The 70600-nt window shown below is 52.6% G+C and overlaps 1 long non-coding RNA gene across 2 annotated transcripts; it reads left to right on the top strand.

The window, feature by feature from the left end:
- Positions 1-42351: 42351 nt before the first annotated feature.
- On the top strand, positions 42352-47677 carry LOC139040028 (uncharacterized). 2 transcript variants are annotated; one of them, XR_011493708.1, is made up of 4 exons: positions 42352-42694; positions 43100-43165; positions 44554-44649; positions 47380-47677. It is a non-coding gene; the product is annotated as an uncharacterized lncRNA (long non-coding RNA). The 2 variants fall into 2 exon arrangements; XR_011493707.1 differs by lacking the exon at positions 47380-47677 and having other exon boundaries at positions 42559-42694; positions 44554-44691.
- The last annotated feature ends 22923 nt before the right edge of the window (positions 47678-70600 follow it).

Genomic DNA, 70600 nt, shown 5'->3' with positions numbered 1-70600 from the left:
CAGAAATGCAAACTCTTGGGCCCCAGCCCAGACCTGCTGAATCAGAGGCTGCCGGATAACAAGATCCCCAGGTGACGGGTCACACGCCAGAGTCTGAGGAGGACAATTTTAAACCATGTTTTTGATCTTCACCCACCCACAGTGGACAGATACAGACACTGAGGTGCAGGGAGGGTACGCGGCTGGTCCAGGTAATGCTGTTATGAGGTTACAGGGCTGGCATTCGGAATCTGATCTTTCTAACACCCAAGGACATGGAGGGTGGGGGATTTCAGCTGGACAAGAAGGGGGAGCAGGGCCTCTGAGAGGAAGGGATGGTTGGAGCGTGCGGATGTAAGACGGCGAGGGGAACCTTAGGAGGCAGAGAGGGTTACCTGGAAAGAGGCCTCGACTCCTGTCTGGTAGGCGGTGGAGAACCACTAAAGATCTGGGGGTGGAGTCTGTCCACGGGGACTCGGCACCCCCACGGGTCCTGCGTTGCCAGGACAGACTAGAGGCGTTTGGGGGTCTTGGGGCCGAGGTGTGACCTTGACCTGTCCTCAGGGTCCTGGGTACGGCTCCACTCCAGGCCTCACACGTGGCTGCGGGTCTGAATTATCCAGCCCAGGGTGGAGCTGAGCGGCAGACGGGCAGGCTCTGGGGGTCCGGACTGCAAGGACTCAGGGGGCCAGTGGGAGGAGCCCTGGAGGGGAGATGGCCTCACGCCCTCAGTCTCCTCTTCTTTCTCTTCCAGCAGAGACACCTGTTCCTTCTTCATCTGGGCCTTGAAGGCTTCTGTTCCTGTGCCACCTTGAGCTGCCTCTGGGCTCCTGTGTGTCACTGCTCTGCCTGAGGCATGGGGCTCAGAAGGGACCATGACCAGGGACTCTGCCTCCCTGGGTCCGGGCACTGTCCATCTAGTAAGGTAACGCAGTTACAGCATTTCTAGCATGAGTTCATGGGAGGGAGCACTGGCATCAAGGATGGTGGAAGGGGCAGAGCTCCAAAGCAGGAGGGGAAGGTGCTACCCATCCCCTCCATCTTGTCCCAAGGGTCAGCTCAGACACAGGGCTGGCTCCCATCCCTTCCTCACCTTTCCTAGTCTCCTCATCCCTACTCCCCCGGCCACACGAGTCAGCATCCTCACAGCTGAGGGCGCCGCCTACACCTCCAAGTTCTTTCAGAGCCAGCAGGACACCTGATGAGACAGGGAGGTCTTATCCCCATTTTACAGACGGGAAGATGGTGGCCAATAAAGGTCAAGTGACTTTCCCAAGGTCAGAGAGCCAGCAAAGCTCAGACCTGAGGCCAGAACCCAGGGCTCTTTGAGTCCACAGCCCCTTCCGCTTCAAAACCCTGAGCACTTTTTCCACCCTGCCTTGGGGCACTTTCTAGAACAAGAGATGCTGGCTCAGGATGTGTGCCTGGTGACCTTGTGTGTCTGGTGCTGAGCACTGGGGCCGGCCCCTCCCAGGTAGTCAGGAGGGTTTGTTAAATGGCGTGTGTCTCAGCTGCCTACTGGACCTGGAGTCCCCGAGGGGCAGGACGATTTCCAGCCCCTCTGCTCCCTTGGTGCCCTGCACCGTGCCTGAGAGAGGAGGCTCGACGAGAGGGTATGACGTGAGCACCGGTGCTCACACATTCCAGCTCTGGGCCGTCCTTGTCACCCACCTGCCACCTTCCTCTCCCGTGCCCTCCTCTGCTCCCATCTTCTGCAGAGCCTGTTTGCTACTCTCTTGCTTCTCCCTGCTTCTAGAAGCCCCTTGTCCTCTTGCTGTGCCTTATACTCTTCCCTCACGTCCTCCTTTTCCCCTAAGCTTCCTCTTTCTGACCCAGAGCCGGAAATCCCAAATCGCCGGGCAGCCGAGGTGATGATGGGCATCTCCGTCCACTCTGAGGCCACTCTGACCATTCTCCAGGCCCCATCCAGGTCACGTGGCCCATCCAGCTCTCACTGCGGGGACAGCCTGCAATGGCAGGGCCCCTGGGCTGCAGCCCTGCCCCCAGCACCCGGGGCGACCCTGCACAGCAGTGAAGGCGTGCTCTCTGGCACAGCCTGTCTAAGCTGGAACTCTGATTTGCTCTTGTTAGCTGCGTGACCAGGGATGAGTTACTCCACTTCCCTGTGCCTCAGTTTCCTCATCTTTCAAACAGAGTAGTAATAGTACCTGCTTCATAGGATTTGGGAGGATTAAATTAGTTACTACCCGGAAGTGCTTAGAAACAGCTTATCACACGTCAGCTATTATTCTCCTGTAGGCCTCAGTTTCCTCATCTGTAAAATACATCGGTGGCGCTCTCTGCTCCCTGGGGCCCCTCTGGCCTGACCTCCCAGGATCCAAGCTCTGGGCCATCGTGAGCTTTGCTTGTTTCTCTCCCTCCGTGGGGTTCCCAGCACAGGGTCGTGTGCAAGATGAATATTTCAATGGATAAATAAATAAGGCATGCCTTTCATGTGTGCAGCGCTGAGGTTTTCAAAGCGCTTTCTCATCGGTTAATTATCTCAGTCGAGCCTCACGCAGGCCCCACGAAGGAAGCGCCCGGGGATTGTTACTGCTGCCTTCAGAGCAGGAACGAGTGCTTCGGAGACGCAAAGCCACTCGCCCAAGGTCACGTGGGTGTTTGACATCGGGATGAGACAAGGTGGAAGAGAGCAGCTGAGAGGGAAGGGAAGGCAGGGGAGGGGTGGGGGGCTCTGGGAGGCAGAGAGCAGAAATAAAAACGGAGGAGAGAAAGGAGTACATGCTAAAGCCAATCTCAGAGTTTAAGAGTTTCTCCTCTTGCCTCAGGCTTCCTCAAATAGCTGACTTCTGGGGAGTTTTCCTCCCTCACGGTGACTAGGTTAGTGGCGGGGGCTCAAGTCTAACCTTTGGCTTGGAATTAGCAAAATCTTAGGCAGCATTAATAGAGGTATGGTGCTCGGAGTAAAGGAGGTGATAATCTACTCTGCGTGGGAACCTGGTGTCCAGTCCTAGGCACCGCACGTTGATGTGGACTTTGACAAACTGCAGGTGGATGGTGAAGAGTCTGAATCTGGAGCCGTGTCTGGGGCAAGGCTGAAGGAACCAGACTTGAGGAGGAAAAGGCTAGGAGTGTCAGCACAGACTTCACATGCTGGAAAGAACCTGGACTTGCTCCGGGAGGCTCCAGGGGGCAGAAACAGGGCTGATGGGTGGAAGGTCCCAGGGGCAAACTTAATTACAACAGAGAGGAAGAACTGACTGATGTCTGCTGTGAGAGTCCCTGGCCGCCCCCCACCCCTACCCCCAGGGTGACACACTGGGGCTGAGGTCTTCTCTGTTCCCCCCTTCCCTGGCTCTCCCCGCAGCCTCCCTGAAGGCCTTCCCAGGCTGCAGGAGTCGAGTGAGCCCCTACCCGTGTCCCTCTTTCCAGGGACGGAGAGCTCCCTGAGGGCTGGAAGGGCTTGGGGGACCTCCGCCGTGGGCGCAGGCTGACGGTTGGGGTCCCTCCCAGCTCTGAACAGATCCCACGAGGCTCCGGGCTGGGGAGGCCCCTGGGAAACGACGGGGAGTATTTTTGAGGACAGCAACAGGGTGGTGCAGGATTAGCGCCCTCCCCGCCAGGTCTGGTGCAGCTGGTCGTTGAAGAGGGCCAGGTGGCTGAGGACCGGGCCATGGGTGGGGAGGTGCAGGGACCAGGGTGGGGTGGGTGTGGGGCAGTGCTGGGATCCTGACAGGAGACCGAGAGGGAGACCTGCAGGCCTGAGGGAGGGGAGACACGTCTGCCCTGGCTCCATCTCTCCAGGGCAGGGAAGGATGGAGGCCCCGCCCTCGCAGCCACGCTCATCTTCAGATGGAATAAAGCAAGGTGAGTACCACATGTGTCTGGGAATCCTGAGCAGCCCCGGGAGGCCACACCGGCTGGTGGCAGGAATGGGTATTTCAGAGATGAGAACGAGACAGGCTGAAATGAGCCCCGCTTGCCATCGGGATCGGCTCCTGTTCTGCTTGCTCTCTGCTGGGCCCGGCTGCCTCGCGGGGAGGGAACCTACCTGTCAGAAGCTTTGTGGCTCCTGCCACCACCTCAGGGGCTGGAACACAGGGCCTGCTACCTTGACGGGGACTCCATCCACCCCGCCGGCCCACTTGGGCAGGGGCTGGTCGCCTCTGGAAAGAGCCTGTCTCTCTCCGGTCCACTTTTTCTCTCTGTCTCCTCATCTCTCTCCCTTATGTTTCCACAGCTTCCCACCCTGCCATTGCTCGGGGGGCTCCCAGCCCCGTGGCTGTGAGGACCACATGGGCAGGGGTAGGACTGGGGGGGGGAGGTTGGGGGAGATGGGGTGCAGCTAGGTGCGCAGGGCTGGCATCTGATCCCCCCCGAAACCTCACCTGGGTCTGGCTCAGATTTAAGCAAATAAAAGTACAGGACGGCCAGTTAGTTTGAATTTCAGATAAACAATGAATAAAAAATTTTTTGAGTGTAAGTATGTCCCGTGCAAGATTTGGGATATGCTTATACTAAAAATTTATTTATTATTTATCTGAAATTCAGATTAACCGGGGTCCTGTATTTCATCTGGCAACCTTAGTCTTAACTGCTCCTTCCTACTGCCTCTGGGAGGGTCCCTGAGCATCTCCCTGGCTGGAGGGCGCAGTGCCAAATCCTAGCCCCCACCATTTATAGAGAAGCACAAGGCCCCATCTCGCAGTCACAGACAGACCCTGATAATGGACAGCCTTCAGGAAGCCTCAGGGTGGCCACTAGCACCCAGGGGTTGCTGTCCTCATTGCCCAAGAAAAACACATGTATAGAAACACGGAGCCGTTCTGTTTAGAGACAATGAAGGTGAGGCCCAGGGAGGCGGACTGAGCGGCCCAAGGTCCACAGTGAGCTGCGGCAGACCTGGCCTGGGCTGAGGCCTCCTGACTCCTTGCACAGTGCTCCTCCGACCCCCTGCGTCTCTCCAAGCGGCCAGCTTGGGGGCTGCATTTCACTTGAGAAGGGCGGGGTGGGGGGGGGCGGTTGGTGGGCTCAGGGGCCTGGGCTGAGAGAGAGAAGAGGCTCCCTGCGGGACAGACCCAGGCTCACTTCCGGCCCCCCGTGGCTTCCCTCCCTGGGCCCACCCTGGACGGCCCCCTGCCCTCGGCCCCACGCGGTCAGAAAGATCATCCTGGTGGAAACCTTGGCTCCGCTGAATTAGCTTCGAGCAGAGAGGCGCAGATCCGTGGGCCGCAGGTGGGCACTCATGCAATGACTTTGGGGGAGCGCCATTCAACTACGCCCCTCTGAACGGTGCCGGCGGGTGAGCGGCCGTGTTGCTCAGAGTAAAGGAGGTGCCGATCCCCTCGTGCGAGGCTGGTGTCCTGTCCGAGGCACCGCATGCTGAGACAAGCTGACAAAGTGCAGGTGGGTGGTGAAGGGTCTGAACCCTGGGCCATCCGGGACAAAACTCAAGGAACCGGACTTGGGGAAGAAAAGGCGGGGGAGTTTCAGCTCTGTCTTCACATATTAGAAACAGCCTGGATTTGCTCTGGGAGGGCGGAGGGGGCAGAACAGGACTGACGGGTGGAAGGTCCCCGGGGCCAAGCTGTGGGCCCTCATTTGTGCAGAAGCAGGGGAAGCGGCTGTGATTCTAGTCTTGGTTCTCCTGTGTGACCTTGTTCAAGTTGTTTGCCCTCTCTGAACCTCAGTGCCCCAATTATAAAATTACAGGGTGCACTAGATTATATCTAAGCCGCCTTCTAGTGCAGAGTCGAGGTGAGTCTAACCCACGGTCTGTTAGTCGATTCCACAACCAGCAAGCTGAGGGCAGAGTTCGTCCCTCCTTCTCAGTGCTTCCCCTGGCCTTCTCTCTTGCTGAATAAAGATGCATTAGTTGTTGGCAGATAAAGAGGGGGGAGATGCATTCATTCAAAACACAGATCAACAGTCCCCTCCTCCATGAAGCCCTTCAGATTGCTCTCAAGGAGTGGAGTCCTTCTTTCCTATTTTGCTGCACAATGAACTCAAGCTTCGATTTGAGATTTGACCTGTGTATCCCTCAGGCTGGGCACAGGTCGGTGCTGCAACCAGGGCCTTGTTAACTGCCCCCGCTGGTGAGCCACGAGCGCCCCCTGGACTGAGAGTCACTCTTCCCCAGGGTGCCTGATCTTGACCCCAAGCTCCGTCTCCTTGCCTGAAATTCTCTCTCTTATTTGTGTCCCAACTCGTGTCCACTTGTCCTTTAAGACTCAGCTCAAATGTCTGCGAAAAGCTGTCTGGCCCCTCCCCGTGCTCGCCTTCCCACGCCCACCGGCAGAGTTAGCTACGTCCTGATGCCCTGAGACCAGGAGCTCATCCGCATTATACAGAGCCCTCGCTGGGCTGGACACCGGGGCCTGTCCTCTCACCGTCCCTGTGGCTGGGCCATCAGCTCCTCCAGGACAGAGGCCTCACCAGACTCAGTGCATGCCTGAGCGCTCCAGGCTCCTCAGCCTCCGGCTCCCCGCAGCGCGCTTCCTTGCCCGCCCATTTCAACAAGATGCTCCACATTCTCTAACAAACAGCACCCTGATTATTTGCTTCTTGGGAAACCATGATGCGCGATTTAAATAAAAATTTATTGTTGACGTCTGTGCTTTCTGTCTCCACCTCTAGAGTACCAGCCCCGGTGACTGTCTGTCTTGCTCAATGCTGTGTCTCCAGCCCCTGGAACAGTCTGGAACACAACATGCACTCAGTGACAATGTATTGAGTGAGCGAGTGAATGAATGACTATAAGTATCTAAGGGGCATCCATTGCTTTGCCGGGCCAGTGTCCACCCTCCCTTCTTCTGGTGGCCACATTCCTTTGGGGAACATTCTCCTCTCTCACCCTAAGTAGGTCTGACCTTTCTCCGGGTCATAGAGCCTGACCCACAGCCTAGGCCTGGCCCATCAGAGGGTTTATCCCCCGTGACTGGGAATGGGCACTGGGCTGCGCTGTTCCAGGAAGACCCCCCTGGGACGTTTGCCACAACTGAGGTAGGATATAAACCAACAGGTTGCTGCTGGTGGGAAAGTCCACCTGGGAATGATGCCCACACAGAGGGAAGCAGATCCAAGAGATGGGGAGAGACGGATTCCTGGTGACACTGCCAAAGCGCCTGGATATAGGTGTGCCTGAAGCTACTCCTAGACTTTCCAGCTCCATAAGTTAATAAGTTCTCTTTTCCGCTTAAGCCAATTTGAATAGTAATTTATTATTCTAACCAGAATGGTCTTCATTAATACAGATTGGAAAAGTATCTTAAATCATCTTTTTATTCTCATCTAGCATCTAACAGGGCCTGGCATGCAGTCGGCACTCAATAAATGTTTCAGGTGAATAAATGCCTATAAGCACTTGAAAGGGGTGAATAGCGCCTAATTTACTTTAACCGTTTTTCCTTTTTCCACCGAGACAAACGTGCAGTACACAGCATGCGTGCAGTGAATGTTAGCTGATCCCACGTGGATGAGATTCATGGCCTCCTCTCTTCCTCCTCCTCTATTAACTTCCTGCTAATAGAGGCCCCCACCCCCTTTACGCCTCCTGAATTCTCATTCTCCCATTCTTCTTGCCATCAACAATTGCAAAGATTTGCAATTTATCATCCAGAATAGGTCCATGTCCTAAGTCCCAAAATAACCCGGGAAAAGAAGTGAATACTAATAAATAAAAGCGTAGGTGTTGTGTACGCAAGGGCTGATGGGGTCATTCACCCACCATGTTGCTTTCACAAGCCGTCCAGTTTGACCTCCCTCTCCAGAGAGGGAAAGGAAGCCCCGTACCTGGAAAAGGCCCCTGGTGCTGCCCAGCTCCTCATTACCTTGGGAAGCAGGACGTGAAATCATGGAAGTAGCAACAGTGGTGAGGGCGCTCCTGTCTCCCGTGGCTTCTTCTAGTGCTGGAAGTTGACCAGCCATTAAAAGGAGAACTCGATAGCATCAAGAATTTCAAACACATGGAAAAGCAGAGACAATAATAGAATGATCCACCATCTACTCATCAGTCAGCCTCAATAAACTCCCGGCCAAGCTTATTTCATCTCTGCGTCCACCCACTCCCTCCCTCCCACCCCCGATTACTTTGAAGCGTATCATTTTATATGGAAATACTTTAATACGCATTTCTAAATGATAAAGGCTCTTTAAATCCATAGCCGTGATACCACGAGCACACTGTGGTAGGTTGTCACAGCATGACCTCCAATGGACCCTGCCTTTCATTGTCACACCCTTGTGACGTTCCTCCTGCGTCCACTCTGGGCTTGACAATGGGACTTTCTTGGCCAACGGGACCATGACTAACACAGTGCAAGGCAGAAGCCCGGAAAGTACTTGCCCATGGGGGTCTTCCCTTTCTCATCACTTCCTGCAAATGCTTCTGCTCCCATGTGAAGAGGCCCAACACCCAGGCTAGCCCCCTTGGGAAGGAGAAACCACACAGAGCGAGAGAAGGAGAGACACAGCTGTTCACATGTGAGGTCACATGTGAGGGACCAACTGCACCCGTGGGACAGATACCAGCCATCCCAGCTGACACCTGCCCAAGTCGGTGACTCCCAGAATCATGAGCAAACAAAACAGTTGTTGATTTAAGCCACTCCATCTTGGGGTGGTTTGTTAGGCAGCAATAGCTAACTGATGCGCACACCAAAAAATGACTGTTCATTTCTGAATTTCATCCACTGCCTAATCAGTGTTCCAATTTCCTTGATGGTCTCACATACGTTTTTTTGTACTTTGCTTATTTTTATCAGGATCCAAGAAAATCTATATATTTTGACTGGTTGATATGTCTCTTAAGTATCTTTTAATCTATAGTTTTCACTTCCAATCTTTTTTTTCCCCCCTTTTGGAATTTTTCGAAGAAACTGTGTCCTTTGTCCTGTAGATTTCCCCACAATCTGATTTTGCCGCATGCTATGGTGCCATTTGATGTGTTCCTCTGTCCTTAAATTTCCTGTAAACTGGCAGTTGGAAAGATCTGGAAGCTTGGTCAGATTAAGGCTTGATTTATTTGGGTGTGTTTTTCCATCAGGAGGTGTCAATATCTAGTTGTCTTTGGGTCATGTGGCTGTCCATGACCCTTTCCTAGATCGACTAACCCATTAGTTCCTATGAAACAACACAGCAGCCATTCACTCCTCATTTATCAGCCATAACAATTCTACAAAGATAATTTCTCCTCATAAAGTATCTGCTGAGCAGGGGTACCATTTGTATAGGAAAGGCAGGAGAAACATTAGATTCTTTCCCTTTCTTTGCCAGCTTTCAAAAGAATGAGTTGTTTCCTTACATCCTCCAGAGGTGACCGATGAGGTTTAGTTTTTGAGTAGCATTATAAATTCTGGATTTAAACATTTTGATGTGTTTTAATACAGTGTATTGTCCTTATTGATGCTTAAATTGTACCGTCTTTGACCAGTGGGAGCCTATTCAAGTTGGCTCCTGAGTCATTTTGACACAAATCCCATAATCTCTGATAATGTCTGATAGCTTCCTTGTTTCTGGTATAAAAATGTCCTGGCTTATATTGTACTTTTTTTCCTGTCCCGGTCTTAGAATTAACCTTTTCTCCAAGGACACTTGATTTATTTTGATACAGTTATACATGAGGTTTCACAGATAGAAGAAGATTTGATGATTTGGGGGCGGGTGGGGTAGAACAGAAATTTCCTGGGAGGCCTAGTGGCTCAGCACAGATAGGCCGCTTTCCCCGAGATAAATCTGGAAAATTCTACCAGGTAAGAGCGTATCATTCTTGTGTTTGTCAAAGACAACAGTCAAGAGAGGTGATACTTCTTAGTGACTCACTGTTTTCCATAATGAAGAGGAAATCTTACCTTTGTAAACAAAGGAGCAACAGAGTGATTTCAGAGCTGGTTGAGTCTGTGAATTAGAGATCCAAAGATGGGGAGGTGCTCAGAACATGACTCGAAGTCTGAGTCCTGGCTGGGGCCCTTGGACCTACGTCATGGAATGCACACGACCCCCCCCAGGGGAGGCTGAGCTGCACACCAGGGAGAGGGATGTGTGGGAGACCTCCCTCCCCAAGTCAGAATGCTGTTCTGTTACTAATCCCGCACACTTAGCTTTTCCAAGGCCCGCTTTTGTCCTCTGAGGCCTGGAGATAAACGAACGACTTCGCAACACATTTTGAAGATCACACGAGTTGATCAGAAAGAGACGGCAATGATTGGTGCTGTTCAGCCTGAGCTAGTCTCTTTCGCTTTCTCTGTTCATGAGACCCTCTCTGACCCCAGACTTTTTCCATTCGGTTCTTTCCCAAAACTAAAGTAGTGTCAAAAATCTGTGTCCTCTCTCTCAGGGCACAGATGGAGAGAGAGACAGGGGCCAGTGGGAGACCTTTGCCCAGAGGCTCTGAGTCCCCACATGGGGTCTACCAGGCTTTCCCAGCCCCACGTGGGGCCCAGGAGGGTCTGGTGTTCGTTCCCGCTGTGGATGCGGGCTGTTTCGGCATCTCCCTGACCTCCTGCTCTGGAGGATGATGATGAGCTTGACGCTGCCAGCAGTAATAATTATAGATCACATTGGCTGAGCACTCTCCATGGGCCAGGCTCCATTCTAAGTGTTATAGATGTGTCTCTATTTGTTCAAGCCACCATCATTTCTCCTCTAGGTTACACAATAACTTCCCCGCTGGGCTCCCTGCCTTCACCCCGGCTGCCTTATCGTCTGTTCTTCACAAACTGTCCAGAGAGCTCTTTCCAGAACATGAGTCAGATCATGTCACTGCTCAAAGGCTTTCAGCATCTTCTTATCTTACTCTGAATACAAGATAAAGCACAGCCTAAGGTCTACCAGCCCCTCATCATCTGGTCCCTCGCCGCGTCTCTGATCTCATATTTCCCTTTCCCCTCCACTGTGGCCACACTGGCCTCTCGGCTATTCCTCAGCTCGGCAGGCGCACTCCTGTCTCAGGGTCTTCCCCCATGCTGTGCCCTCTGCATGGAATGCTCCCCTCTCCACTCTACTCTCTCGCTTTCTCTGGGTCTCAGCTCAAATACCACCTCCTCAGCAAGTCTTTCCTTCTGTGACCATTCTGCATCAAATAGCCCCCCTCATGCTGGTCATTACCAGCCCCTGTCTTCATAGCATTTCCACTACCTTCCATATTATGTATTTACTTTTTTGTTATTATCTGTTTCTGCTCCCTACAAAGCAGACCCCACAAATATAGGAATTTCTGTCTGTATCCTAAGCTCATAAGACCGCGACACGTACATAATAGATGGGCAATAAATATTTGTTGAGTGAATGAATGAATATTAGCTCATTTAATCATCTCAATAACTTTCTGAGGAAGGTACAATTAGTTTTTCCATTTTCACAGGTGACGAAGGCAAGGCCAAGCTATAACTCGCCTTAACCAGCAACCAGCGATTTTCTCAAGATCACGTAACAAGTAAATAGAAAGACGGGATTGGCCGACCAGGCTGGCAAGTGGGCACCAGTGGTGAGACTCTCACCTCTTTCCTTCCTCCTGCTCCACCATGGGAGTTTAGGACAGATTCCTGTTTCCTCTAGACCCACCTAGGCTTCTGCCCTGAACCCCTGTCTGCCTCTCTGCCCTAGAATTCAGGCTGGACCAAGTAGATGGGAACCCGGCAGTCCCCTCCTTCCATGCCTGAACAGCCAGCTCTGTGTCTGCTGCCTTCCTGGCTGCTCCGAGCCTGCTCAGGCTGCCCCAGCAGAAGATTCTCCATCATTGCAGAGACCCACCAAAGACAGCCTGGAGGTCCATGAAAGAAATCGACGGGGAGAGGAGGCAGCCTCGATCGCTTCTTTGCCCTCCCTGAAAAATTTCCCATCTCCATCGCACAGACCCGAGAGGCACCTAGTGGAGGGAAGACGGTCTGAAGCAGGACGGTTTGATGGGGCCAATGTCCAGCTGCCCTTTTAACAGAGCTATGTCAAAATGGCCAGGTTAATAATTTCTTTTTGGCTTTTTGTTTTCGCTTTTCGAAGTTTATTTTTAAATTCACACACAGAAAAGTTTGCTCTTTGTAGCATGCAGTCCTACAGGTTTTGGCAAATGTATAATGTCATGGATCCATCACCACAGTCATGACACAGAATACTTCTGTCACTCCTCCAGTTCCCTTTTGCTGCCTTTTGTTGACCTCTCCCCACAAGCCTTCCCCTGGCAAGTGTTGCTATCTTATCCATCCCTGTAGTTGCTTTTCCAGAAAGTCATAGAAATGGAAGAATAAGTATACAGCCTTTCAAGCCAGGCTTCTTTCATTTAGCAAAGTGCATTTGAGATTCATCCATAATATTGCTGTATCAATGAATTAAAAGTTCATTCTTTTTCATTGCTGAGTAATATTCCATTATATGGATATACCACCATGTGTTTATCCATTCACCCCTTGAAAGACATTCGAATTGTTTCCAGGTTTTGGCACTTATGAATAAAGTTGCTTTACACACTCAAGTGCAGGTTTTTGTGTGAACATAAATTTTCATTTTTCTTAGGTGAATGCCTTGGAGTAGGATTCCTGGGTCATGGGATTCGTGTATGTTTAACTTTATAAGAAGCTGCCAAACTGTTTCCCAGAGGGGCAGTACATTCGCGTGTGAGAGGTCCAATCTGCACCAGCACTTCATATTATCGGTTAATTTTTTTAGCCATGCTAGCAGGTGTATTGTTGTGTATAATGAATGATGCAGAGCATCTTTTGTGCTTCTTTGCCATCCTTATACCTCCTTTAGGGGATTGTCCAAAAGCTCCTGTATCAACATTGTCGCCTCTTATATTTGTATTAAATTGCCATGCAACCTAAGAACTTGGCTCCCTTGCCTGAGGGGCCTAGGGGAGAGCATTGTTCTAAGATTGCTCCATCAAGAGCCCTTGCAAGTGTTGAGAAGATTGCTGGGGGTGGGCGTCATCTAGAACTAAGAACCATGGCAGCTATATTCTATTTTTAGTAGCTGAGAACATTCTTTAAGTTTATCTAGCCCGATCCTATTTCTCTGCTTCTTAAAAATAAAACGATTGAGGCCTAGAGAGGAGAAGCTTTGGCCCAGAGCCCACAACTGGAAGGTTCCTGAATTGGATCAAGAAGTTAAATCAAGTAATTTCATTTCTAGAAGTCCCAAGCTCCCTCCACTGTAGACCTGTGATGCAGTGTAAGATGCTGAAGGGATGTATGTGGTCACACCCCCTGGGAAGTTTTTGGGAGAAATGGAAGCAATGCAGGACAATGCTGGGAAGAGAAGACACATATGGACGTGCGTTTCCGGGTTGCTGAAAATACTGGAGGAAATGGAGAGGAGAGATGGAGTTAGTTAAGCACAGTGTCCTGGAGGAAGAGAACTCCGGGTCCCGTTTGGAAGGGAGGCACAAAGTCTGTGTGTCTGTCACTGTGGCCGTGTGTGTGAGTTCTATTGCATCGCAGATTGTGTGCCCTGGGCGTACTCACAGTATATGGGACGACGTCCATTTTCCTTGTCTGGTAAAATACATGAGCAATTGTAAAGCTCAAAGTAAGTTTCTGTTTGGTATATTTTTGTGGTGCATTTTCAGCTCTTGCTTAACCCTGAATCTTCGTCGTCCTCATCTCCTGAGTCTCAGGTGGGGAGCACCGAAGGGACCCCTCCCAGAGTCCAAACTGCAGCTGGCAGCACTTAAATCCAGTGAGCAGCGAGCTTCTCGGATTTGCTTCGAGTTGAAATCAATATTTGCTGAGAAGAATGCATCTTAATTTCAGCGGCCGGTTCTCCCGGCAAGAATTGCTCTAAAACAAACCTCCAAACCCACAGACTTAATGCGTCCTACTTCAGTTGTTTAGTAAATCTCTCTGTACAGAGAAAAATCCATTAGCTGACGGGGCAGCGGTGGGGGTAGGGGCGTGGGGAGAGAGAGCGCGAGGCTGAAACGAAGCCCCAGCAGCAGAGATGGGACTGAGAGCCCAGGGGGTCCAATGTGAGGCCTCAGCCACGTCCCTTGGCTCAGCTCAGGTCGGCCCCAGCTCGCTGCAAGCACACCCAGGGTGTCACTGGCAGAATGAATGGGAAGAGAATGAGCCCCCACCCCAGCGCCTGCCTGGGGAAGAGCTTTCTAACTGCGAGCTGTCCCCTTCTAAATCTACAAGGAGGCAATCGATTTCCTTTTCAGCAGGACTGGGGGAAAGCAATCATTTACCCCAGAACACGGGCTTTAATGAATCCGTGAAACATATGAGGTCACCCCGATTACATCTTCCCCTGACAGCCTGGGATGGCTCCACAGCCCTCAGGAGACTTCCTGAATGAGGATGTTTTCCGAATCCGGGCCCCTCCCGGCTCCTTCCCTCTGCTGAGTCAGGGCGTGCCTCAGCTTTTCTCCCTGGAAGGCAGGAGGCCTGGGTTGGGCCCAGCCCTGGAGAGGCAGCGAGAGCCAGGGGAGAGAGCTGTGGGCTCCCAGGTCACAGTGACCCGAGTCGCAGTGACCAGCTTTGCCACATCCTGGCTGTGTGTCTCTAAGGAGCAGCTTTAACTTCTCTGAGCCTCTGCTTCCTCAAGAATCCCTGAAGGGAAGAATTGTTGGGATATAAGTCCATCTTATTGGGATAATATTGTTGGGATGTAAGTCCTAATATTTAAAGTATCAGGCATACAGCTGGTGGGCAACACAAAGAAATAATAACTACCACTTCAGCACCTCTGTTTATCCTCTCTGTAGAATGGGCTGAATATTATTTGTTTCACAATGAATTGAGAACAGAGAAGGGGAAGGATGAACCTACCATGGCTTGGAAACCATCAGGAAACGGTAGTATGGTGTGGTCTTTCCATGGTCAAATGCTGGAGACCAGAAATGAATTCCACAGACAGGAGCAAGGTCTGCCGGGAACGGTGTGGGGAGCGTGTCTCTTCGCCACAGAAGGGTCCAGTCGTGGAGCACTGGCTCCAAATGGGGACCTTACACATGTGGTTTATCTCCCAATTTTACAGATGGGGCAACCAAAACTCAGAAAGGGGTAGCAACTTGCCTGGGGTCACTGGCCAGCTGGTAACAGTGCAGTCTCATATCCAGGGCCACAGACTCCTGGCCCCCAGCCTTTTCTCCATCGGCCAGTGCCCACCTTCGCCTGCCTCTTTTTGTAGTTGGCCCAGGCCACCCAATAGGTGGGAGGCAGCCACCTGGGTCTGAAAGGGGAGATGAAAGCTGATGTGGTGCTGATGAAGGAGGAGGAGGGAGCAGAGAGGAAGAGGTATTTTTACCTCGAATTATTTTTATTAAATGTCACAACGGCTTTGCAGCACTTGGGATCTGAGTAGACAAATCAATGAAAATAATTATAGCGAACATCCTGTCTTCCCACTTCCCTCCTCCTCCTACCCCCACAGCTCCCTGGGACTCACAGAGAGGCCGGCTAATGCAGCTTCGCACTCCAGCCCTGGGAGGAGCAGGGGCAGCAGCCCCCTCTGACCTCCGCCTTCTCTTTGCTTTGTTTGCAGGCAGCTCGGCCTGACTCAAGGCTCACATGTTGGAGAGAGGAGCAGCTCCAGCAGCAGCTGCAACAGCAGCAGCAGCAGGAAAAATGAGCCAGAGGCCAGAGAGAGACAAGTCACTCCTACCGGGATTAGAAACTGGGAAGAGGGCTTTTATTCTTAGAACCCATTTATGGCTTAGAAATAAACCTTCTAGCAAGACTTGTATTTCTGGTCAGGTGACAAGATTAGTCAAAGCCATATGAATGAAGGCTGCAGGAGTTATCCATCCATCTGTCCATCTCTCTGTCCAACCAGCCACTCATCCATTCTTCCACCACCCACCCATCCACCCAACCATTCATCCACCCACCCATCCATCAAACAATCTACCCATCCATCCCTCTATCCATCCATCTACTCACCCATCCATCCACCCACCCATCCACTCAAAATATCCATCCATCCATCCATCCATCCATCTGTCTATCCATCCATCCATCCATCCATCCATCCATCCATTCACCCATCTACTCTTTTTCAACCACTCAATGAGCATTTACTGCAGATCTACAGGAAATGGCATTGTAGTGGAAAGGGTCTGATAGCCCTGATTCAAGTACTTGCTCTGCCATTGCAGAGTTACCTGTGTATGCTGGACAACTTCCATTTGCCCCCCAGATCCACTCTCCCCTGCCTGTGTCCAGGAAGTCTGACCAGTATGGACTGCATCAACAGGCTCCCTTGGCCCCTGGCTTCTGTGTGGGCTCATCCCATGGAGAGCACCAGTAGGAGATGAGAGGGAGGGAGGGAGGAAAGCAAGGTTAGGGTATTTAATTTTCCATCTTTCCTCCTATGGGGTCCATCAACTAAAGGTCACAGGTCCTGATAGGTGACCATCTCCACATACTCCTTTCCATCCTTGGGTTCTGGGAACCTCCTCTCCAGGTAAAGGCGCCTGTAGTTACCTGCCTTAAGGTAATACCATGTCCCTTATGGTTTTCCTATGCCTTGCCATACCTTTTCAAATTATCCTTTTATTACATTTTCCTCAGGTTATTTAAGTTTCAGTCAGCCATCGGCTTCCTGGGACCAGGACTTATATACCGCATGACCCTGAGTAAGTTATTTTGCCTCTTTGAGTCTCAATTTCTCCTTGGGTAAAATAGGGATGTAAAATCAACTTTACAGGATTGTTGTGAGGCTCAGGGAGGATAAAGGGCTTGCCCAAGGTTGCATGGCTGCTTAAGGGGCAGAGCTGGGAAGTGAAATCAGAGATATTTAGAGCAAAGCCCCACCTCTTCACTACCTCCTAGGATCTGGGTCCCTAGGGTGGCAGCCCTAGGCATTCTGGGGTCACTGGCAATGGAGGGTCCCATTAGTGGACTCAATGCCCCTCTGCAGCCTCGCAGGACCCAGGGGCCCCTTGCACTCATCACTCAGGTGGCTGAGGTCCCGTGAAGGGGAGGCAGTTAGCATCCTTCTCTCCACGGCTGCAAGGAAGCCTGCTAGGGAGGCTGAGCTGTCAATCCCATTCAAAAGCATCATTTGAGCAAAGGCTGTCCTAATGTTGGCTGACGAGGTCAAGGAAGTATTGTCAGATTTCCTTCTTGGCTGAGCAGATGATAAAGGCAAGGGGAGCTGGTGTGTGTCCAGGGATCTCCATGGGCCAGGCATTTTGCAAATAAATTCTCTCATCTAATGTCCCAGCAGCATATGAGGTAGGAATTTTCATCTCCATATTTCAGGTGAGGAAACTGAGGCATAGAAAAGTTAAATGGCTCCTGCAAGGTTCGGCCAGCAAAGGTGGGGGAGGTGAGGGACCTCTCAATTCAGGCTGTCTGCCTGTGCAGCCTTTGCTCCTCCTACAATACTAGGATGAACAGAAGGAATCTATAGCCCTTTTTATTTGCTCAGCAATTTATATTTCTTCTGGGACTTTGGCCCATCCATTATCCTTTCCCTCTCTCCTGCATCTTCCGCCTTGCTGTCTTCCTTGGCTCCTTCGCCTCAACATAAGAATGTGTTTAAGTCTCTTACGTCCTTGAAACATGTGCTTACTCAACCCTCCTTCCTCCACCAGTCACTGCTCTTTCTTGCCCTGCTCCACTTCTTCATCTACTGCAGCCAGACTTCCGTCCCCATCCATCCCTGTCCGGCAAAGGCCATCAATGACCTCCTGGTTGACAGTTTCAATGGAAACCATCTAGTTCTTGTCTTCTTCAGCTTCATTCCTTCATTCCACAACTATTGTTGCATCCGCACTATGTGCCAGGCATGGTTCTAGGTACTTGAGAGAAAGCAGTGAACAAATAGAAAAAAAAAATCCCTGCCATTGTGGAGCTTACATTCCAGTGGATTGGGTCGACATGCTGTACACAAGTACATCAACAACGTGTCTGTGGCAGAAGGTGCTCTGGAGTAAAAAATAGAGCCAGATGAGGGAGCTAGAGAGTGGTGAGGGAAGGCGTGCTGTTTTGGTGGTCACGGAAGGCCTCCCTCTCACTGAAAAAGTGAGATTTGAGCTGAGAACTGAAATGAAGTGGGGGTGGGGAGACTTTTGGATACCGGAGTGGAGGGTTCTAGGCAGAGGGAACAGGACGTGCAAAGACCCTGTGGTGGGAGCATGCTTGACAAGATCAGGGAGGCCAGTGTGTCTGGACGGAAGTGAGTCAGGGGACAGCAGGAGGAGATGGGGCCAGAGTTAACAGGGGCCTGGTCATGTGGAGTCTTGCAGGCCGGGGTAAGAACTTTGGTTGTTACTCAGAGTGAGAAGGGAAGGAACTGAAGGGTCGGAGCAGAGAAATGAGTGGTCTGACTGGTGTTGAAAACCATCCTACTGGCTGCTGTGCAGAGAATAGACGGAAGGGGGAGAGGGTGATCAGCTCCCCTCTGCAACATGTGCTGGGGGGCCATCTCCTCGGTCTATCGCTTTCACCTGATTGCTCATCGCCTCCCAGAGCAATTCTTCTGGGTCTCCGATGAGAGCTCTCCCTCCCAGTGTCTTTCTCTCCTGTGGATGCTGTCCGCCCCTCTGCTCTGTCCTTGGTCCTGAAATCCCTCCATCACTGCAGAAAGAACCCACGCTCCCTGGCTTCAACGCCCCAACTCACGTGACTCTTGAACCCCTATTCCCAGCCCAGGTGTTGCTTCTGGTCCCCACACGTGTTCATCCAGCTGCCTTCTTGACTCCTCACATGGGTGCCTCGCCTCAAGCACCCCTGACCCCCACATCTCAATAACTGAATATGCTCTTTCTCCACCCATTCTGCTCCTTTCCCTATGTCCCTAGGCTCTGTGTGGTCCCCTGGTGTTCCCAGGCATGCATGCTGCACTCCTGGTCTTCATCCTATATATCCTCCTGCTCTCGCCCTTCCTGAGACCCAATATCCCCCAAAACAATTCCTCCCTCTCCATCTCCACCCCACTACCTCATTTCATCACTTCTGTGGACTAGCGCAGCCACCTCCTCATCTGCAATCTGCCCCCTCTAAACTCCCCTTTGCTCCTCCCAGCTTCTAGGGGCTTGGTCTACAATATACATCCGACTATGAGAGTTTCCAGTGGCCTCCAATTGCTTTCCAGATGCCAACTCATGTTTCCAGCTTCATCCCGCATAGCCTCTCCCAACCACTTCAATATCCAGCACTTCTGAACTCCTCATGGTCCTCTAGACCCCTCAGTGTTCTCATGTCTCTGTGGCTTTGTTTAGGTAGCTTCTTTGCCCTGGGATCCTTCCCCTGTCTCTGCCTGACAAACATCTTCTTTTCCTATAAGATCTCACTCAGAGACTGCATCTTTTCACAGGCTTCCCTCAGACTCCCAGGAGGAATTATGAGTACCTCCTTCCACAGTTGTGTACCCTCTGTTCCTACCTTTATTTACTTATTGAACCTCAATTTGTGCCAGGCATTGTGCCAAGACACGACAGTCCTCAAAACAACCCTAGGCGGTAGCCGATCCTCTCTCCATTTTAGGTGAGACAACTGAAGCTCAGAGAGGGTAAGCAGTTTGCCCAAGATCTCCAAGCACCCGAGGGCTGGAGGCAAAGTTGGAACCCAGGTCTTCAGGCTCAGAGCCTCTCTTCGAGGTGGATTTTCATTTGATAAGTCATCATTATCTTTTCTTCATGTGTTCCTTTTCCCCACTATATCCCTCAAGAGCAGGACCATGTCCTTCTCTTCCTTCTTTTCTCTCTCCACTGCCTCGTATGGTGCTTGGCATGTAACAGGCATCAGTTGAGTGTTTGTTGAGAGAATGTGTGCACGTATAAACAAAGGAATGCAAAGGCCTTCCCTGTCCACAATCTCCTGGAATCCTTGCAGCAACCCTGAAAATGGCCATTAACATCCTCCTTTGACAGCTCAGGAATCGGAGGCTTAGAAGCATGAAAGAAAGTCTAGCAGCTAATAAGAAAAAAAGCCAGAGCTGCAGCTTTGCTGTTTCTCTGGATTTGAGAAATCCAACACTTAAGGCTTCGGGGTTGGGCTAGAACGGTTCCAGGAGCGACTTGCCAAGAAACAAGAAGTTCTCCGAGTGGATGAAGTAATGTTTCCAGAGCTCATAAAGCCAAGGTTCTTACCGCATTCTCCAAGAGAGAGAAATTAAGAACACAGCTGCAGTCCTCATTGGCTCCAGGAACCAGATAGCCCAAGGTCAGTCCTGGCGGGGGTGGGGAGGTGGGGGTGGAATTTGCACCCACAAACACCGTTGGGCGGTGATGGTGTGCATGGCACTGTTCTAGGCCTGGCCAAGCTGCTGAGTTAATACCACTGGCTGGTTGTAACATCATGGGAAATGAACTCTTGAGAAAAGCAAGCAAAATATGCTGTTGCAAGTAGGAAAAAAAAAAAAGAATCATTGCAGATGCATATTAAGTATATCTGACACTGCGTATAATGTATTTTCAATGCCAGGCAACTTGTTAGCTTCCTAATACGTATATTCTGAGATGTTTGCAAATATGTTACAAGGCTTGGCAAACAGCTCCACAGGCATGCTGGAGAGGCTGCTCCTGTTTGAAGTTGAGGTTATCTGTGGCTTGTAAACTCTCTCCTGCCCCTGTTAACCCAGGCCTGGGATGGTGGCCCCTAGAGCAACTCGTTGCACCAGCATCTTTCGATCACTGTGAGACAGAAAGTCGATGGATCAGCCAGCTCAGGTCAGCTCCCTATGGAGGGTGCAGCCCCACCCTCAGGCTGTCCTAAAATCCTGGAGCACCAGGGCTAAAGGGGCCTCTCTAGAGCATCGAGTCCTATTGCCCTTTTTTTTTTTTTTTGTGAGGAAGATTGGCCCTGAGCTAACATCTGTTGCCAATCCTCTTCTTTTTGCTTGAGGAAGATTGACACTGAGCTAACATCTGTGCCCATCTTCCTCTATTTTATGTGTGATGCTGTGTGGCTTGACGAGCGGTGCTAGGTCCACCCCCGGGTTCTGAACCTGTGAACCTGGGCTGCTGAAGCAGAGTATGTGAACTTAACCACTATGCCACCAGGGCCAGCCTGTATTGCCCATTTTACAGCAGCGAAAATTGAGGCCCAGATAGGAAAGGCAGTTGCCTCAAGTCATGGGTGCGAGGCGATGGCAGAAATGAGGCTAGATCCAGGCCACCCACTGCATTCCTGGACATTCTGCTTGGTGGTCAGAGTCAAGGTCAGAGGCTGCATCATCCCAAGAACCATTGCATTTTTGGCAGGGGCCACAACCCCAAATTAGGGAATGAAAGAGGAGATGGCATTCATCCCACAGGCCTGTAGGCAGAATAAAAACCCCCATCCTTGTCCCCTTTCTCTTCCTGGCACCCCGCCTTCCAGAGCAAAGGGTGCAGGCCCCAGGGGCCAGCCCACAGCCTGCTGGCTGAGTATTGGAAGCCTGGGGGTGGGGGCAGATACTGCCCTCAGCTCCCCCTCTCTGGCTGACTTGCTGTCCTTCGGCCTAAGGAACAGAGCCTGGGGAACTCGCCCAGAGCAAAGGAAATCCCCGCTCGACTTGGTTTTTATAATCTGCCTGCAGATCTCGCCTGGTTAACCCAGTGGGTCATTTTAATTTTCCAGAAGCTTTTCGCCTTCCCTTGGATCCTTAATCAGATAAGAGGATCTGTGTATGTGTTTGTGCGTGCGTGCGTGTGTGCGTGTGTGTGTGTGTGTGCGCACGCGTGCCTGGGCTCACCCGATCTCCTCCCCCCTTCCCCCTCCCTCTCTCCCTCCCACAATCGCTCTCACGCTCTGCTCTCTCTCTCTCTCTCCATAATCACTTCCCATCTTTTCCAGAATGCTTAATGGAGTCTGGAGATGAGGGGAAGGACAATTTCATCTCAGAGCAGGAGCCAGCCCTCACACCTCTCTGCCCTTCACCGTCGTCTCTTTGCCTGTTGTCCTGGGAGTGGATTTGGCCAGGTGTTTTCCTGAAGGAGGGTGAGGGACCTCTTTCCCCTGCCCTTTGCCCCCTCTGGAAGTCTATTTTGCCATCCCCTGCTCTGCTGCCATTGGGTCCCCACATAACTGCCCGAGCCCAAGGCTGCCTGCGGTCACAAGCCAGCTCAGACTGAGGGGAACAGAACGTCTGAAGACGCATAATTGGATGAGGAGGAATGTGGTGGCTGGCGGGCGCCATGGCAATGCCCAGGAGGGAGAGCCCAACAGGATGCCTCTAATAGCTTATCTCCTAATACTTGTTGTTGGAAAGCTGTTGTTTCCCCTCTGAGCCTGTCTGCCTGGCGAAGAGCTGCCCAGCTGGTCCGGCAGCCTTCTCCGGCCAAGAGGTTGCTCAGTTCCCTCATGCCGTGGACAGCTCAGCACCCATCCTGTTAGTGGGCATTCTCAGGCCTGGGGGGCCTTGCCCTCCAGGGGTGGGGGTCAGCTCAGCACAGCAGGGTGGGGGGGATGGAAGGGGAGCCAGTGCTTTCTGTGCAGATCCTTTCCTGTGCCCCCTTTCTTTGTCCCACTGTGCCTGGCATGGTGCTTGGCACACTGTAGGCACTTAATAAATGTCTGTGGCTCTGAACTGAATTCTCTGTGGATGGCATTGGTCCGGACCAGATCACTCGAGGTCCGTTCCAGGCCTGAGGGCTATGTACACCAAGTACCTACAGTGTGCAGGGCACTGCTGGGAACACAGCGGGTCTGAGGCCCTGGCTCTGTCTTGGGAGCTCAGCTCTCCAGACTGTGCAGAGAAGGAAGGGAAATCACAAGAGCCAGGGCCCATTCAGAGTGAGCAGCTCCTCTCCTGTCTCCCAGGATCAGAGGATGCTCACACTCTAAGGGCCCTTGGAGAATCACCTGGCTGACCCCATTGTGCCAATTAAGTACCCAAAGCCCCAGGGAGGACTTGCCCAGGGCCTTACATCCACCTGAAACAGAGTTAGGAGGCAAACTCAGTGTGGGTGACTCCTAGCACAGTGCTCTCCATAACTGCAAGTTGTCAGAGGGCACTGCGGCCTGAAATGAAGGGCTCTAAGGATGCAGAAAGAGAAGGCAAACCCTCCTATCAAGGCATCGTGGCCTTTGATCTTTAGTGGTTTGTCTGTTCCATCAGTTGTTCCTTTGTTCATCCCTTCATTTGTTCAATGATATTTAATCAGCAGCTTCTCTGAGCCACGCACAGGCAGTTAACTAGGCTGAGTCCTTGCAGGAAAGGAGCCTCCAGTCTACGGCTGATTCCAGGGCGGCCGCTCCTGGTTCCCCACCCTGGCTCTGCCTCCCGGGCCTTGCTCTGTGAGGATGCTGTCTCCTCTCCGCATAATGCTGCCGCCTCTCTTGGCTTCCGGGAGACCCACCTCTGAGCAGCTATGGGCAGCCCTTCTCCCCTGGCCTGTCCCTGCGTCACAGATGGAGCCAGGCCCTGTGCCCGATGTGGAGCACATCCCGAGGCATAGTGAGCATGTGCACGCCCCTCGCCTTGCACGCAGCGATGCCAGGAGTGTGCCCTTGCTTGGTTGCATGCCCACCGCTGCATCATCTGGAGCCCCTGGGTTTTCTGTGGCCTCAGCCATGCCCAGAGCGGGACAGACTCTGTCCCCAGGGATCGGGGACTGTGAGGGAGCTCAGCTGAGCTGCTGGTGAGGCTCTGATCTTCAACCCTGGCTCTGGCCAACCCAGCCATCAAGGGCCTTTTTGAAATCTCTGTTGGAGAGGCCACTTCCTGGATAAGGGTTCTTCCAGGAAGAGAGCCCTGTTCCCATGGCCGTCTGCCTACTTCTTCCTGCCATATCGTCCCATCCTCACTGCCCAGAACTCCTTGTTTGGCCTGCTGCTGCTGCTGCTGCTGCTGCTGCTGCTGCTGGTCGGCCTGGACCTCCTCCCAAGGAGGCTGGGATGATGCTTGCTCTGACTGCGCCCATCCGTGGTCTGGCCTGCACGTCTCTGACCCAGAGCCAGTGGGGCCAAGCCAAATCCCCAGGAATCTTCATGCTTGTCTGTAGTTCTCAGTCTGGGGTGAACAGGCAGGAAGAAGTGGACAGACACTGCGGAGCTCAAAAAATACTTCCCTGTCCTGTGAGCTGAGGCCGAGTCCGTGGTCCCCCTGGTGAGTGGTCACGCATGGGCTGATGGCTCCATCTCTCCCTGGGAGTGGGAGGGGAGACTGGCAGAGGGTCCCGAGGTCTGAAGGTGGGCCGGAGTCTCTGAGCTGCTTGTTTTGGGGCCAAGAGCAAAGGTGCCTGGGTGGTAATGGGCATTTCTGGTCCTATTAGCCTTGCCTCCTCCCAGCCTCCCTCCCCCTCGGCCCCGTGTTCATTCTGCTTCCATTTTCAGCAGGTGAAGTGGAAAATAACCTGGCTCTTACGGGAATGCACGTCTCTGCTCCTTTTTCTGGCTGCTGATGGAAATAGCAGCTGCCCCCAGCCATGTGTGGCTGCCCTGACCCTCTGAGACTCGGGGCGGAGACCAGCCAGGGGAAAGGACTTTGCTCAGTTCTCTTTCCCACGGGGCACAGAGCTGACATCATGTGGGGAGCGCAGAGAAACAGAGCAATTGATTTGGAGGTGGAGAGGAGCATAAGAATCACAGCTTCCACTTACCGAGCGCCTCCTGTGAGTCAGGCAACAAGCAAGTTGTTCTAGTTGCATTATCTCATTTAATCCTCTCGCCAACCCCGGGAAGTAGGTAGGGATTGCTATCATCTTCCTTTGTGGGGACTGAGGCTCAGAGAGGTTAAGTAACTTGCTCATAGTCACACAGCTGGAAAGTGGCAGTGCTGGGATCTGAACCAGGACTGCCTGATTCCAAAGTTCTTTCCTGCTGCTGCAGGAGGGTTCCAGGAGGGTACAGATGTGCTGTGACCCCTACAGCACAGTGCCGCATACCTGATTCTGTCTTTGATGGGGAAGGAGAGCAGGCAGGAGGACTGCTGCCTGGAAAGTCCTTATTCTGGTGGGAGGGGGTTTCCTGAGGCAGCTGAGACTGCACAGCCCGAGAGACAATTGGAGTCCTGATTGAGGGGCACTTGGGCCCCATCCAGGACCTCAGGAGGGCACAGCACAACTTTCCAACTGCCTTTAGCCACTTTTGCCTTTTCCTTAAGGTCATACTATACAGACTGCGTGTCAGTGTCTAACTTGGACACCTGTGTGTTAACACCTGTGTCGAGCTCAAGAAATCCACCTCTGGGGAGACCCAGTGACAAGCGCCACGTTGACTGGCTCAGGTGAGACAAGGCTGGACATGTCCTTGGAGGTGGACAGTGGAAGTTCCGAGGCCAGCTGGAGCATGGGACAGGCACAGGCAGGGCGTGGGGAACAGCCTGAGGCTGTGTGGTCCTCAGAGAGCCGGAGGGCAGCTCGGCACTGCCTGGTGCTTGGCACGGGCTCAGAGCGGCGGCTCGAAGGGGCTCAGTGGATGCGACACCCTGCACATAATAGCTGCTCAGTGTATACTCGGATCAAGGACAGATGGTCTCCCTCCAGAGGACTTAGGATGCTCTAACTCTGGAATACTTCCTGCACAAGAAGGAAACAAAGGAATGTTTTTTGAGCCTCTCCTGTATATAAGACACCTGCTAGGCGTTCTCACATATGTTATCTCAGTTGTCTGGGCTATGTTCAAAGCAGGACGGTCAAGCCTGCAGGTGGGGAAGCAAGAAAAGCCCCCAGTGCCTGCAGAAGCACCACCACCCATCATTTCCCAGACCTCCTGGGGAGCCCTGTGGACTCCATCCTCCATCTCCGTCTTTACCGGCCCTCCTTCCAATCTTCTACTTTTGTCACAGTGCCGTGCTGCTCGTGATGTCACATCCACGCCCTGAGGAGTCAGAATGACCAGCAGCCAGGTGCAGGAGGATCCCTCTGGTACCCTCCCTCTGCTTTCTGCGCCGTGGGCCTCAGAGGCCCTGCAGTACTATAAGGAGACCATAGGCTCTGCGGCCACCAGCCTGTGCTCAAGTCCTGGCTGTCATCTGCTGACTTGCTGTGTGATCTTAGGCAAGCTGCACCCCTCTCTGGGCTGGGTTTCTGATTCTGAAAGGTGGTGGGGCTGGAGGAGGACAGTGCGTTCTCACGTCCTTCCATGCATTTCCAATGGCTCTGATTTTTCCTCTCCTCCCTGCCAGGCTTAGTGAATCACGTGGGATTTGTGACTCCTGGCTCCGCCACTTACTTGCTCTGTGACGTGAGAAGTTGTTAACCTCTCTGAGCCTCAATTTCCTCACCCAGAAAGTAATACCCACCTTGTGAGGTGCTGCGAGGATTGAATGAGATACTGCAGGTGATCAGGGAGAGAGAGCAGTCCAGTGCCAGGTGCAGGGCAGGTGTGCAGCTCACGTTCAGTCTTCCTCGTCCTCCCCTTTCTTCCTCTCCCTCCTCACCATCATCATCGGCTTCATGTGGGAGCAGGGTAGGGATCCTCTGCCATCACTCTCGGCTCCCGGACAGAGCTGGCCCCAGCAGAGGAAGGACCAACGAGTCACCGGACCTCGTTCAGTTTGTTCTCTTGGAAGAGCCAGCCCTCTGGTTCTGCTCTGTCTCACTCTCTTTCTAACCATCGGTGAATTTCACCCACTTTAAATTCCACTGTCATTTGGTTCGATCTCAGCCAGGCCCTTCTCCCAGGGCAGGGGCAGGAGGACTGTCTGTCTCTGAGTTCCTGGAAAGCAGAAGGGGGATGGCCAAAGAGACACCAGTATGGACGAGCCTAGAATGCCAATCACGTCCAGCCCAGGAGATGGTCCTGGGGCGAGGGGGTGCTGGCCGGTCCTGCTGCACCTCTAAGGCCGGGACCCAGAAGCCTGGGAGGGTGTCCTCTGCCTCCTTGTTCTGAAAGGTGGCCAGGCAGGATCGGCCATCTCTAAGGCCTCGTCCAGCAGTAGCGTTCTTGGGTCCTCTGGCCTGATGTCCAGACTCCTGGCATGCTCAGCGTCCTCTCTTCCTAACTCACCCCAAGCCTCACCACCTGCCAAGGGCCCCGGCCTCATAATTCAGTATTCCTTGCAAACTTTGTTACCGACTGACCTTCACCGAGCACACCCAGCAATGACTGCAGACGTTTGGGTGGGGACCCCAGAGCACAGGGCCTGGAGATCAGGAGCGGCCAGACTGCACAGCGGAAAGAGCTCCCAACAGAGACGGGGTTCTGGTCCCAGCTCTGACATTCATTCCCTGATGACCCTCTCTGGGCCTCAGTTTCCTCATCTGTGAAATGGGAGAGCAGGGCTTGATGACTCCTGAGGGACTTTCAGCTCCGTCTCTGAACTTCTCAGAGCCCTCAGGCGGTGGCCCAGGTAGGGCTGCTGGGGCTCCCCACCTCGTCCTCCTGAACCCCAAGACCCTTCTCTGCAGGGTAGGAACGTTACCCTTTGCCATCCCTCCCTGGCTTCTCCCTCCTTCCTCCCCCCACATTCTCTCCTATCTATGAGCTAGCTCTGGAAGGCGCTGTGTTGGACCCTTGCCGTGTGGCTGTGGCTGTGAAGGGGGACCCGTTCTCCCCTCCGAGGTCCTCGTTCTGGCCAGGGCAGACCCACACGCACGCAATCACAGCAAAGATTGGGAGGTGGGATACGTGCTGGAGATTGGGGGCCGCGCAGGGGAAGGGAGAGCTCCCCAGAGGACTGAGGGGAGCCCGGGGATCTACACAGAAGAGGCGACACAGCTGGATCTCGAAGGATGAGCAAGAAATCCCCATCTTAACCAGGGAGAGAAAGGGCACCAGCGTGCGCAAAGCATGGAGCCTGAGGGACACGACACAGGTCAAGGAAGGAGGCTCTGGTGGCTGGAGTGCTATGTGTCCGGCACGCGGAAGTGTGGAAAGCTGGGCTATGAATGAGCCAGAAAGGGGGATCTGGGCCAGATCAGGAGGACTTTGGACTTGATCTGTTTTTTATAAACCATGTGTCTATTAATAATAACAATGATAACGATAATAATAACGGCTAACACATACAGGGCTCCCTCTATTTCAGAGGCTGTTCTAAGTAGTCACCACATTGTTCCCTTTTATTCTCCCCAACCCCATGGGGTATATCCCATTAGCATCCCCAGTTTCCAGATGGGGAAACTGAGGCAAGGAGAAGTTAAGTTACTTGCCTAAGGTCACACTGCTGAAAGTGACAAGGATTCAAATCCAGGAACCCTGGTTCCAGAGCCTGTGGTCAGAGCCACCAGGGTGGGTGGGATGCAGCCCCTAGAGGTACTGGCTGCCCCAGGGCCGAGGGTTTCCACTCGCTTCAGGCTGGGCCCTCCTCCCTGGCTGGAGTGCCCCCCACCTCTCACCCAAGCTCTCGGCAGCCAGGTGAGGGCCGGCAGCCAGGAGCCAGGGTTGGGGGGAGCATCTGCGCTCAGTGCTGAACATCTGCCTCCATTTTGATCTGATTACTCCCATCCCCTGTCTACTGGCAGGAGACAGCACCTGCTTTCCACCGTCTTAATTAAGCTGCATTTTTGTTTTTATTTACTTAGCACCGAGATGGGAAGGACTGTCTCCAGCGCTCGAACAGGGAGTGGCGGGTGGACAGGTGGGGACAGGGCTTAGAAAGCCTCGCTCTGAGCCAGGGGGAGCCTTGGCCGCTGACAGTCACAACCCCCCGCCCCCATACCTTCAAGACTCCCCACTGCCTACCTGTGCCAGCCAAGAGGGTCCACATTCCCTGAGGAACCGGTCAAGCCTCTCATTGATCTCAGCCTCAGTTTGAATCCCACCTCCACTGTTGCGTAGTTCTGAGATCTTGGCTAAGACATAATCTTTTAGACCCTGTTTCTTCGTCTATAAAATGTGGTTAATAATACTCGCCTTCCAGAACTAACGTGATATAAATGATATTCCATTCCAGTACGTGCCTAAGCATCTTCTCCATGTTCCATATTATCCTCCCCAAGCTCCCATGAGGTATCTACTATGGTCATCCCCATTTTCCAGATGAGAAAACTGAGGCATGGAGAGGCGAAGACCTTAGCCTAAGGTCAAAGAGCAAAGGTCAGAAGGCTATTAAAGGCTTTCTGCCCACCGGCCATCCCTCCACACTATCCCTCCCTTCATCCACACAAGACCACTAGCTGCCCTCGTGTCTCTGCAGTGACACCTCTGCTCACGAGGTCCCCTCCGCCTGGCTCCACACTTAAGGTCTGTAGCCTGCTTCCTGATTTGTTCACAGAATGGAATTTCCCTGCTCTGAACTTGTGTCTTTCTTGGATTTTAAATCCAAGGATTTGGGCTCGAACCCGAGCTCTGTCACCTACGTGTAGGGTGTGGCCACAGGTAAGTCACCTAGTTCAAATCCTGCCCTCACCTTGACTGGCTGTGTGGCCTCGGGGGGTTTATTTAAACGAGTCTGTTTCCTCTCTATTACCATGAGCAGAAATACTGGCCAGTGCCTGGTACCAAGAAATAGCCCTGGGCTGGCCGAGCCAGACAGCCTGGGCTCGAATCCCAGCTTGGCCACTCAGTACTTAAGTGACCTTAGCAAAGTTACTTAACCTCTCTGTGCCTCAGATTCCCCAACCTGACATGGAAATGCTGGTACTGGTACCTAACCCAGCGTTGTTGTGGGGGTTCAATGAGATATTACATCTAGAACATTTAGCAGGGTGCCTGGCTCTTAGTCAGAGCGCAGTGAGTGCTGATTGCTACAACATCTCGATTGTCTGGGGATTCATTGGGACTGTGAAAGCACTTTGTAAATTTCCAACCTCTGGACCCATACAAGGTATTGATTTGTGCCTGGCCTCATCTCCCTCAGGGAGCAGGGATCAAGACAGCTCTCTGTCCCTCTAAAAGCTTTGCCTTAAGCCCTGTGTTCAGTAGGCGTGAATGAGGCACCCTGCTTGGGCAGGCAGCCCTGCCTCAGTTTCCCTAGGAGCTTCAGCTGTGGCCACACTGGGAGCAGAGGTAAGCAATTGGCCTCCTGGCCAGGCCCCAGTCTGCTGCATGGGCTCCCTGTCAGCACTTCCAGCGTCTCTGGGGATGCCTGCAGTGCGCCCTCATGCCCTGGGGGGGTCCACTGCTGGAGGCAGACCCCCCAAGATCCCTCCAGCTCTGACTTTGCAGGAATCCAGTCCTGCCAGGGGTCCAGAGACCTCGTGCGCCCCGCCCCCTCCAGCCGGGGGTATCTTCTGGGGGACACCTCGGCAGAGGCAGAGGCGGCCACTTGCTGGGGCAGCGGGAAGAGCGGCGCGTGCGGCAGAGGGGGCTTTTCCCCCCTTCTGTAGTTTGCATTTACTTTTCCAACAGGTCAGCGAGCTGCGGAGCTAATTCAGAGAACCGCGGACTCAGAGAACCGCTCAGCGCCGCCTGTCAGTCCGCCATCAGGGCGCCCACCGGGAGAGGCAGCGCCGCCGCGCGTCCTGGAGGATGGAGGCCGGCCCCGCTGAGCGAAGCCCCGCTGCCGCCCCGCGCCCGCGCATCCCCCGGCATCCGTGGTCACGGTCGTGGTCCAGCCCTCCCGGCGCCCGCAGGGAGCAGCGCGGGACGCCCATGCGCGCACACAGCTCCTGGCGCTGCTGGGGAGACCCGCACATCCTGGGTCAATCCCAGGTGGCACTCACAAGCTGGGAGACCTGGGACAGGTTCCTAACCTCTCTGAGCCTCAACTTCCTTATCTGTAAAATGGCACAGTAACAGTGCCTACTTCACAAGGCTCTTGGGAGGATATTAAAAGATTAACATGGGAAACACCTAGCCAGGGTGTGGGCCACAGTGAGTACTCCCTATGGCTGTAATTATGATGGAGAGGTTATAGGTCAGCATCCCCTGTCCAGAGTGGTCCAGTTCTCTGGGACTTCCATCTGGGGAGATAACACAGAGACATGTTACAGGATTATTCTCACTTTGTTGTCACAAATGCTCGGGCACCTACTGTGTGCCAGGCTGGGGGCTGGTGCTCAAACCAGGTTGAGATGACTTGAACGGAACACAGCCCCTCCCTGAAGGAGCTCATGAGTTTTGATGTGGAACGGAAAGGATTAACAGAAAAAGCAAGGAGGGGGCCCAGAAGAGCAGAGGGAGGCAGAGACTGGCTCTGATGCACCTAGGACAGCTTCTGAGGAGGTGGCACATGCAGGCACTGGACAGGGCGAGGAGACGCCCAAAGTGGGTGGGGAGTGATCTGGGAAGGTGGAGGGAGCCAAGCCTGCAGTGTTCCTGGTGCCAGACCATGGAGGGCCTTGAATGCCAAACCTGGGACCCAGGCTGTTCTGAGCAGCAGGTCAAGGGCATCTGACGCGCCAGCCTCACACCAGCAGGTAGGGTGCTAGCTCAGCAGCTCCTGCACTGCGAGGAGAGATGTGCCTGGTTTTGCAAAGCTTGATCATCTCCAGCTGAGGCAGAGCAGCCGGGTGAGGGCAGCTGGGAGAGGATTCTCTGTGCCCCAAAAGGCTGTGCCACAGTTTCCTTTAAATAACAAATCTCCTTGACCTCTTTTCTTTTAAAGGAAATATACTTGATACGCAAGATGTGGCAGATTCTGCATCGAGCTCCTGGCCATAGTTTCTTTCTTTTTAAAAAAAAATGTTAGGGACGGCCTGGTTGTTCGGTGGTTAAGTTCGCACGTTCAGTTAAGTTCACACATTCAGTTAAGTTCGCACGTTCTGCTTCGGCGGCCCGGGGTTCGCCAGTTCGGATCCTGGGTGCCGACATGGCACCACTTGGCAAGCCAGGCTGTGGTAGGCGTCCCACATATAAAGTAGAGGAAGATGGCACGGATGTTAGCTCAGGGCCAGTCTTACTCAGCAAAAAGAGGAGGATTGGCAGCAGTTAGCTCAGGGCTAATCTTCCTCAAAAAAATTTTTTAAATTGTGGTAAAACACACATAACATAAAATTTAACGTCCTCGCCATTTTTAAGCGTATGGTTTCATAGTGTTAAGTACATTCATGTTGTTGTGCAACCGATCTCCAGAACTTTTCCGTCTTGCAAAACGAAACTCTATAGCCATTTAAAAATAACTCCCCATTTCTCCCTTCTCCTGGCCCCTGGCAACCACCATTCCACTCTGTCTTTCTGAATTGGACCACTCTAGGGAGCTCATCTAAGTGGAATCGTGCAGTATTTGTCTTTTTGTGACTGGCTTATTTTACTTAGCGTAATGTTTTCAAGATTCATCCCTGTTGTAACATATCAGAATTTCCTTCTTTTTAAAGTTGAATAATGCTCTATTATATGAATAGACCACATTTTGTTATCCATTCATCCGTCCCTGGACACTCGGGTTGCCTCCACCTGTTGGCTGTTGTAAATAATGCTGCTAAGAACACGAGCGTACAAAATATCCATTCTGGTTTCTGCTGTGCCATTTTTTTGGGTGTATACCCAGAAGCAAAATTGCTGGATCATATGGTAATTCTGTTAATTATCTCTTTAAGGAACTGCCATCCTATTTCTGGCCATGGACTCTTAGATGTGGCAGGAACGTCAGAAATCGCACACACCTGCTTCTGGACGGGGAAACGGGGATCCAGGGATGGCCCTTTCTATCTGCCTCTCGTGTGGGTTGGTGGCCCCGTGAGGACTAGAACTTGGGATGTGGGGTTCTCAGTGCCTGCCTCTGGCCCCTTTCAAGACTGCTGTGGGATGGGGATTCTGCCTGTGTCGGTGGATGGGGACCAAGAGCCCAGAGAGGCAGGGCTCCTGAAGTCACACCGCCCCACCGGGCAGGCAGGTAGGCAACCTCTCCTCCCAGTGGGTTCCAGCTTGCGGGGATCTGGGAGCCCTTCCCATTCCGAGCTTTAGTTCAGGAGGCAGAGCCAGAGGCCCAGCAGGTGACGAGGATGCAGTTGGATGCTATGCAAAGAGCATGACATAGAGGCCCCAGACCTAGCTGTGTGGCCCCAGGCCAGTTCTTCTCTCTTTGTGGGCCTCAGTTTACCAGTTGGGAAGGGGGCAGTTGGTCTCTCGCGGCCCTTGCCCTCTGAGGAAGCCTCCGTTTCCGGGGTGTGCTTACCGGCTCCCTCTGGTGGAGACACCAACAGTCTTCAGTTTGGACCGTGGCTTCCCATGCTCTCGGTTCTCTGTTTTACAGGTGGACAAACTGAGGCCCTGGGAGCAAGGAGCCCTGCAAAGAGGGTGGGAGAGAACCCAGGTACCCAGGCTCCCTGGACAGGAGCACCCCACACCTTTCCTCCCCTCCTCACCATGACAGGGAATGTATGGGTACCCCAGACCCTGTGCCGTTTGCTCCCAGGAGCCTCCCCCAGGAGTCAGCGTTGCTGGGAACCAAGGGGAACAGCTGTCCCAAACGCCTTCACCCTCCAGCTCTGGGGGAGGCCCTGTCTCCTTAGGGTCAGGCTGTCACCCTGAGCTCATGAAGGATGCATGATGTTCAATATGTGAGCGAGACCCCGAGGCAGCTGGTCTATAATAAACTTCCCTCCCGCCCCGCTGGCCGGCACTGTAGAAACATTAGGTGGTGGCCAATATCACTTATTTATCACCGAGCACTCAGGCAGCTGTCCTGGGCTTCCGCCCAGAGCGCCCTCCTCCCTCTTGCCATCTACCAGGCCCCTCTCCTTCCCCGGGCCGCCTCCTCTCTGCTTCGGCCAGCTCTGTCCTGAACTGCCCATGCCCCGTGGGGGTCGTGCACAGAGGGCAGGCCCATCACAGCCACACAGCGGCACCTGGGATTGTCATTAGTACCCAACATTCCAGGCATGGAAACTGCCTGTCAGAGAGGGTAAGAGCCTCACTCAAGGGCACACAGTTGGTAAGTGGCAGAGCCAGGACTGCACCCCGGTCGAGTGCATCGAATGTCCTGCTGAGTCCTTCTGCATCTCCCAGCCTGTTCAGAGCTGCCCTGGGGAGCGGGCAGGAGGAACCTGGTTCCAGCAAGGTCGGTGACTGGGCGGGTGGCCCTGCTTCTGAAGCCAGCCTTGCTCATGGATGACGGAGACTGCAGGTCTGGTCTGAGATTGCAGGAGGGGCTCTGCTCCTAATGGCTGTGTGGCCTTGGACCAAGCACCCCGCTTCTCTGAGCTGCTGCTGCCCCATCCTCACCCTGGGAATCAGAGCTGCAGGCTGTGAGCCCTGTGCTGTGACACTGTGGGTCTGAGAAGCAGCCAGTGGCTACTGTGTTATCCTTGTCTTTAGAGCATGGTAATCTCAGGGGAAGAGAGAAACTTGAGAGCTGGAACCTTCTGAAGGTCCTCCTTCACCCTGCAGATTCCAGAGGTGCTCAGCCCCTGCCTCCTCCAACCCCAGAACGCCCAGAGGAGGGGACAGTCAGCCAGCCCCTCTGTTCTCACTGTCATTGAGGTCAGAGTCAGAGGACCTTGAGGGAACTTCTAGTCTAGCCCCTGAGGCCCAGAGAGAGAAAGGGGCTGGCCCAAGGTCACACAGCAATGGGGAAGGTGTGTGGTCTTTGCTGGCCAGTACCATGCCTCTTGCCCTGTGCTGCTGGCAGTGGCTGCATGGGGCCTGGCTCAGTGGAGGGCCTGCAGATGTCTCGACCTTCTCCTGATGAACCCCTGCGGTAGGGGTCACAGGCAGAGTTCCCTCTCCCAGGATACCCCACGAAGTAGGGTGGGAAGAAAGCAGGGAGGGATGGAAGAGGCTTCTGGAGGCCCAGAGAGCTGGCTTTGCTGGCCCAAGGGACAGAAGAGTCCCCACCATTCACCGAGTGCCAGGATGGGGCTGAAGGCTGAGCCAGGAGCGGGGAATTCAGATCTCAGTGAAGCGGGTATCCCGGCGCCTGGCATCGTTGGGCTTCACCCTAACTACAGTCAGGGTTTCCATTTTCCAGTTGAAAAAAGAGGCTTAAGGAGGTTAAGTGGTTTTGCCAAGGCCGGGCTTCTTTGATTCTGCATCGAACCCAGCTCTCCCACCTTCAGAGTCCGCAGTCTCCCAGTGCCTGTCGCCTCCAGCACGCACCTTCGGGCAGGCCGTGCCGGTTCAGGCTGTCTCCCTCAGGGCCTGCTGCACTCCTGGGCGAGGGCTGCGCTGTGCCTTATCCCAGTGCCCCACGCCCTCTGGGCTCTGGTCAGAGCCCGGCCACAATGGGTGGCCAGGCAGCCCCTGGCGGGTGGTGACGTCAGATTTAGTGCAAGGCTGTGCCATCGCCGCCCCGGGCTGCATCAGCAGCTGCCTGGCTGAATAATTCATCGGGCCTTGTTTACTCTTCCTGGCTGTCAGTGGCTCTCAAAACCCCACCACAGCTCCCTCCCAGGTCCAGCGGCGCTGGCCTCCACCCTTCTCTCCAATTTGGCCACCAGCAGGCTGTGCCAGGACGGGGCCGTGTGCACTGTCCATGAATTATTCAGGCCTCATTTGGCTGGAGCCTGGCTGGATAGTGGGGCTGGAGGAGAGTCCGGGTCCTGCGGTCTGTCCCACTGGGGCCTCATGGAAGGAGCATGTGGGAGACAGAAATGGAGGCGTCTCCATCTCCATCTGAGCTGAACCCTGAGGCCTGTTGGATCCAGGTCACGTGCCTGTTGTGAGCCCCAGGGAGCAGAGTGTACCTTGTAGGAATTCCCCAAGCTGGAAGCGCAGAGACCTGCACACCACTCCCCGTGGGTGCTCGGGGCTGTGGTTGATTGCCAGGCTTACATCAGTCAGCAACGGGATGACAATCCAGTGAGAGGCGCCAAGACCATGGCTCCGGAGTCAGACAGCCTGGGTGTAAATCTGCACCCTTCTACTTTGCAGCTGAGTAACGTTGGCAAGTTACTTAACCTCTCTGTGCTCAGTTTTTCATCTGTAAAATGGGGATAACCATCCTCACGGGATTGCTGTGCAGCGTGAGCAAGATCATACCTGTAACACACCGGAACGTGTTCAGTGTTCTACCGACACGCCACACCGTATAGTCACTGCTCCGTCATTCATTTGCCTCTCCCATCACCCTGACAGCTTTTCGTAAGAAGGTACTGGGTCGTATTTTTCTCAGCAAAAGAAAATAGTTCTCTTCTCCAGGAACTGATCCTGAGGTAGCTCCTAGTAGATGCTGGGTAAACGCTCATTGAGTGAATGAGTAAATGAAGGAGTGAAGAATCGCTCTCTGGAGACACAATGGGCTAATTTACGAGGCAGTGCGTACGCTCCTTCTTGCTGGGAGTGCTGCACCAGGTCACAATTCACCAGGCGTTCCAGAGCGAGGATGGATGCCCTGGTTAGACAGATGCTCGTTCAAGTTCCTCCCGTCTCATTAAGCTACTGTGGTTCCAGGATTCAATGAATACATATGGGTCGTAGGAGTGGGTGGTGGTAATGGATGATGATGATGATAAAGGGGCTAAATCCTGTGACATGAGCTGGGGTGAGGGAGACAGAAGACACAGCTGATTCACTGGTCCAGCCCATCACATGTTATGCTCCTCGGGACGAGGAATTATGGCTTCTCCTCTGTACTTCTGGTGCCTGGCGCTCAGGACATGTGCGATAGAAGTTCCCTGAATGAATGAGTGTCCTTCGTCCATAGACAATCAGGCAGACTCAGGACTTCCCAGCCCAGCATGCAAACTCCTCGATCTGCCTGAGCCAGCTTCTGTGGCCCTTCCACCTTGGCCTTTGCCTCAGTTTCCCCAGCCAGGAAAATGGATCATGTGATTGCTCCCCTTCCCCCCGGTAGCCTCATCCAAACTGGGCCCGCTGGGCCAGCCTGACTAGAACCCTGGCTGTGAGGCTTCTAGCAACCACACACGTGGGATCCCACACCCACCCCGTGGAGCACTGATGAACTATTTTGAAATTTCTGTTGCTTTCAGAAAGACATCTTCCAAGATTTGAGACCAGGTGGTGCTGGTCTTTTTTTGGAGGCGCTAATTAATAATTTAACTTCATATCATGATAATTTTATCTTGTTGCAGTTTGTGGATTTGTGATTATCTCACCCATCCGGTGTCTGGTGCTTGGCACGGAGCATCTCTCCCGCTGTCTACCAGAGGAATGTGCTGCGGGGAGCATCTCTCAGCAGGGAGAGGGCCCAGGAGAGGCACCTGCCTGGAAGGTCTCCTGAACCTGTTTCCTTGGCTGGGCTCCTGCAGTTTGTGGACTGGACGGCCTTCTGGAATCTCTCAAGGGCTGCTTTGCCTGGGAACAGAGAGGGAGCCAGTGACTTTTCAGCTCGGGTCATCTTGGTTTCTGCAGAAATGGGTCTCAAGAGGAAGTCCAGTAACAGCGGGTCCCCACGGGAAGGGCCCTGAGAGAATGTCGCAGCTGGCCCCACCCCACTCTGCTCCGTCAGGGGAACTGAGGCTAGAAACATGGAGAGACTAGCTTAGGATTGGGGAGCAGCTGATCACAGAGCCCATCATAGGACCTGGGTCTCTCCCTCCGTGGGAGATCTCCCATAGATCTCTCCCGGCCCATCCCTCACGCCCCCTCCCCTGAACAAAGAGACTGGGCATCTGGTGGGGAGTGGTCCGGGTGCATTTTGAATGGAGACAAATGATGAGCATTCTGGCCCCCTTCTCCCGTGAGGGTTGGGGACCTGAGCACCCAACTTCCTTGCCTGCTGGCAGGGGAGAGTGGGGGATAAGCCAGAAGGGGACTGGTGGGCATGGCTGGGCACCCTCCTGACCCTTTCTCGGCCTCATGTTCTTCATATCAGGCAGGTGATGCTGGCAACCTGTTGTCCAGAAGTGAGCGTGACTTAGAGTTAACTGACGTGGAAGAGACAGCAGCACTAGGACCAGGGCCTAGGAATGTTCTGGATTTAAAACATTTGGGCATTTCAGAGAGGGCGATGCGGCTGAAACAGGAAGCAGGGGCCAGGCTCTAGAGGGCCACTATTGATGTCATCTTCAGTCTCTGTAGGATTGGAAGCCAGGAGTGACTTGACCACTTAGGTGACACCCTTGGCCTCTAGGGGCTTCAGTTAATTCTCCTGCAATACCAGGGAGAGAGCTCAAGAAGGATGTTAGAAACACTGTCTATGTCCTGGCTGGGCACAGGGCTCTGCTGGGTCTCCTCTGATGGCTGGTCAGGGCTATGGAGCTGCGTGTGTGTGTGTGTGTGTGTGTGTGTATTCTGGGCTCCTCCTCTCTGTCCACCTGGGGTCTCAGTTTCACCTCCAGCCAAAGCTGGACTGGTGACCAGGCCCTGGGTTGGCTTCGGCCCCTGCTAATGAGATGCTAATACAGAAGACCAGATTGGCTATGGCATCAAAGTGTTTGGGGATCCTCCTGACAGCTTGAGAAGCCCCCTAGCCACTCTGGGCAGCTTGAGCTCTGAGCTGGGATGTTCTCCTAGCAATTGTCCCTGTCACTTCTCGTTACAGCTGATGCCCACAGTACCTGCCAGAGGCTGCAGGGCACAACTGGCCATGTTCTCTCCCAGAGCCCCCAGGGAGGCTGGTGCCTGGCCTGGCGTGGTCCCTGACGACTCCGGAGTCTTTGGTGGTGCCAGGATCAGGTCTTGTCTGATCTGGATCCCTTTGGCTGCAGCCTGAGTGCAGGATCTCACAGGGACCACTCACGCTCAGAACGGCGCAGTGACCTTTCTTTGCTTTGATTTCTCCATCCAGGGCCTGCGACGCTTTGTGTTCAGACAAGTCTAAGCTGTGACACAAGCTTTCTCCCCTGGATGCTTAGAATTCAAGAACCTCAGAAGGTCAGAGCTGAGCAGTTCTTACTGATCAGCAGATGGAGGGCATTATTTCAGCATTTGTTTTTGGTTTGCCTGAAAAAGTGTCCAAATAATGTATCTGCAAATTGAAAAAATATTTAAAATCCAGGAAGGTTTGTAATAAACTCAGAGCCCATCCCGTTTGCTGTTTACCTTCAAATTTCTAAATAATATGTGTATGATGCCGTTTCTTGCTTTATGAGTTTTACGCATCACCTATTGGCTTCCTGATATGGTAGACAAGGATTTTTCTGTTACCCACCCCACTCCGGTCCCTTCCTCTTTATGTAGTTATATTGCACTTTGTGGTCGAATCTAGAACATCAGTATGGCTACGTGTACGTGAGTCAAGTAATGGACTGTGACTTTGTTTTCTTTCTCATAACATTTTTTTTTTCTGGTGTGGCAAAGTCAGTGCTCCTCCGACAGCTGTCTGTCCCCTACGTGTCCCACCTTCCCTTCCAGTCACGTCAGGGTCGTGAGCCTGGAGTTATCCCTTTGGCTACATCAGCTGAGAGGCTGTGAGCAGCGTCTTCCATCTCTCTCCTTCCTGGCGAGGAGACTGCAGCCTGTGGTTCCATGTCTGTGAATATAAAACAGAGGACAGGCCTGGGCAGTACCGGAGCGCGATGTGAGGGGGAAATACACTCTATTGCCTGTTGTGACGTTTGGTATTAACCACGTGAAAAAATAGACCCAGAGGTACGAATCAGCTCACGTTTCCAACTGAATCATTTTCTTAAAGTTTTCCCAGCGGGTGTGTCCCATCCGCCACGCCATTATTAGTAGTATTTTGTTCCCAAGTGTTGTCTTACATCAACTCGTCTGTCGATCCCTCCTTTTTCTCTGGATTCTTCCCTCCTGGAGCCCTGACTTTCCTCTTTCAATCTGGCCTATTGCTCTCCGGGCCTGCTGCAACGTTTCCATCCTGGGCACTTCCTCCGCCGGTCTCCGTGTGGATGCTCCAGTTTCCTGGATTCTGTTTTCTTGGTTTCTTCCCACTTTTGCTGGAGCGTATCCTCTGGTAGTTTACTACTTACTAGAATGTGCAAAATGAATTTTCTGAATCCTTACATATCAAAAAAATTTATGTAGTCAACTTATATCTTTTTTTTTTTATGAGGAAGATTAGCCCTGAGCTAACATCTGCTGCCAATCCTCCTCTTTTTGCTGAGGAAGACTGGCCCTGAGATAACATCCGTGCCCATCTTCCTCTACTTTATATGTGGGACGCCTGCCACAGCATGGCTTGCCAAGCGGTGCCATGTCCGCACCCAGGATCTGAACCAGTGAACCCTGGGCCACAGAGAAGTGGAACGTGCGAACTTAACTGCTGCTCCACTGGGCCGGCCGCAGTCAACTTATATCTTAATTGCATGTCTAGGTTTAGAATTCTATATTGAAAACAGTTTCCCTCAAGAATTTAAAAGGCACTGCTTCACTGTGATCAAGTATCCAGTGTTGCTCTGGAGAATTCTTACAGCCACCCTGGTTCATGTTCCTTTGTATGAAACTGCTTTTTCTTGCTGGAAGCTTTTAGGATCACCCCTTTGTCCATATGTTCTGACATTTTACGATAGTACATCTTGGGGTGGATCTCTCTATTGTTCTGGGTACTTGGTAGACTCGTATCTTCGCGTGTTGCGAAATTTACTTGCATTATTTGTTTGAGAATTCCCTGCCTTCTATTTTCTCTGTCAATTGAGTACCAGCTCCTGGGCGGATATAGTCATGCGTTGCTTAACGACGGGGGTACGTCCTGAGAAATGTGTTATGAGGCGATTTTGTCATCGTGTGAACGTCATAGAGTGTACTTACACAAACCTAGGTGGTACAGCCCATGACACACCCTGCTATATGGTACAAATCTTATGGGACCACCATTGTATATACGGCCCATCGTTGACCTAAACGTCCTTATGGAGTGTGTGACTGTACTTGTGTCACCCATGGCTACGATAATGCTACATAACAAACTAACCTGAAACTCAGTGGCTTAAAACACAATCACTTATTCTCATGGATCTGTGGCTGCGAGTCACCGATTTAGGCTGAACTTGGTTGAGTGGCTAACGTGGACGGGGCTTCCGCATGTATCTAGGAGTAGGCTAGGGGATGGTTCATCAAGATGGGATTGGCTGGGGGAGTTTAGCTCTGCTCCAAGTGTCTCTCTCTCTCACTGTGGGACCACTGGGCAGCCCAGGCATGTTCTTCTCATGGAGATGAGATGAAGCCGAGATGAGAGGAGATGGCAGAGAAGCAAGAACCAAATCACATGAACACTCTCAAGCCTTGGGTCAGATTCCCCATTAACATCCAGTGACCTGAAGAAAATCAGTTGGCGGAACCTAAAGTCAGGAGCCCTCTTTAGTTGGGGGAACTGCAAATCCACATGGCAAGAGGTTTGGATATTGGGATAAGTAAAGAATCAGGGCAATCAACACAATCTACCAGAATCCTTTCAGTAGTGTATTTTTTCTTATTTTTCTATGTTTGCCACATTGATCTGCTTTCTAGAAGATTTTGTTGACACTATTTTACCATATGTGTTGTGTATTTTATTTCAAATTTTTAATTTTCTAGAGCTGTTACCCTACCAGCTTTGTTTTTGCCTATCACCCGGAAAGCCAAAGACTGAGATGGGAAGATTGCAGCAGAGAGAGGGTTTAATCATGAGGCAGCCAAGTGAGGAAGTGAGAGAATGAGTCTCAAATCCGCTTCCCTGAAAATGGGGACTTGGGGATATTTATGGGGTATGGGGGCAAGGCGGTCTGAAATGCAGAGATGGATGATTGGAGGTGGGGAGAGGTGAGCTAATTGATGTGCACAAGCATAGTCAGACTCCGTGCCTCTTCGTAGGACTCCTGTTCACAAAATTAGCATGATCTGAGGGGGCAGTTTTTAGCCTCTTGATGTGAAAAGGTCACCTATTGAACATGTCCTTGGGCCCAGTTGATGAGCTGGTGGTCTCAACCAGCCTGGAGTGGCCAAAGAGTTCTAATTCCTGAAAAACAGCTCACACACCCGTTACCGTGGTTACCCAGGCCCCAGGGAGATGGTATCTCTAGGAACCTAGTGGGAGTCAGATAGCACATTGCCTAAACAGCATGGTTAACAACGGGTGGGTTAAACAGCTAAAAGCTATAATCAGTCATTGCAAAAAGGAAAAAACTGTAGTTCCTAGCTGCTTACTCATCAATGGCTAACTGTTGGCTGGTTTCAGAGCCCTTTCTTATCCTCTATTTTTTCCTTTTTCGTAGCATCCTATTCTTATTTTATGAATGCGGTATATTTTCTATCTCTTCGAACATTTCTTAGAGTTTTTTGTAAGGTTTTGTGGGCTTTTTGTTTTTTGAAATTCTTTCCATGATCTTTTTCTCCCCTGGGTCGTCCACCCGCTTTAGCGTGCTCCATCTCCTTCTTGGTGGAAGAGCCCATGGCGTGGTGGTCTCGAGTGTGGCTGACTGACTAGATGGCTTTCCTTGCCCTTGGCTCCTTTCTTCCTCAGAGTCCTCGTCTGTAAAATGGGAACAGAAATAGCAGCCTGCCTCATGGAGTTGTCGGGAGGATTAGAAAAGTCACTACACAGGAAGCTGCTGGAGCGGCCCTTCCACACGGCTCAGAGCTTTTAGTTTTCCACCTTGGGATATCTTCTCAAATAAGTGTGTGGTGCCAAAAAGCAGATGGGAAGTTTCGTATCTGGGGGTGAAGCGTGTGGAGGGGGGACTCGCGTGTAGACGGTCGAGTGGGGCGCCTGCTCTTACAATTGGACGTCATATTGGCATTTTAAGCCTTTTTTCCCCCTCTACTCAGAGCAATTTTTTCCCCATAAAGATGGCGATGAGGAGTTCCATGACTCATGGGGGCACAGAGCCTAGGGCTCGCAGTGGTTTCTGTTTATACTTCCTTCCACTCAATCCCCTTGTTTCCAGCTCCAGGGTCACTCTGACCTCCACGTGCTGCTGCCTGAGCCCCTCAGGGTTTGCTATCATTTCAGGGGTTCTAGGAGAGAAAGGCGACATAGGAGTCAACGCTGTGCCTTCAGACTGTTTGAGCTACAGAACCTCTGGTTCAAGCGACCCTCTCCTTGGCAGCCACATGTAGAGCAGCGGGAAGGACACCTGTCCAGCAGGGGATGGAGAGCCCCGATAACCGCCCCCCCAGCCTCCCTCTGAGATGCTGCTTCTCCAGCACTCAGTTTGAAAACCCAGAGGCACAATGGCCCCTGCCCTCATTTTCCAGATGGCCAAGCCCAGGCGAAGAGAGGAGAGAGGAGCTTGGCCTCTGACTCCCGGTTCATGCTCTCCCTTCCACGCTCTGTTGCCTCTGAATAGCGGGTACAGTGGCTGATTTTCACTTCCCTGTTTTAAAAAGTTAAGGATGAAGTCTAAACTTCCTCCCCACAAACTCCTTCTGGGTCTAGTTTCTCTGGTTCTATCTTGACATTCTATTTTCATTCCTGCCACCTCTGGGGATAATGACAAGGGGCACGTAATTGCTACCTGCTGGAGAAAGCAGCCCTCCCTTTATTTGTCCTAAAACCTTCTCTTCCCATAGTGTGCCCACCACCAGCTCTGTGATCTGAGCTCCTGCTCAAACCCTTCAGGAGGCTTCGTCCCAGTCAGCAAAACTCCTGCCCCTCAACCCACACCCCCCAGATTTTAGCAGCCTCCCAGGTCATGGGTTCTAACGGCCAGTCGGGGTGGAGAACACCCCATGCTTCCATTTCTCTGTCTCTCCAGGGCAAAATTCTATCTTCTTTCAAGGTTCAGCACAAGTGCCACCTTTTCAAAGAAGTCTTGCCTTAAGTAAGTCACTTGATCTTTTGAGCTTCATTTATTCATCTATAAAATGGGAGGCGTGGGGTCTCCCTTCCTGGGTTTTGGGGAAGATTAAATATGCTAACGTAAGACCTGGCACAGTGCTGGTCACGCACACAAAACATGGCTCAGTAACTATTAGTGACTAGTATTGTGTGTGCATCTATTGTAAAAACATCCCATTCTGTCTTTTGATGTGTGTCTAATTTCTCCACTGGAGGGGTGGGTCTCAGCTCTGACTGCACGTTACAATCACCTGGGGGCTTTTTAAAAATCTGGTTGCCTGGGCACCATTTCCCATCAATTGACGGTGAATCTCTAGGGATGGGTGCTGGTGTTTTAAAACCCTTCCAGGCCCTGGATTCTATCAGATAACCAGGGATGGGAACGCTGAGTTGGCCCATGAGCTGCCTGAGGGCAAAGACCAGGCATTGCCCATTTTTATTTCTGTGATCTTGTGATTTATAAGAAGAAATATATATTTGATCTTTGTGCTGGTTTCTGGCACGGAGGTCCCAAACCTTTGTAATTTCCTAAGTGATGAAAGCATAAAAGTGTCTTCTCTTAGGTTAATGAGACGACTTTTGGAAAGCCCCTAGGTCACCTAAGGATGTGGCTGGTCCCCAGAGGAGCCAATGGTGGGGTTAGAGGGTTGGCGCTTCGGTTCCCTTCCCCCTGCGCCCGCTGTGGCGCTGTCCATGGTGTGCACTGCTGTGTGGCGTGCCTGTTGGTTGCTGCTGTGTTGAGTGTGTGCTGTGACTTCAGAGGCCTTGAGCTCCTCAGACCCTCCTCCTTAGCCATCCGGAGTCCTGCTGCCTGGCTGGGAGTTCAGGGACTCAAGTAGCTGCCCCCTCCCAAGAAAGGGCCTGGAGGGAGCCTCCTCTCCCCGGGGCCTGGGCCCCAGTGTCCCATGGGGATGCCTCTCTGACCGGCACCCCACGCTTTCCCTCTCCCTGGTTCTGCTGCCCCCACCACAGTGGCTTCTTGCCAGAGAAGAAGAAGCAGGCAATGTGCACAGGAGGCTGCCTGTGGCTTTGCCTGCCCCGGCCCCCTCTCCACCCTGTGCCTGCTGCGCCTTCCCGTCTGCCAGGCTCGGCTTCTGCAGGAAATTTCCCTGGGCACCTTTACTCCCGGCTGTGTGCTAATTGCTTAGTCTCCAGCCTCCCCATCCACCTCAGCGCTGGGGACAGGGTCACCTTGCCTTATACTTTACCCCTGTCTGGATAGGAGGTAGGAGGGGCAGGCAGGGGCCCGGGGAGAGGGTGGAGGGGTGCCCAAGCCAGGACTCTGGCCACCACGAGGAGGACGTTAGATATGAAAGGCAAAATACCCAGACCTGGCCCTCACTGCCCTCCTTCCTCCGCTCCTGCATCTAGACGCACAGAGGACTCATCTCAGCGCTGAAGGTCCGTGAAAAGAGATGACTCCACAGTCTCCCAAGACCTGTAGGAGACGTGCCAAGTCTGTTTCAGGTGAGGGGAAGGGTCTTTTCCAGGGGAGAGCATGAAGTCGAGGGGTGCTGGCCTGGAGGGGCAGAGACTCACCTGCTCAGAGGCAGGGGAATGGCTTCAGTGGGCAAGGTCTTTTCTTCATGTTGCCTCTTGTTAGTGACAGTACAGCTTTATCCTCTCCCTCAAATGAGACGTTCCTCGTTCCCCAAACTAGCCCCCCACTCACACTCTCCCTACTCCTGCTCCCGTTTTCAGGCATTTTATCCATGGATAAAAACAGCTTCTTCTGGCATCCTTGGCCATTGTCTTATTGTGCCGATGGTAAACTGAGGCCCAAGGCAGGAATTCTTTCTTTCAAGGGCACAATGGTCTTCATTCTAGTCCTGACTCTGTGATCCTTGCACTGTGTGACCCTGGGCACATCCTTGCTCTCTTCTGTTTTGGTTTCTTTACCTATAAAAGAATCAGACTTTGCAGGAATCCCCTACTCCAGTGTGGTGTGTCACAGTGGGGTTCCAGGGTTTTCCCGTGCAGGAACTCAGGGATCCTGGGTCATCAACCTCACAGTAAAGGAACTTCTTCCAAGGGAGGCTCAGGGATAATCAGAGGCCCTGGTGGTGACAGAGGGCTGTGGTCGGGGGAGAGGCAGCTTCCTGACCTCGACCTCCATCTCGAAAGACAAACCAGATGGCAGGGGTGGGAGCGTCAGAGTGACCGAGACAGAACTTCTCAGGAGTGAAGAGACTGCCCAAGCCAGGGCGGGGCCCACCAGACTGTGAGACCCTGAGGGCATGTCTGGTTCATCTCTGTCTCTCTGGTTCTTCACATTCTGTCTCCTCAGAGCGGATGCTTGGTGAGTATTTGTTAAACAAATGAATGACTGAACAGAAAAGAGAGGATAAAGTTGGTTAGATAGCAAAGCGAGGAAAGAGGGGGGATCTCGGTTGCTGGGCTAAGTGGAAAGAAGGAGAAGAATTGGGAGAAAATGACAAGTTAGGATAAGGCTCAGTTATGCCATGGTAACAAAGAAGTGCAAATCGCAGTGGCTTAGAGCAACACTTCCTCCCTCCAGCACGTGCCTACAGGGGCTGACAGTGAGACTTTTCTCATCACAGTCGCTTAAGCACCTCGGATGATGGAGCAGCCACCATCTGACATCCCCAGTCACTGTGTTGGAGAGACGAGAACTTTGAGGTCTCACACCAGCAATTAAATAGTCAGCCTGAAAGCCACACTCTTACTCATGGCCCCTTGGCCAGGACTACTCACATGGTACCTCCAACAGCAGAGGACCAGGAAATGCAATCTTCCCACGTGTGAGGAAGACAGAGAGAGGGAAATACTTGGTGAACAGTGCTAATGAGAGAGATTAAAGAGTCAGCCATAGAGAGCTGAAAGGGCTGGGGGGCAGCTGACGTTCCAGATCTTCTCTGACCCACATCCCAGAGCTCCAAGCCTGTGGGTGGTGCTCCTTTAAAGATCATAAAGTCATAAACTGGCCCCTGGAAGAGAAAGAGAGAAGGTAGGCTGCAAGTGAATCGAATTGAGCACCAGCTATGTGCCAGGCTATGCTGGGCACTGGGAATATAAAACGAACACAGTCCCCGCCCTGATGGAGCCCACAGTTGCATAAGAAACAGTGAAGCATGAAATAACATGAGGATTTGACATCCTAGATCCAAGCGGGCAACTGACCAGCCAAGGAAAGAGGAGGCAGTATGGTCTGTAGCTGCACTTGGTGGTTGCTGTATTTTTTCCTATTGCTTCGAAGTTGGGGCTGCCCAACAAAGTCTCAGGCCAGTGCAATTACCTGGTTTCTGGTTCCTGCCTTTACCTTCACTCATGCCCCTGCAAGGTTAGGAGCCTCTGTAAATGGATCCATTCTTGGGGGAGAACCAACGACTTGCCCCAAAGTCTTCAGAGTTCATTAATGTTGTCTCAACGATTGTGTCCTCTTATTAATGGGAATGTTTCATTTCAATTTTCACAGACATTTTCTTGGTGACATTGTGCTATTCGTGTTCTGAGCTCCTCAATCCAGTCAATTAAAAGCCAAAAATTAGAGAGAGAGAGGGAGAGAAGGAAAAGAGAGGGAGCTAGGGAAGACTGGACCCCTTTGTTTTGGTAAGATGGGTTTGCTTTTCAACCATTCGGAGGAAAATCCCCCCCTCACCAAATCTGGCTTTGTGCAGTTTGACTTGAATTAGGAAAATCAAAGGGCTTGGGGCAGCAAAACTTGAGTTAATACCAAATGTAACAGAGTCAGAAGAAGGGAGATAAAGGGAGAAATTACACATATCTGCTCACTTATGATTGACGGCTTCACCAGAATCACAGCTGTCAGCAGTCCAGTCCTTTAATGGCCCCTCGCTGCCTTCAGAATGAAGTCTGGAGCCCTTAGCTTGGGATGAAAGGCCCCTGGTGGAATGTCTTCATGCTGCCTTTCCCTCTAGCTGCCCTTTCTCTTTGACACCCACCCGCACCCCACATTCTAGTTCTAGGCTGCATTTCTTACACTCACCCAAACGTGGCTTGTGCCTCAGTGCCTTTGCACTCACTGATCCCTCTGCCTGGGATGCCCTGCCAGTTCCCTACTTGGAAAATTCCTCCCGTGGCTCAAGCATCTCCTACCCCTTCAGCCTCTGTCTAGGCCCCGCCCCTATTCCCTGTGCGGTCTCCTTTGTGCCTCCACCGTCTCTTGTACGAATTTTCATCCCATTCCTTATGGCACTGACAGTTGTTTCCTTGCAGGTCTCCGCAACCAGGCTGTGGAACCCCAGATGGCAGTTATGGCGTCTTATTCCTTTTTCTATCTGCTGTGCTGAGCAGGGGGCCTAGCACATGGCAGGGTCTCGGCATACATTTATGGAATAAATTGAGTGAATGCATGAGTAAAGGAATGAATGAATTGGAGAGCCTCTGAAGGGGCACTGAGTGTAAGCTTCCACTCAAAACCAGAATTCCTTCTACAGCAGGAGTCAACAAACTACTGCCCGTGGACGAATCCTGCCGGGTGCCTCTTTGTTTGAATAAAGTTTTATTGCAACACAGCTGCGTCCGTTCGTTGGTGAATTACTCGCAGCCACTTTTGGAGAAGAGCAACAGAGTTGAGTGGTTGGCATCGTATGGTCCTCAAAGGCTACAGGATGTCGTATCTGGCTCTTTACAGAAAAGTTTGCCTACCTCTGTTTCGTAGCATTGGCTCCTAGTCTTTTTTGGATTAGAGACACCTTTGAGAGTTTGATAAAAAGCTTTGAAATTGGGTATATGCACACACATAGAACATTTTGCATTCACTTACGTGAGGATCAATGACCCCTTGAATCTGATGCATCAGTCCCCTAGGGATCCAGGGGCGCCAGGTTAAAAATTCTGTTGCCCAAGGCTAGTGAGACTAGAGCTGAGAAAGTGATGGAGAACGTAGTGGGAGAAAAAGTAAAAAAGTTAAGAGATACTCTGAAAAAATATAACTTAAAAAAATAGGAGGGGCTGGCCCATTGGTGTAGTGGTTAAGTTCGTGCATTTGGCTTTGGTGGCCTAGGGTTCACCAGTTAGGATCCTGGGTGTGGATCTACCCACCACTCAACAAGCCATGCTGTGGTGGCATCCTACATAAAATAAAGGAAGACTGGCACAGATGTTAGCTCAGGGCCAATCTTCCTCAGCAAAAAAAAAAAGGAGACTACATTGCCCAAAAGCATCTCTAACATATAGTTGGTCACCTTGTGTGTGGTATCTCCAGTCCCAGGAAACTCAGTACCTGTAGCACAGCATGTTCTGCTGTTACAGGAATGCACAGTCTGTGAGGAAAGCCCACCTTACACTCAGCTGAGCTCTTGTACCTGGAGCCCACTGGCCCTCCTGGAGAGGCAAGGAGAAACCAGAATTCAGCCCCTGTGCCCCGATCCTCCTCAGGAGAGGCGGCGTGGGGAGGGAGATGGGGGAGGAGCCGGGACCATTACAATTGATCACAAGCAGCCTTGCTTTCTTAAAAACAAGGGCCGGGGAAAATGTGTGTGTCTGGGAGCTAATGAAGTCGTGAGCAATAGGAGGCGTTAGGCCTCTGGGAAGCAAATTGTGGTCCAAATGAGCTCATTTTTTAGAAGAATTATTAAATTAGCAGATGAAAGAAACACATTAGACATTATGAATCTTGCTTTTAGCAGAGCACTTGATGGAGGGTTGCACAGATGCTGGCTCAATTTGTTCCTCCCGGCGTCGGAGGGAAGCTGGCATCGCTGGGCCCCCCGGTGGGAAGGACGGAGTGGGGCCATGTTTAATGAACGCCTGGGCTGGGCCCTGTCTTGCAGACTTTAGGTCACCATGCCCTGAATCCCACAGCAAGGAAGGGGTGATGTCCTCCTTTCAGAAGGGAGATGGACTCAGAGCAGTGGAGTGCCTCAGCTCGCACAGGGTCAGGGGCTGAGCCCACGAATCGTGGTCTGCCTTAGTCCAAACCAGTACTCTTGTACCGGGGTGAGAGGTGCTTCCCTGCCAGGATGCGAGGTCACCACCTCCCTTGGGGGCCACTTGGAAATGGAAAGAAGGACCATGAGACATCAGCAAGTGAGGGGGTTAGGACGAGAGCTGGAGGCAGGCAGGAGGGGCTGCGAGCTCCCGCGGGGCTGAGTCAGGGTAGGCGGGGAGGCTGGTCCCTGTGGCAGGGCTGGTTCTGATCGCTGCACTGAGAAAGGTGTGGCCAACGGACTGGTGTGCAGAGAAGGGCAAAGGCGTGGAAGCCATGTCGTAGGGGGAATGGCTGAGTGGACACACACGGCTGTGTTACTCTCTCAAAATATCCAGAGGCCTGTCCTGGAGGAGGATGGAGACTGCTGTGGCCTCAGAGGGTTGAGCCGGGTCAGCGAAGTGTCCCAAGGAAGCCAGGAGAGCTTTCTAGCAATGGGAGGTGTCCAGCCTTGGAAGGAAGGAGCTCTCCATCCCTGGAGACATTCCAGGAGCCGGCACGGCCTGGGAAGAGGGTCTGACTCCCGGTGAGATAGGAGACTGGCTGAAGTCCCTCCCAACACTACAATTTTCTATCTTCCGAAGTCGAGCACGAGTGAAATTGTTGCAACAGCGAAGCTTTCCAGAGAGTTCTGCAGGTGGTTGGGAGGGAAGTGGGGGAGTGTGTATTTGTCTCTGAGACCTGCTGGTGACCATGTGCTTGAACACAGAAAGAAGGGACTTAGTGGCCCCTGGACGCTCCCTCTAGTCTGAGGGTTGCTCCCTGGCCATGGGGCGCCTGCCTTCCCAAATCCTTCCAGCAGGGGGGCGGACCTTCACCTCCAGAAAGCCTTCTCCAGCGGAGAGAGTCAGATCCATCAAAAAGAAGAGAGAAAGGAGAAGGCAAGGGAGGAGGTGACCGAGAAGGGACAATGGCCCGACCCACCTGCCTACAAACCTTTCCTGAGGCCCTCGTGTGTGCCAGCACCTCAGACAGACAGGAATGTGCCGTGGGAGCCTGTAGTGCAGTGGCCGAGGGGAGGCGTGGTCACCTGTCTCTCTCATACAAGCTCAACGTAGCCAAGGACCCCCAAAGAAGGCCAGACAAGGGGATGGTTTTGCTCAGGGCCAGGTGACCACTCTATCTGGGGCCTCTCCGAAGGTGTCACTGAAGAAGTGGTCTTCATAACCTTGAAGAGGATTTGACTGGAGGGAGCTGGAGGGAAGATAGTGCAGGAATGGTGAGAGGTGAGGGGAGGGATGGGGGACGGATGGACGGAGGGATGGGGGGACAGCCACGAAGGTGGAAGGGGCCAGATTCTTCAGGGCTTTGGACGCCAGCCTGAGCTCTTAATACTGGAGGTAGCGAGATGGGAGAGGGTCCAGGTCAGAGTCATGTGGCTCCTGCATGGAGGCTGGACTGGAGTGCATGGGGACTGGAAGCCAGGGGCCCAGGGAGGGGTCGCAGCAGAATCCAGGGGCATGGGCAGCCTCAACTTGGTTGCTAATAAGAGCTGGTTAAGAGCAAAGCATTCTCTGTGTGTGTGCATGTGTGAGGGCAGCTCCAAGGGAAGTTTTCTTTCTCTGAGCGTACACAGTCAGGTGCATGTGTGCGTGTGTGGGTCCATTTGCCACTGTGCCTCGGGGTGTATGATTTTTGTCTGTCTCTGGAGGGATGTGCATGCCTGCCCCAGGAAGCACGAGGCTTTGATTCCGCTCGTGCATGCGTGTGTGCGTGTGTGTGTGTGTTTGCACACCATGCCCAAGCTCCAGAGGGAGACAGTACTGATAAATCTTGTTCTCAGACTGCAGGAACAAGTCAGGCAGACAAATCTTCCTACAGCCCCAAGACCCAGGCTCCCATTCACTTTCATTCCCTCTCTGCATCTCCTGCCACCACACCTCAGCTTGGCAAGGACACTTCACATGGGACATGGTGGCACGGGCTGCGTCTGTCTTCTTAGGCCTTGCCATTCCCACACTGTCTCCCACTCTTGCTCTTGAGCTCTTAGATTTCACAGCAACCACCTTGACCCGGAGGGGCAATGCAAATCTTTTCTGATTGTTTCTTTAGCAGATGGGTAAGAGGGTTCTGTGGGTGGAGCCCTTGATACTGGTGGCAGGACAGAATTGGACCCCTCCCCACCATGCCAAAGCTGGGCCTGCGCCGTTCCAGCGAGGAACCCCGTAAATGCTCCGACCTGCGTCAAAGCCACATTGATCCTGCCAGTCCTGGGACCTGAACCCAGAGGCATGCCCCTACTTGCTCTGCAGGCAGCCTGGAGAGGGGATGAGAGGCCTTGCCCAGGCCACAGAGCCCCACTCCTGGCCCTGCTCTTGACCCACTAGATGACCTTGGGGTGGACCCTCCTTAGCCTCAGTTTTTCCCTGTGTAGAATGGGGCTCAGGCTGTCTCATCTGGATCCCAATCATGGGTTTAGGGTGAAGACAGTGGGACTGCTCTCCACTCTGCTGATGTGTGTGGAGTCCTGTGGCTGGTCTTAGATGTGCTGGTAAATGTTTAACAACTCACTCCCTGCAGGATCAAAGCCTTGCCTTGCAGTGTCTGCCAATTCCTCTGGTGTAAACACTTCCACCATGACTGATTTCAATCCACGAGCGTGAAGCCACTGAATGCGGGGGTAGAAAGAGATGTGCACATCAGCTCCTGTGAGCCGGTAGGAGTGGAGTGGCTCCAGCACATCATGGCCTTTATCCTACACAACCAATGACAGCCCAGCCAGAGGAAGAATCTAGGTCAAGGTCAGGCAGGAAGCAAAAGCTCCAGCTAGAGTGCCGAGCATTGGGTCTGAGTGAGACGTGAGGCTATAAAGTGAAAAAAGAAAAAAAAGTTAGGAAGTTAGGCACCAGGAGGATGAGAAACAGGTTGGGAAGTGTGATGGGAAAGGAAGGCCAGGGCAAGTGGATCGGGATGGAAACTGCATTGTGCTGGGTGATGCATGGATGGCCCAACGCGGCCGGAATGCAATATTGCCTCCTGCTGTTCCCGGGCTGGGAGGGGGAGGAGGGCGCACGTGGTGATGAGGGAGCCGGGCAAAGAGACAGGTGTTTCCTGGGCACCAGGGATGACGTCTGAGCGGGCCGAGCCAGGAAAGGGCAAATCCAATTCCGTAATTGTTGGTGCATCAATTCTGGTGACGGTCCCGCGAGGACGATGCCAAGGGCTCAGGGAGGGGGGATGCCCTGGGTGACATCATCTGCTATTTCTGGACCAATTCACAGCTTCTTCCAGTGGGAACTTCCTTCAGGACATAAATCACCCCAGTCTTCTCATGACCGACTCATTCTCCCAAGAAAACAGAGGGAATCCACGCACGTGGGCGTCCTCTGGAGATGGCGCTGGGAGTGGAGAGAAGAGTGTGAGCCTGATGTCTCGCAGACCCAGGTTCAAATCCCACCTCCGCCCTTGTTAGCTGAAGGGCTTTGCATAAGTCATTTCACTTCTCTGACACTCCATGCCCTCAAATGGGCCAGTAATACCTGCGAGAGTGGAAGTGTGATTAAGAGAGATGGTAAGTGTGATGGGTTGGCTCAGGGCCTGCTCATTACAGGTGCTGGGGGAACATCAAATCTCTCTCGTTTCTTTTTTTCCCCTCCTCTTTTAGAGAATACACTTCCAGTGGCCAAAACTGTGGAAGCTTCTAGAAGGAGATGTAGACTCCTATTCTGGCCGCTTCCCTGGCTTTGTGGTGAGTGGTTCACAGGGTGGGGGTGGGAGGCTGCCTCTGGGAGGGTGGAGAGGGTGGGACGAGGGGGCACTGAGGTTGTTCACCTGGGTGGGGGATCTGGTCCTGCGGGGGTGTGAGGGAAGTGTGTTTTTCCCCACGGGACTCAGATTTCTCCTCAGGAACTTCTCGGCCAAGCACGGCTCAGAGGCCAGGAGAGCGGCTCGGCACCTCAAGGACATGAGGCCCGTTTCCCAAGCAGAGGCACCTGCCATCTGTTCCCTGTCTGTGGTTCTGCTTGACTCCCTTCCTACTCAGTGTCTGGCTCTCTGTCTTTCTGGCCTGACTGTCTGTCCACTGGTCCTCAGGGAAAGACGGCTGGAGTGGTTCCTGTCCGCTGCACTCATTTCTGCAGAAGCCCGCCTGAATTCCTGTCTGTCTGTCAGTCTGCCCGTGCTCTGCCTTCCCACGGCTCTGATTGCAGCTGACTCTCTTGCACCTGGGCTCCATTTTATGAGGTCTGAGTGACAGAGAGGTGATAAACGAGAGTGCGAGAGAGTGACAGACGGGAGCACACGTATGGGAGATGGAACACGTGCGCACACAGAGGATTGACAGTTGGGTTGTCTTCTCTGAGACGGAGTCACTCAAGGTCTCTCCAACCCCAGAGGCCAGCCCGGAGCACCATCCGTCTCACCTCAAAGCACCGTCTGTCTGTCTCCCTGACCGCAGACAGAAGTGTCCCCTGTGGGGGCTCCTGGTGGAGGCGGAGGGACTGTACCCATGGCAACCGATGGAGAGGCACGCTTGCGCCCGGGAAGCGCCTTTGCAACATGGGCCTGTCCAACAAACAAAATGGGCTGTTAGCAAGGTGGTAATGTCTCTGTCATTGGAGTGGTTCAATTATGGGCTGGCCACCCACCTGTCAGGGGCTGCTGTGGCGGGCATTCCTGAGTGAGGAGTGCGGCCAGTAAGACTGGGGTGGTCAATCTGGGCCGACGTTTAGGATGACGGCTGCTCTCACTAATCCATGTAAAGCCCTTTACCCGGGGCTGGCAGACAGTAGGTGCTCAAAAGCAGAACTGTCGTCACGAGGGAGGTTAGACTAAGTGGCCTGAAGGGCAGGCCCACGGCCTTGGAGCTGGAGAAGGTTGAAAGGCCCATGAGCCGCAACAGGTTCTGAATAAAGAGGAGCTGGGAACTTAGGGTGATGAAGTGCTTCCCAGAATAGGAACGTCCCCATCTCCCTCGCCCTGATTTGCATGGCTCTCGCGGCCTCCCTCCCCTCTCCTAACTCAATTTCAATTTCAATTTCTATGTCAATAACTTCTCTGGCACGACAAGCAGCCAGGGGTTGCCAAAGTGAATTGGAACATTGAGTTTCAGAGTCTCGGACCAGCTCGTCCAGCCAATGTCGTCCCCTCCTGGGCCTTCTCTGCACATGTCTCATCTCTGTGCCCTTTAGGGAGACTTATTTTTGCCCTCCCGACTGCCTGTAAGGTTATTTGAAAAAAGATGCACTCCTTTGTTTGGTCGAGATGTCCAAACAGCGACAGCGCGTGGGACATCAGCCCTCTGCGTGAAGAGCTGGGAGGTGAGGATGAAGAAGGCTTAGCTTGCTCTGGAGATCCCAGCCAAGCAGGGGAGGCAGGCGAGCATCCAGAGTTCCAATAATGGGACAAGTGCTTGGATGGAGGGAGGCAGGGCCTCTGGGAGCACGAAGAGGGGCCTCTGAGCCAGGGTCAGGGCGGAGGGGGAGGAAAGGACAGGGGCAGCTTCCTGGAAGAGGCAGAAAGGGAGCAACCTCTGGAGGACTCTTGGGTGGCAGGCCACTGAGTTCTTTCCCTCGTGGTCAGTGACGGCTGGAGTGCCACCATTATAGCAACGCTTTTACGTAAGCCATGGCAACTATTGGTCCTGCACCGTGTTGGCAGTTGTTCTATTCCCTGGAAATGGAGAGTGGGACATGGAGGAGTGAGGGCGGGGTAAAAGGGACCCAGGGAGATAATGCCTGAAGTCGGGGGACTGAAGTCCTGGAGGGTGAGCGTAGGGGTGCATGGGCGACCCGAGGCCCCAGGCATGTGAGTCTGTGAGCCGCAGCAGTGGCGTGTCCTGTCGGTGAGCACCGGTATGGACCTGATGCTGTCATGGAGGGAGACGGGCTGGAGGGAGTGGAGCGAGGGTGCCGGGAAGCCAGGAGGCACAGGGGCACCATCTGAAACGCTCGGGCTCAGAGCTGGGGACAGAGGGGCTGAGATAGGAGCAGCCCTGGAGTGTGCAGGTGAACAGGTGATGGGGCAGGCGACGCTGGCTTTGCCACTTGAGGTCCCTGCCCCAGCACCACCTGGGAGTCATCTCTTGCCACCACCACGGGGAGCCACGGTTCAGAGAGTCAGACAGACGGGGGGGGGCAACTTTGCCAGGAAGCCCCTGTGAGCAGGACCCTGACCCTCTTCTTCCTCTCCTCTCCCCATCCGGAATGCTCATGAAACCTCAGCTCCAGGAGGGGAAACAGCTCCCCTCCACACTGCCACCAAGAACAGGGGCAGCTAGGGCAAAATTTCCCAGCCCTAGAGAGACGACTGACCCTAGCTATCTTTCTGTAGCCTTTGGCCAGGCAGAGAAGAGGCCCTGGGATAGACAACCCTGGGCAAGGTTGACGCGTGTGCAGAGGCCCACGGGGGTCTGCCTGCGGGTGGGGCGGGTTTCCTGCGCGATATCCTGACCCAGGAGAAGCAAACTCCTCCAGCGGTGCCCCCATCCTCTGGGTTCCTGGGGACCCCTCAGCCCTCGGGTCCTGAGCATTGGCAGAGGCCACTCAGGCCGTAGCCCTGACCATCCCGTTTGCCCCTGCTGGTCCTCCTCTTTGCCCATCTTCGGCGGGGTGGGAAAAGCGACTGGGCTGGGGAGGAGGGGCTCCAGGGTAGAAAGAGGTCACTGAGGATGCACGTCCGATTCGGTGGCTGGGCACCTTTAGGCAAATTCCTCCCATTTTCAGAGCCTCATTCAACTCCCCAGGAAGATGAGAGGAATGGACCCAATCAGGGGTTTACAAAGAGGACTCCTTAGAAGACTATTCCTGGAAGGTGTCCTGGGCAAAAGAAGTTTGGGAGAACATCCTGTGATCCTCCAACATATGTCACAGGCTCCGGAAATCTCCGGAGCAGGGAAACCTGTTGAACGGTGTCTGACCACATGTTTCCCAAACTTCCTTGATGGCCCTTTTTTCTCACACTGCCATTGTCATGCCAGGAAGGAATGGTCCCTGCAACATAGTTTGGAAAATAGTGGACTAAATGCTCTTCTGCAAGATCCCCTCCCGTTCTGAAAGTCTAGGTGTCTGCTTCTCTAAAGAAAGTGGGACGCGCGGGAGAGGAAATGATGTTTTCAGGTTCTTCCTATGTGCGCAGTTCTGTGCCATTTCATCCTACCCCCCAGCTACATCATGGGGTGGGTATGGATTCCCCCACTGGTGGATCCAGACAGCGAGGCATGGGCTGGCTCCAGGGAGTAGGGGGGCTTCCTTCTGGCCTGTGGTGTGCAGGGGGGTGGGGGGGTCCTGCCTGAAGACGTGACTTGGAGGTCAAAGCTGGCTTCCCAGCCGTCTCAGACTCTCTTGGCCTCTACCAGCCCCATCCATCCAGGGGCTCTCCCTTTTCTTGGAAGATGCCCTTAGGGAGCATTATGGGGTGAGGACAAGGGGAGCCAGGGGCTACATAGAAATCACAAAGCTAATTCCTATGAGTGGAGTCCCTGCAGGGCTAGCTCTGGGCAAAAGCACACAGCTGGCAGTGTGTGTGGGGGTGGGGGCATGTAGTGTAGTGGAAAGAACCTGAACTTCAGAGCTGACAGACCAGGGTTCAAATCCTGCCACAAGGAAATTCTTTTAATTAACCCCGCTTAACTGACGTCTAGGTTAACCACCTCTCTATTCCCTCTGTAAAACCTGCCAGCGACAGCTGGTGGCCCTCGGAGCGCCTGGCCATCGGACAACTCTTTTCTCATTGGCCCACGTTACGTGTGTTCCCAAACCTGTTTATGTCGGTGGCTCTTGTCACCACAGGTGGATAATTTAATCAAGTGTAACGTAAGCCAATTAAATATGAGTGCAGAAGAGTTATGCTTCTCTGGTAATTAATTTAATGTTTTGGGAAGGTTGCTAAAAAATTGCTGTTGAATTAGGTGTGGGCAAGACTCTAAAGAATCTGAGGAGAATACACCCCACACAAGGAGGTTCGTGCACACTGACTGCCTTGCAAGGAGTCGAAACAAGGAGCCTCTTAGGTGGCGTTCGCACGGTCTCCATCACCTGTCATCTTGGGAAGCCAATTCACCTTTCTGAACTGCATTTTCCTTGGCTTTAAAACAAGTGAAATAACTCCCACCTCGCAGAGTTGTTATGAGGAACACATGAAGCTGAATGCAGTCCATCCCTACCTTCTGTTTGCTTCTTGGTGATTCCTCTCTCCTCTTCCTCCCGCGACCGCCTTCCCCATCTGGTGTTTCCGGGCTTCATCCGCAAGTGTGTGGTTCAGCTAATCTGATCATGAACAGGGTTTAGGGCGTGGCCTCTTTCTAAGAGTGACCTCGTCAATGAGGAAGAGTCTCTCCCAGGAATGTGTGTGACGTGGGCGTGGCGAGCCGAGGAGTCGAAAGGAAGATTTCTTGGAGTCTCAAGGTCTGGCAGTAGTGCTCCTTTATTCAGACAATAGCATGGGGACAGGACCCACGGGCAGTGAAGAGCTGCAAACATGGCTTGAGGGTTAGGGCTAAACTTACAAGGCGTAGGTATATGAGTTATTTCCTTACAAGACAAAGGAAAGATCATGTAAAAAAAGTTGCTAAAATGGTATCAGTGCAGGAGGAGTCTGGTTGTCGGGTGGTCCTATAACTTTGGATAGGAATCAGTCGGATAAGGTCAGGACGTCCCATGCTTCCCGGAGGATGATATAGATTGGTATGTAGGCCAGGACGTCTTGGGCTTCTCTCCCTGGGGTAGCCTTGGTCCTCATCGTGTGGACCACAGTGCCATTCCTGGCAGGGGGACAGAGAGGCAGGTGGCATTCGGAGCTGGAGAAGCTCCTTGGTGTTCCTCCAATCACCGTTCCTGCGACTGGAACAGGTGAGGCTGTGTTTGTTCTTTCTGATGTGTGACCCGGCCATCTTTATACGCCTGCCATGACATGCCAGCTTCCCTAACCTGTCTACCTGGGGTCACCTCAGCCACAGACTCCGGGGGGATCTGATCTCAAGCTGGGGGCACCCAAAGGAAACTGAGGCTGGACAGGGGAATTCTAGCCCTGCTCAGCTCAGACTTCTCAAGCCCTACTTCCCACCCAACACCTCAGATTTAGGGAGAGGTGGTTCTCCCAGAACCGCACCCATGACGGGCTCTGGCTGGTCTTCCCAGGGATAGAAACGCTGCCCTTTGGCTGGGTCCAGCTGCTTATTGCCTGCCCAGAACTCTCCCAGTGCCTGTCACTTGACACCTCATGCTCCCAAATCCCAGCCCAGGGAACCTAAGAGAGCCCTGCGAAAGGATCAGTGGGCCTGTCCACTCCCATTCTGAGGACCTGACCCTGCCTCCTCCGTTGTCACCATGGCTGGCTTCCCAGGGCTCAGTCCACTGGCCTCAAGGCTCTACCACTTGGTTCATCTCCCAACTAAGCCAGATTGGCCCCAGCCAGAGCCCCCAGGCCAAGGGGCTGCCTCAGCCAGCACCACACGTGTCCCTAGATGCCTGGAGCCCAGCAGAGGCACCCACTGAAGCTCGGTGTGTCGGGGGACCAGGCAGGGGTGAGCGGAGGGAGCAAAAGTGGGGACAGATAGACTGCGAACTCTTTTCTTAAGCATTGACGTCTGCACTATGAACAGAGTCAGGCAGACCTGGGGTCATCCTGACGAGTGTGGAATCTTGGGGTGCCCTCTTCGCTCTCCTGAGCCTTTGTCTCTCCATCCATCAAGTGGGGGTGACCACGGTTGCCTCATCCACTTGTTGAGAATAATGTCAATAAGATAATGTCTCTAAAGACATTTTGTTTCCATAGGTGACCTCTTTTTGTCCAAGAAGCAAGGGGAACCTTGGGAAAGCAAGAGGCCTCCTGTGGCCGCTGATCTGAGACTGGGAGGCCCGGATCACAGGGGTGAACACCAGATTGTCCCTCCCGATAAGGCAGTGAGCTCCTTGATGGGCAACCAAGTCTAAGATCGGCCCCCTGGGCTTCTGGTTTGTTGATCTTCACAGATTTTTCAGAGCTGGAGCAGAGAACTCATTTTCCATTCGGCAAAACTGATGCTTAGAGAGCAAACACTTTGCTCTGGGAGACACAGCAGGCCAGGGTTGGGGTGGTGGAGGCTCCCGGAGTCCTGACTCCCAGGGAGAGAGCTGGGTGTCGTGCACGCAGCTGCTGGCCCGGTGGCCCCTCTGTGTCCTGGCGTTGGGCACAGGACGTGAAGTGGTGAGGCCGCCTGGGCTCCGTGGGGCCACCTGCAGCCATGGGTGGGCCCACACTCTTCCTGCCGACTCCAGGAGCAGCTCCTCGGGGTTTTTCTCGGGGAAATAACCTTCCCAACCCCATTACAGGAACGGAAGAGAGGCGGGATGGGAGGAGGGGGGCGGGGCAGACAGAGGCAGGACCCAGAGCAACCTAGAGATGGAGTGATTCATTCACTCATTCGCTCACTCATTCATTCAGATCTGACATTCAGCCAGGACGCATCAGTATCCTGTTGCTGGAATTCTTCCACCTCAGCTGCTAAATCATTACTTCCCAGAGCTCTGTGAGCATCACCTGCTGATAAGGACCCTCCTTCAGGATCTCCTGCACCTCTCCATCATCCAGAAGACAAAAGGTTAATGCCTGGCCCACAGGGACCTCAGGACGTCTGCTTCAGCTCTGGTTCTTACATATTATGACTATCACCCCTGGTCACAGGCTCCAGCAAACACTTTGATTGAAACTGTTGGATGAAATAGGAAGTATTCATCTGTGAAATTCATTCATCCATCCATCCATTCATTCATTCAGCAAATGTGTGCTGAGCACCTAGTGTCTGCCAGGGAGAAGGCTGGGAATGGGGACACAGCGCTGTGTAACTTGAGGTCCCCGCTCACAGTCTTGCTGTAGAATTGGGGGGGTATACAGCTGTAAACAGAGTGAGTGAGAGAGAGGAAGGACGGCAGGAGGAGGTGGCGTGCGCTGACACCGTGGCTTGGAGCCCCAGGGAAGGAGGCTGTGGAGCCCATGGAGAGGGCCTTGGAGTCCGGCTTGGAGCTGTCAAGGTTCTTCAGTCCTGTCCAATTATCCTCTAATGACTCACAGTGGATAGATTAGGAAGGGACTGAGGACAAGGACGCTTAATTATCAAGCAGATGAGCGAAGAAACACTGAAAGTCCCCGTGACAGGTCTCAGGGAAGGCGGGCAAGAGGGGGGAGGTGGAGGAGGGGGGAGGAGGGGAGGGGAGGAGGGGAGGGAGGTGAAAGGAAGGAGGAGGAGGGGAGGGAGGAGGAGGGGAGGGGGGAGAAGGGGAAGAGGGAGGAAGGGTGGAGGGAGGAGGGGAGGAGGACTAGCCCACCCTCTCCTGGCAGCTCCATGACGGCTGCTGAGGCTTCTGGCTGTTGGTCAGGCCAGGCCACCGAGCCTGGGACACCAGGGACCCGAGCCTGGGACACCAGGGACCGGAAGTGGAGCTCAGTGTCAGGGGAGGAGAGAAAGGTTCAGGACAGTGGGGATGAAGGCGGGAGGGGGAGAGGTATTTGGGGCCTGGCAGATGGGTGATACTGAGCTGATTCATTCCAGGCCGGAGGTTTCCTCTTGCCCCTGTCAGGGCCGGAGCCCTCAGAGCAAGGAGTCAGGTTTGTGGATTTTGTCCGCTGGAAACTGCGGCTCTGGCCCTTATTGAGGTTGCCCTTGTCCCAGCCTGGGAAGGACACTGGCCCTGTTGTCCCCTCTGCATCCATACCTACTCCCCGAAATCTGGGGCCTCACCTACTCTGGCCTCCGGTGGGTGGAGGAGTCCCACGCAGCGTCTTCAGATTAGCCAGCCAGGGGCTGGCCTGGTGGTGCAGCTGTTAAGTTCGCACGTTCTGCTTCTCGGCAGCCCGGGGTTTGCCGATTCAGATCCCTGGTGCAGACATGGGACCACTTGGCAAAAGCCATGCTGTGGTAGGCGTCCCACGTATAAAATAGAGAAAAATGGGCACGGATGTTAGCTCAGGTCCAGTCTTCCTCAGCAAAAAGAGGAGGATTGGCAGTAGTTAGCTCAGGGCTAATCTTCCTCAAAAAAAAGAATAGCCAGCCAGACACAAAGGTCCACGTTCTACATTGTGCCTTCTCACCATTCTCCCCTCTGACCCTCCCAGCAGTCCTGGGAGACAGTGGACCAGGCATTCCTTTCCCATGACACCCAGGAGGAAAACAGGACGCTGATAGCTCAGTTGATTTGCCCGGGGCCTCAGAGGTGACGTGTCAGAGTTGGGGCTTGACCCCAGGTCTGCCTGTTTCTCCCCAAACTTCTCTACGTAGCTTGATACCAGTTAGTCCCTCACACCTGAGGCTAGAGATGAGGAGCACTGACTGGTGGCTCTCGGCAAGGAGAGTGGCCAGGGCTGGAGTCATGTCTCCCCACCCCTGGGTCCCCAACTTCCAGCCTCATACTCAACCTGTGAGCACCTTCTAGCCCCCGGGCTCGTGTTCTCAGGTGCCCGTGATGCACACGGGTTCTCCAGCCCTCAGTGCACTCTCTCTCCTCTGATATCCAGCATTCCTTGCCTCTGTCACACCTGGAACCCCACGGAGGTGCAGGGACAGGGGACAGCCCTCAGCTTCTACTTCAGCTCCGTGTGCTTGGGTCTCTGCCCACACAGACTTTCAGATCCTTGAGTTCACAGTCTGTCCCACGTGCACCTGCCCACATCCCCACCTTCTGTCTTGCTCACACTGGGGGGGCCACGAACGGTGTGCTGATTGGCTAGACAACTGAAGGACATGGGCAACGTGAGGCAGAACGTCCCTTAGCAAGGGGGAGAGAGAAGGAGAGGGGAGACTGTGTTTGTCGCATTTTGGGTTGAGTTCAGTTCCCGCCAGGGCTGCGCTTTCTGAAGGAGACGAGGCTTTATATGTTCTTAACTATTGGCTTGGGGAGAGGGCGGAAGGATGTTGCGTGCCTACTGTGTGCAGACATTATCTCGTTTATTCTCACAGCCATCCCATAAGGGAGTGTTTCAAGTTTCAAATGAGAAAACCGAGGCTTGGAAGGTAAGGTGACTTATCTGAGGTCGCCTAGTTGGTACGAGGGCTGGGGTCTGAAGAGAGGGCTCCTGAACTCCAAAGTGAGTGTTCTTCCCTCCGTGTAATAGAGTGTGTGGGAAACAACCTGGAGATTCAGGGGTTGGGGTGAGGTGGCCTTGAGCCAAATGCACCATCGTGCCCATATGTGGGGCTACCAGAGAGGGGCCCCGGCAAATGATGTGATCATTTTACAGGGCTTTCCGAATTTTCACATGTACTCAGTTAATGCCCACAACCACCAGTGAAGGAGCTAGAAGTCTGAGCTCCATTTCACAGATGCGGAAACTGAGGCTCAGAGAATCTGAGAACGTTTTCTACATGGTGAGGCAAGCAAATGGCAGAACCAGGAATCAAGCAGTCATCTGCCTTCAAACCCAGTGTCCTTGCCACCCCCTCCTCACTGCGTGGACCACCTCTGGTGCCAGACAAGAGACCGTAGACCCACAGGTGGGGCTTGAGACTCACAGACCCAAGCAAGAGGTCAAGACCAGAACAGTGAGCGGAGAAAGATAAGAGATCTGTTTGTACCACCGGGCGAGGCACCCAGCATCAAAGGAGCTGAGAGTTTTTGCAGACCCCATAGATGGGTGCATTGGTCTTAGCATCATTTAGCTCAACCTTCTAGCTGTGTATGTGACATAAAAAATTACAAGCAGGCAGTGACTCAAACCCAACTCCCCCCACAGTGACAACCCTTACACTAAGAGCACCCCTATGAGGTGGGACCCTCCCAAGGTGGGTTCTAATCCCAAGAGGGCAGCCGCTTCTCCTCCTCCAGTTAATGTGCTCCAGGTGCCCAAGGTAGAGAGTGGCCAGTGCAGCAGTTCAGGCCTTCCAGAAGGATCTCAAGTCTCCCCTGGTTGTCTAAGTTCTAGATGTCTCGCTAGCACGGGTAGAACCATTTCCTCCTTGCCCTAAATTCTGCCCCTTCCTCCATTCCAGTGGCAAATCTGAGATGCTCTCCCTCGGTGGATGGCAGGCCCTTTGAGCCTGGCACTCTGGGAGGGTCTTCTCTTTGCTTCTTGTGCTTCCTGGAGCTTGGGAGGCCCGGGGCGGGAGCATGTGGTTGAGCGGACTGCTGTTTCTTTTTCCCATCCTCTCTAAGACCTCGGCTGGGGTTTTGGTGCCCCGAGAGCTTGGCTGGGGTAGAGGTGGCCTCAAGGCTCTTGCATTCTGTTTAGTCGCCGGCTCAAAGCTCCTGGGCTGGGGTGAGTATTACCAGCCATGGAGGTGGAGATGGTGGGGAAAGTAGCAGGAAGGAGGGGACTGTGTAATGCCTTTAAAAGTGGGGTGTTCCCTTCTCCTCCCGCCATAGTTCAGCCTGGGATGTCCCTGAGGGCCATTCTCTTCACAGCAGCCAGAGGGAGCTGCCTAAATCTGCAATCTAAAGCTGTCTAAATCTGACCGTGACACCTCTTTGCTCAAAATCCTTGAAAGGTTCCCTGTCTGCCACCAAACTGAGCCCAGATGTCCGGCTTCCAGGCCCTTCATGGTCCGGCCCTGCCCTCTCTGCCACCTCCTCTCTCTGCGCCTCTGTGCAGCTTTTCAGTCGGGCGTGAGGAACGCTCTCAGCCCGTCCAGCACAGGCCTGAGGGCCTTCCCACCAGCTCTGCTCTCTGCGACCATCATCCCTCCCCTCTCCTCCCTTCTCCCCGCGACCTGACTCCTCAGAAGAATCCTTCAGGAATCCACATGTCACCTTTTCCAGGAAGCCCTCCAAGACTTCTGAAGGTCGGGTAGGTGCTGACGGGGTTCAGGGCCGGCCACCCCAAGATGTGCTACTGTGATATGCAGAGTATTCGAGCTGAATACAATAAAGGCTCAGAAGACTTAGGAAGAACATTCGCCCTTCCCCCGCAAACTGCCTAAAAGAATTTAACACAGAAGGCCTGTTCCAGGAAGGAGCTCATAGCATGTGATAGCTATAGAATAATGTAAAATAGGTGTGATAGAAAGACACCAAGAAACCCATTTTTTTGGCCCAGCAAAACCTGTTTAACAAACATTTGCATTTCATCTCCATGTGAATTGTCTTCCTCCCCTCTGACATACCAAATCACTATCCTCAAAGTCCTCCTTGTCTGTGGACGAAGATGTGAGAAGAGGCGGCCTCGGCCAGACGGCTGGGTCGCTCAGTTTTTCCCGAGTTTCTCCCATGTGTACTTGTTATTAAACTTTGTTTCATTTTCTCCTGCTAACCTGCCTTTTTAATTACTTGACCAGCCAGAACCTTAGGGGAAGGGGTGCGGGGACTCTCCCACTTCCCCTACAGTGCCTACGCCCTCTGTGAGCATGGCGTGCTCATCCACTGAGCATCCACTGCCTCCTGTCTCCCAGCAGACGCTGAGCTCTGAGAGGGCAGGGACACACCTCACTCAGAATGGGAGCTCTAGTGTCTAGCCTCTTGCTACTCAAAGTGTGGTCCACGGACCGGCAGCATCAGCATCCCCTGAGAACCTTGTTAGAAACGCACAGGGGCTGGCCCCATGGCCGAGTGGTTAAGTTCGCGCACTCCGCTGCAGGCGGCCCAGTGTTTCGTTGGTTTGAATCCTGGGCATGGACATGGCACTGCTCATCAAACCACACTGAGGCGGCGTCCCACATGTCACAACTAGAAGGACCCACAACGAAGAATATACAACTATGTACCGGGGGGCTTTGGGGAGAAAAAGGAAAAAAATAAAATCTTAAAAAAAAAAAAAAGAAGAAATGCACAATCTCGGGCCTCACCCCAGACCTAGAGAATCAACGTCTGCGTTTAAATAAGATATAGGTAATTTGCGTGCACATTAAACTTTGAACAGCTCTGATCTAGCCGGGGTTTGGCCCAGGGTAGATGCCCCTTCACTTTATTTTGAGTAAATGAAGAAATGCATGAGGTCTGCAGTGAGTGACTAGATGGCCTCAGGCTTCTAACTACATCAGGCTTCTAACTACAACACCCCCGGGGAGTCTGGAATGACTGGGAGTGGGGAGGGTCTGGGAGGGGTCAGCTAGAGGACATGTAACTGTATGCCCGGCTCACACACTTTTTTAAATACATTGTTTTATTAAACCTTTATGACAGTGGATTGTTATCCCTCCTTCAGAGGTGTGGGAACTGAGGTGCAGAGTGACCTGTTGTTATGGGCCAAATGTTTGTGTCCCCAGATTCAGATGCTGAAACCCTAACCCCCAGTGTGATGGTAGAAGGAGGTGGGTCTTTAGGAGGTAATTAGGTCACAAGATTGGAGCCCTCATGAAAGGATTAAGGGCCCTTATTAGAGGCAAGAGGATACAAGGAGAAGGTAGCCTTCTGCAAACCAGGAAGGAGGTCCTCACCAGACACTGGCTCTGCTGGCAACCTGATCTTGGACTTCTCAGCCTCCAGAACTTTGAGAAATAAACGCTGGTTGTTTAAGCCACTTAGTCTACGGTATTTTGCTAAGTAGCCCAGGCTGGCTAGGACAATTGTCCAAGGTCACAGAGCAGTATGTGGCAAACCTGGGGTCGAACTTCAGCCTGACTACCTCTAGCTGGAGGAGAGAGGAGGGGAAGGGAGACGGATGCGCTATGCAAGGCCTTGTGGGGCCAGGCCCAGGAATTAGCTCACTCCAGGATGGAACTGAAACCTGTTTCCAGCAGAAGAGGACGTCGGGGAGGGACTCTGGGAGGCGGCCTGAGCCAGCCTGATTTGTGGATGAAATTCCAGCTTCCACTCTGGGGCCTCCAGCTCCCTCGGCCCGGCTGGGGTTTGCTCTGTGTTTCTTCAGTCATGCCCTCTCCCCTTCCATGTGGGAACTCTATCCCTCCGGTGGGCTTTCCTGCAGCCCACACCACCCGGGCCACATTTCTTGGGCTCAGCACAGTCTGGATGCCTTCCCGTCCCTGCAGACCTAGGCCCGGGGCAGGGCCCGAGTTTGTCAACCCCTCCATCTTCTCTGCATCTCTTGCTGTGCCTAAGAGGGGCTAGAATCAGCTCAACAACAGAATGTGGAAGCTGGAGGAGAGGATCTAGCCAACCCCCTCACGCTTCAGACGAGGCACTGAGGTCCAGAGATGGGGAGCAAATGTCCTGGGGTCACAGGCTACACGGCAGGACATGGACAACCCTGGACGTGGGAGGCCAGCCTGCTGTCTCTGTTTTGCATGGCGCTGGGCAGCCTGCTCAGAGCCTCTGTAGGCAACTGCACCCACAGGTAACATTTGCCATGTTTATTATTAGCTATTATTTATTAGATTCTTACCATCTGCCTGATGCTATGCCAAGCACTTAACATACATAATCACATTTAATCCTCATAAAAACCTTATGAGTTATTTACCATTCGTGCCATTATCATTATTCTTCTCATTTTTCAGATAGGGAAACTGAGGTTCAGAGAAGTGATTTGCCCTAAAGTGCACAGCTAGGAAGTGGAACAGCAAGGACTTGAAACCAGTGTCCTGGCTGGACTTCCTCTTGAGCGGGTTCACCTCAGACACTCGGACCCAGATCGCTGTGTTGCAGTGAGGGAAGACTCCCGTGTCTCTCTGAGTGGCTGGCGACCTACGGACCACGGCAACGCTGCCCGACAGACACACCATCTCACAGGCACAGGCTGGTTTACAAGGCACTCTTACAGTCTTCACATTACCTTCGTGTCCACAGTCAATGCATAAAACTGGCAATGGTGATATTTCCCCCCATTTAACAGGTTAGGAAACTGGGTTTAATACCCCAGGCACACAATTCGTTGGATCCCAGGTGGCAGTGCCTATGCTGTGACAACACACCGCTCCGGCCCGGGCTCATGATAAATTCAGGATCCTAGAGGCACTTAGCGTAGACTCGCCAGGGTGCTCAGACCCATCAGAGCTTGACTTCCAGTCTGTAGGACTCCCACGTTTGGGATGAGGCTGGATTTAGGAAGACACATCCCATACACATCCCCCGGCTTCCTCTGTAGAAATCCACCTCTGGGGTGTGCGTGTACAGCCCTCCCCCTAGGCTGTCTGGGTTTGCTAATGCATGCTGTTTGCTGATCCTCAGGGCCAGCAGATGTTGATGGAAGGAGGTATCAGAAAACATGGAGACTGGTCCAGCCTTCACCCCTGATTAACTGTGTGACCTTGGGCTAGTCCCATAACTCCTCTGAACCTTAGATTTCACTCCTATAAAGAGGAGGAATAACGCCCACCCTGCAGATCCCTTAGGGATTTCACAAGAGTAGAATAATACAATATAGATGAAAGGGCTTCAAAAAGAACAAAGCACCATATACTTATGGAATGATGACTTCAGGCATAAAAACCGAGGCTTGAGAAGTGCAGTTTCTCAACTTGGGGAGGCAACGTTTATTGAGCATCTACTATGAGCGTTTTATAGATGTTATCTCATAAAATCCTCAACACAGCTCTTCAGAGAGGTATTAGAGGATTTTCTGCTTCTGATCCTGGCTGAGCAGCTCTTAAAAAACCAACCATCTCACAGATAACAGCTATAAACTCTGAGCGAGATATTGAAGAATAGTTACCAGGAGGAGAGCAGCCAAAGAAGGTAGATTCCAGAGTTGGGGGATGGGGAAGTTATTGACTCTTGGAAGAAAGGAAGGGCACTGGGTGAATTTCTCAGTTTTTACAAGTTTAGCCTGAGGGCAAACCCCAGTCCTCCTGTGGGATGGCTATAATCTGGATAGAAACCTGCGGCCACACTGATTTGAAGAACAAGAGAATAGATTTCAAGGCAACTGTGCCAGCTGGGAAATGAAGGAGGAAACTCAGGAAAGAGTGAACCGGAGAAGGGAACCCCAGATTCTGTGTGTGAACTCTGCCCAAATATCTGGTCGACCCCTGAACCAATGCACGTACAGGATGGATGCCAAGTTGCCCAGCTAAGCCTAAAGGAACTGAACGGAAATTCCCACTAAAGTCCACTAAAGGAGTGACAACTGTCCATTGAGAGTTTAGTCCAGTTACCTACTTAAGTAAACAAACAAATAAAAAGCCCCAATACTCTTTATAACAACATAGAGAATCCAAGGTCTGTGCTCTATAACTTTATCACGCACAATATTCAGGATATAATCCAAAATTGCTTTACACAGAAAGAAACAGGAAAACACGACACAGAGGAGACAATCAGTGGAGACTGGCCCTAAAATGACCCAGAGTTTGCAGCTAGTGAACAAATATTTTTAAAGCAGCTCTTAGAACTGTGTTCCAGGACGTAAAGAAGTGTGCCCCCAATGAACGTAAACAGAACGAATGCCAGCAAAACAAAAACAAAGCAAAACAAACAGAAACTACAAAAAGAACAAAATGCAAGTTTTTGGCCTGAAAAAATATATCTGAAATGAAAAAGCATTATAATCACCATTTATAAATAAATGAAATTCGGGTTCAGAGAGATTAAGTAATTTTCCCAAAGTGACACTAACAAGTGATAGCGTTGGAATTTGAACGCCAAATCTATCCGGCCTTAAAGACTTTATTTTTCCAATCTCACTGGATGGGATTTAGAGGTTAGTGGGAGTCTGTGGGAAAATGGAAGTGGAATGTGAATCTTTCTGAAACTCCGATGAGACACTTTAAAACCCTGCTGTAAGACTTCGCTGTAGTTCTCAGAGCCGCCAATGGGATTATCTATCCATGGTGCTGAAATTTTCCCTCTATCCAAAACTTCCCTGTCTACCAAACCATTTCTGATTATTTACACCAACTAGTGGAGAGAGACGTGAAGATAAACCACAGCAGCTCATGCTCTAGAATCTATTCATTTTGGCCTTCAAGTCTAACATAATGCATTTCCCCATCCATTGCTGTCCATGGGTTTTGCCCATGTTCTGCATAAGTTTTTTCCATGTTTTGCATAAATCTTTTCCTCCAGGATATGGTAGAGAATGAGTGTCTTCATGGATTTGCACCACCTTCCCATAGCTGAGATCTGGTTAAATTCGATGCTTATTTGGTAAGTTTTGTGATGTGCTTAATGCTGTGCATGGTGTCATAGAAAGCAGAGAAACATGAGACTCAGTGCCTGCTTCTTAGGAGTGCCCACCTGAAAATGAGTGCAGAGAAGGGGCAGGAGCAAGGCCAGCCATGGAAACTCAATGTCTACTGTGTGTCCTTGGAAGACCTACTTTGGGGCTTCAGAGGAGGGTGGATGTCACTGTGAGTTGGGAGCAATTGCTAAAGACTTTCTATAAGAGAGAGGATGTCACCTAGTCTTAAAGCTAAGCTTAGGAGAGGGAAGGAAAAGGTCATTCTAGGACACAGTAGGCGCTTAATAAATATTTATTAAATAAAGATATGAATGCACAATTATTTCCTTCCTCAAATGATTGAGAAGCATCTGTCTTCTCAAATGATTGTTTAAAATATTAAAAACAGGCTATTTTAACACTTTCTGTCATAGCTCCAAACTGGAAACCACCCAAATGCCCATCAACAGTAGAGTGGATAAATAAATTATGGTATGTTCACACAATGGAATACTACATAACAGTGAGAAGGGCCCTCTGTAACGACATGCGGCATTATGGAGGAATCTCAGAAGCATAGTGTTGTACAAAAGAAGCCACACACCAAAGGGAACTTACTGTAGGATTCCATCTATAGAAAGTACAGAAAGAGGCAAAACTAATCTGGGGTGTTTGAAGTCAGCACAGCGGAGTCGGGTGGCACTGAGTGGAAGGAGCATAAGGGGAGCTCCTTGGGAACTGGGAAGGTCCAAGTCTTGATCTGGATATTGGTTACACGGATGGTTCAGTTTTTGAAGATTTTATTGGGCTGCACACTTATGAGAAGCGCATTTTTGTGTAAGTATGTTGCATTGAAACAAAAAGCTAACAAGAAAAACAGGCTACATTCCTCAACTTGACTTCCTAGACCCCATGTTCTCCTGCCCTTTCTCATCGGTATCGGATGTTGTGACCTTCTGAAGATGGTTTTCAAAGAAAGACAGGTGTTGCTCTAGGAGTCACCTCTCCTAAGACCAGGAGAGAAAAAGCAGAGAATCTTTTCCTCCATTTTAATGATTGGCAGACTGAGGCTCATAGATGGGAGGTAACTTATCCTTTTGTCACATAGTGAGTCAAGGACAGAAAGAACTTTGGTCTTCTGGGAACCTCCTTCCTGTGGCCCAGATAGTAACTACCTGCTCAGCCAGACGCACCTGAAGAGATGAAGGATGTCACAGGAAGCCAGAGTGCTGCTTGGGAATGCCTGGAGGGGTTCAGAGGGCTGTGAGCTCCCGTCCCCACCTCCAGGTCCATCTGGAGCAGCATCTGGAGGGTCCTGGGGCTGACACCTGCTTTTATGAGATCTGAGTGAGTTGGATCCTCTCCCCGGATCTGACACCTCAACCATAAATCTAGAGATCGACGTTAATGACAATAAGGCATAAGTTTTTTTCTAGTTCTAAAATTTCAAAGTCTAGATCTGAACCAGGGTCATCCATGTTCAGTTAGGAACAATCTCTGCTATTGTCTACCCTCAGGGGGCTGTGCTGGGTCAGAGTTCCAAAAGGAAGTCCTTAGGATGTTTTAAAGCATTCATTCATTCATTCATTCATTCAAGAAACTTTTATTGAG

The sequence above is a fragment of the Equus asinus genome, chromosome 13 (assembly GCF_041296235.1).
Source record: "Equus asinus isolate D_3611 breed Donkey chromosome 13, EquAss-T2T_v2, whole genome shotgun sequence".
Taxonomy (NCBI): Eukaryota; Metazoa; Chordata; class Mammalia; order Perissodactyla; family Equidae; genus Equus; species Equus asinus.
This window is presented reverse-complemented; position numbering and strand designations above follow the sequence as displayed.